Raw genomic sequence first — 72,089 nt, 5'->3', positions numbered from 1 at the left:
ACCTGATTGCGATGTTGATATTAACATCAATTATAGATAGTAGCTCTGTCCTTTACCACACCTGTTATGTTGTTGTTATGTAATGTGTGTAAATACATTTTCCAGTCATGAGTATTTTCAGAATCGAAACTTGAAAGAATACAAGTATATACATTCTTGAGTTTATGGATATTTTGTGTGTCTCAGGGGTAAAAGTGGATCTGAAAAGGTAGGGGAAGGGTAAGTAGCGGTATGACGACACGCCGTTCCCCTTGCCTATTTTTACCCATTGTAATTTTTTAGGAAATGGGGGTGACGCCGTACCTATTTTTTCGAGGTAGGGAGATGGCGTCCTTCCGCGTTCCCCCTGGTGTGCCTGCTATTTAATGTACAAAGAAATATATATATATATATATTTTAATAACAGATGTCATATATGGGGAAGACCCATAATCCACCTTAATAAAGTCATTTTATATTAAAATTCGTTTCAAACATCTTACTAAATAAATCTGTCAACATTTTTGTTTTCAGAGATTCTTCGAATGTATCCATCCGTGAATTTTATATCAAGAACTTGCACCAAAGATTACACAATTCCTGGAGAAAATGTAACTATTGAAAAGGGATCACAAGTGTATATTGCACTGCATGGCATTCACAGAGACGAGGAATACTATCCAGAACCAGATAAGTTTGATCCTGAACGATTTGATGAAGGTAATAAAAAAGATAAGCAGAATTTTACTTATTTGCCTTTTGGAGCAGGACCCAGGATGTGTATTGGTAAGTAAGAAATCGGAATTTGGTTTGATTAGGACAAATATGAGTAAGTTTTGTCCTGGAGTTTTATATATTAAAAGCGATTCATTAGAAACAACATGATATGGTGACCATAGGAATATTCAGACTTCGGAACTAGAGCAGAGTTTCAACTCTGTGTGGCTGAGCTCTTCTGGAAAGAAAATATTACATTTCTTCAAAATCACATTTAATTCAATACGTTATAGGAGGCATTTAATTCCCCTTTTCCTATACTGTTAGAAGGAAATTGTCTAAAATTATTTAATGGTGACCACTGTCTGATTTCAACTCTAAAAACATAATTATATTATATTGTAAAAACAGGGGTAGAAGTGAGTGAGAACACGGGGAGACGCCCTCAAAAAAAAAAAAAAAAAAAAAGAATACAATGGGCAAAGATAAGCATGGAGGACGTGACTTCATATGTCTCACTACCTTTCAAGATCCACTTTTACTCTTGTGTAAAAGCAAAGGAAAACAACAATCATTTTAAACATTTTTCACACATACACCGTTTTAAGAACTTCGAAATCATTTTAGATATCAAATTAGTGTACACGGCAAAATGATTTTTTCGTCTGTTCGAAACTATATAATTATTTAGATAGTTACTTAAGTATTTTTTTTTTTTTAAATATTCCCTTTGGATAAAATATAATTTTCAACTCTTCGTAACTTTACATTTATTCGAGATCTGTCATATCATGACCGTGGTATCCACGCTAAAGTAGTTTCAATGTGCATTGCCCCTTCCATCTCAATTGTACTCTTGCTGTGATGGAGGTTTAAAAATTTGCATATTTATATTCATGTAGCGTCCTAAATTGGCAACAGTAAATGATAAATGTTGTATTGTAGGTTTTAGAGTAACATTTAGATTTGAAACATTTATGAGGCTTGTCAAGAAAGTGAAGATACATGAAAAATATATTAAAAATGTACTGGACTGAAAGAGTACGCTGTACTGGACGCTGAAAAAACTGACATAGAGAGTACTTCTTTACATAAGTGCCAGAACAAGTTTTTTCTTTTTTTTTAACCCCAGAATTGCAAAATCCGGCGTCTACATCTGGAGTCTCTTGTGACTTTTTTCTATAAGCTCATCATCACCATCTGTGTTTTTCACCAAGATGTTTCTTTAGCTACAGGAAGCAATAATAGTCACCTAGTGCGAAGTCTGGGCTGTAAGGGGGGTATTCAAGTATGTCCCATTTAAAATGTGTAAGCAAGTACTTGGTGACATTTGCTTATCTTCATTGTGAATATCACACAAAACTTTTGAAAGGCATAGCATCACCCTGGTATGTTCTGTCGATTCATCACGTTCTCGAACATAGACACTATTCTCTGTAATAAATACACACATGCACGTTTTCTTAGGGTGGGCGCTTTCCTTGTGCTTGAAAATACCTGATACTGCTACGCACTTTACACGTGGTGGTATTTAGTATTGGTTATACAATTTTCAACGCGTGCTTTTCTCACAAGACAAAGCTCAACACCGACAAAATAATTCCCAATCCTCGTCGTATAGATCAAGTTTGCTTCCGCTTTTGTTAACTTTGGTACACATTTTCCCTAACGTTCAAATGTACTTTTACCTTTACTTTTCTGGCAAGCCTTGTAATGTTGTAAGGTAGTGCCCTTTCAAGTAAAAATCTTGGAATTGGGCTGGTAACATTGTTCACTTTTTGGTACTATGCCGTCCCGTTGAAAATTTCTACTATTGGTTTTTCCTTCGTACAAAATTTCAGTGTTTTTTTTTTATTAGTTCGTAAGTTGTACGGTTATTTCAAGTTAAAAGCACTCTATACTAAACGCCAAGTTTTATTTAGTTCTTTCAAAATACTGTTTAGTGACATTCATTCGTTGTTTTCGATTGTTAAGGGAAACGCCTTAATATTAATTAGAGCAAGTACATGACTGAACTATATCAGAAACTGAAGACTATCCCAGGAACATTGACCAGTTGGTAAAGCAGTAGTTTGTACTTACTAAACATTACGTGCAAAATTTACTTAATAAAAAATAACAGATATTTTAATTAGCATTTTACGATTTGTCTAATATTTTGTAAAAGAGGAAAATTAGGAACAGGATTGATGATTACCATTAAAAGTTCATTTAAGGGAGTGAAGGGATTGTACATTGAAGGGATTCAGGTAGTATCTTTCACATATTCAAGAACTGTCTGACATAATGAGCGCATTGTTTTTACATATGTTTTTCTACATAACTTCCTCCTATGAGGAATGCCTTAGTTAAATTAAAAAGAATATTGTAATATAAGTAGGTGATTTAGTAATTCAATAGTAGTAAAATTCAATAATAATTTAATCATTTAAATGACACATTCAGAAATATTGGTATTAATTTTAAATTTCAGACATACAATAAATATTCGCCTACAAAAGTACAGTAAGTAATTAAAATCTCAATATGGTAATTATTTACCCACACAGATTATTAATAAATTGAGACACGATATTATGTGATATGCATTCATTGTATACATATGTACGAAAAAAGTTTCATTAAGTGAAGCTCCCAACTGTCAAAACAGATTCAGATGCGCGGATTTTGTCGTTTAAACTCTTACATCACTCATTTTGGCTTCTCAATCTTGAACATCTTTTCGTTTTTAAATGTAGGTCTATCTTTTGAACTTCACATATGCAGTTACTTATTTTTATGATCCTGGTATCTGAACTATTCGCGCATAATCGCACACCCGGCAGAAGAGTGTTACAACTCAAAAAATGTAAATTTTGTGTTATCCTCGGTCAAAAGAGAAGAAAAAGAGAATGAGAGAGAGAGAGAGAGAGAGAGAGAGAGAGAGAGAGAGAGAGAGAGAGAAAGAGAGAGAAACGAGTTCTAACTGCTGGTAATTTCGCAGAAACGTAACTAAACAAATTAACTCGTAGATGGCAGAATTACCAGTATTCTAGGAAGAGATTTTGATAGGATAACAAACTTTAAAAGTTGTGTTCCTTCAAATATGTATTTTTGACTTGTAACAGTCTTCTACCGGGTATGTGATATATTGAGTATCAGTTGTCTCGGGTTGGTTACCCGTTCATCGTGGCCCACTGGCGGATCCACGGGGAGGGCGGAGGGGGCGACCGCCCCCCCAAAAGGTCATGTTTTTTACTAACAGCATTTACAATTGGGAAACACACTTGGTTTTTTTTTTCGACCGATTCAATCCGTGTGACAAACCTAGCATTGTCTAATCAAAATGTGGTACTTAATAGTACTTAATACAGACATATTTGAATTGTGAATACTTCCGTTCGTAGTTCCTTGAAGCGGTCACCATAAGCCCCATAGGGGCGAGAATATGATTCATTCGTTGGAAGGAGGATGAGATGGGTCACTCTTTGAACTAAAAAGATATATTTTAAAATTGTGATCTAGAAAAAGGATTCCGGTCCCGAAACTTCAATTACCTTTACCTTGAATAGAGAGAAATATAGAATCTTCCGCGCTCCTTATCGAAAAGGTCTCTGAATCTGGGGTGAGACTTTCCGGTTGATTGATTGATTGATATGTATTTACGTCGTTTGTCAAAAGCGATGCTTCACAGAACGAGAACTAGAGTTTAAAGTTGGATCTGAACCACTGTAGTGGTTTTGATGCTCATACACCTGGAATCAAACCACAGAACCTCATGCACCAAAGATCAAAGGTACGTTCGCTAGCTACTAGATCAACAGAGAGAGCCGTGACTTTTGGGATTCAACATGAGACATTAGGAAGGGACCTGGGATTCATTGTGACTTTTAATGGCATTTCATTTTTTCTTGGGAAATAACATGAGCTGTTATTGTAATTCATATATAAAAGACGAAGTCCGGTGGGAATAACCGATCTTCGCAGAGACCAAACCGCTTAAGCTAAAAGCACTGATGGACGAGACTTTATTGTCATTTTTGGTGAAGCGTCCAAGACTGGAGGAGGCTGTACAAACATGTGAAAATCCAGTGATGAGAAATTCATAGAATTCGGAGAATATTGGCATACCAAAACAGGAGGTATGCATTTCAATTCTTTCTAAATACATGCTTTGCTTCTCCTGCTTTGGCTAAAATAATGGACTCTAATAAAATCGAAAAAAGTGAAAGCTTTGTAGAATGTATCACTGACCCACCATTACACCCATCCCCAAATATCAATATCAACAAAATAGGAAGAAAGCTTGTCCCTTTTAGCACCGATGCTATGAGACATGCATCTACAGTTTTAGGTGGAATCCGAATCACTGTAATGCACTCAGAGAATGCCATCCTCAATATAGTATTTTCTTTTCTGCAAGTATTTTGCAAGAGAGCGTATCTGATATATTGCGGTGACTATGTGTGAAGTGAATTATGATACAGCCACGCCTCCGAAAAGGAAGTGTGTGTTTAATTTAAATCTAGAGAAAGAATATACTTTCATTTTTTAAAAAAACTTGCAAATTCGGGTCCCAAAATGGAATCTGGGAAACATGTTTACATTCCTCTCCAGCCCCGGATTCACATGAGTCTCATTCTTGCAAATTAAAATTCTGGTCACCTTCAGGCGATGCTCGTCTTCCACGAAGCGAACCGCCCCCTCCAAACGATAATTCTGGATCCGCTAGTGTCGTGGCCACATAATTTCTTGTTGACCACCATCATTAAGTACTTGGAAAACTATTTGAATCACAAATTCTAATCTAGAAAACTAGAAGTAAATGACAGTAAGAATTAATAAGTTGACCACTGCCGAAAAATCTTGTTGGTAATAGTTTGTGTAAAAGAGTTTATTTAGATAATTATTCTGTTTTGGACTTTATAATTTTTGTCGCAGAACACGTAACTTCTTTGAATTACTTCTTGTACGCATTAACCATTAAACGAACATGTGCAAGATATTAGAAAAAACTTAGTAATTTATTTCTTCTTGACTTAATTTGAATTTTTATAATTATTAAACTATTTTTTAATATATTTCAGGGCAGCAACTTTCGTTACTGGAGTTAAAAGTCGGCATCATTTACATGTTGAGCCACTTCGAGTTACGTACGTGTGAAAAGACTCCGAAGGACGTGGGTCTTCATCCCAAATGCCTGTTCGCTGCTCCAGACAAACCTCTTTGGTTGACTGTTATCAACAGAACGGGGAATATCAAACCAAAAGCAAAGGAAGATTAAGCGTTTCTCTAGTTACACTTTGGTTATTATCTGTTTCTATGAGTAAGGTTTTCTTTTTCAGTTTAACCTCCAGTGATTTTGCAACGAGGCTAAGGGAGACATTTTGATAGTAGTAAATGAAATGTTGGAATGAGAAGTGGAACGAAACGGGAGAAGTTAGAGCAAATCAATGCTCGCAGTGTTTGTTCACCACAGACCCTCTTTGAGTAAGCTGGGACCAAACCAGAGACCCATACACAAGAGGTGAGCGCTCTACCATATATACCGATGTTATGTATATAGTGTGTGCTTTAGTGTACAGTATTAATCATTCTATGTTACATCATTGTGATTATAACGCTAATTGAATAGTATTATCCATAATGTGCAACTTAAGTATATCAATTCAATCAGTCGTATGACAAATTCAGCTCGTCTTTAAAAAATAATTTTCATTTTATTATTGAAATTATATTTGGAAGAGTAAATCCAGCGACCTCCGACAAAACCTGGCTAGTAAGGTGCACAGAAAGTGTCCGTAACGCAACTAAAATGTCAGACAGCAAGAGAAAGCCAAATTGTTCACGACTACTGTTTCTCTCTCAACATTCTTCTGCAGATGAGAATGTGCTAACGTATTCTTTTACATTCATCAAACAGTCGTTTAACCTTCATGCGATAAAATATTGTCAGTGAATGCTAGTGCACATGTTAAAACAGTCTGACAAACGTGTACCATCAAATGGTCAGATTCCGTTTTAGACTTCCTTTTAAGGGTACCTATTTGACTTCAAAACTGTGTATAAGTGTTGGAAGTCTTATAGAACAGCTTTGTACATCCGTCTGCCTGCCGACAGGCGTCAGAGCAAAAGTGGTAAGAGTTATCGACATGTGACTTTTTGCAATCAATTCAGCACCCTAGTGGTAGTTCCGTCTCCTCCGTTAACTCACTATTCAAACAGGAAGTGTTTCAAATTAGTTTTTCAGATTTCAATGTTTATCGTCATAGAACAAAAACAGTAATTCATAACAAGAAACTGCTTCTTGCAAACAATTGAACGTCTTAAGACAACATATAACTGTATAAAACACTCTACCAACATCGGAAATAGTTCAAATTTACTATTACCTTCAGTTTCAACGTGCATCGCCATAGAATGAGAATGATAACATATAGCAATAAGTAGTTATTTGCAAACAATTCAGTGTCTCAAGGTAACATATCATGACTATCCACAACAATCTACCGAAACAGTAAGTGGTTCAAATTTACTGCTACTTCCGGTTTCAAAACTGAGTTCTGTAGAGCAAAAACGGTAAATGCTGTCAAGATGCTGTTTTCTTGAAATCATTTCAGTGTCCCAAGACTATATTCCAACTGTCTGATAACCCATTATTCAAACTGAAAATGGTTAAAATTAGCCACTTCCGGCTTCAACATTTATCCTAATTGAACGAAAATGGTAACTGATAGCGAGAAACGGAGTTCGGGTAACGATTCAGGATCTCAAGACGACATATCATGACTAATCACGATATTACTAAAACCTCAAGTGGTTCAAATTTAATATTTCGGGTTCAATACTGATTTGTGTAGAGCAAAACTATCAAGATTTGTTTTGCAATCGATTCAGCGTCTCAAGAATACATTCCATCTGCTCCATTAACCCTCTATTCTAATCATCAGTGGTCAAAGTCAACTATTTCCTGTTTCAACATTTATTGCCATAGAACGAAAACAGTAGCAGATAGCAAGAAGTGCATTTTTGGAAATGATTCTGCGTCTCAAGAGAACGTAACATGACTATCTACAAGACTCTACCAAAACCGAAAATGATTCGAATTTACTATTATTTCCGGTTTGAAGACTGGTTTCAACGTTTACCACATTGGAACGAAAACTGCAACAGATAACGGGAAGCTATTTTTTTTTTTACGTAAACTATATATTATCTCAAGGCATATCATGACTATCCAAAACATTCTACTAAAACTTGAGCAGTAATAATAGTACTTCTTCCGTAGCAGAATTTCTGTATGCTTGAAACAATTACAACATTCTTTTTAATGTCAAAAGAAAAGTTTCAGCTAGAATATTATTTAAAATATATTTAGAAGGTATTTATCAAGGTTTAATTACTTATGGATTATTTTCAATAATAGAGAAATCTGTAAATACTAGATAGATTAAATATTCTGAAGATTTGATTCTTAACATTTTTACTTCCCAATCAACATTACATGTTTATAGTTCCTTTCTGTGCAATTCATTTAAAAATATCTTTCTTTATCATTTTAGTCTTCTTTAGTAACAAACGTCTCAGTGTCAATAGTTTTTCTTTATATAAATGTATTTAGATGATTTTAATACCTTTCTGAAATTTGTTTCTAACTGTTTATTAACATTACTATTTATTGATTCAAGCTATTCTGAAGTTACCACATCTTATGGAGCAACACCGTTAGCTATCTTAACAAGCTTTCTAAAAAATCAACCCATGATTGTTTGTTCAAAAGATTTGATTTAATTCATAATGAAAGCCGAAACGAGTCATACAATATGGAAATATTAAATTGTTTTCTTTTTATATTTATCAGATTCTTTTTTTAGAACACGGTTTAAATATTTAATAGTTTTAATTGCTCCTTACTTATTCCATCCATAGCATTACCAAATATATTAATATTTATTATATAGTAAACGGTCATTCCCAACCTAACTTCTCGAACAACGTTTTCAATATAGTGTCATTTTCATCGATCTTTTAAACTCAATATCTATATCTAAACAATGTTATCTTAATAACCAAGGCAAAATATACTTCATATTGATAAAAACCATTTGATTATAGTGAAGTTGTTTAAGGGTAAAAAATAATTGCTTAAACTCATGTGTAAGTGTTTGTTCCATACGTTGTAAATTGAACGGTTTTTGATCAGTACATTGATAGTGTATTAAATAAACATCTCCGAATATTTACGTTCCTTTAAAAATTTTAATGTTTTGCACTGATGAAAATGAAATGAATTGTTTTACGTCCCACGATTATGCCCGCTAGGCTCAAGGAAACAGTGATGATGAGAAATCAATGAAATGGTGGAATGAAGAAAGTGGGCGGAAATAAAAAAAACTGCTAGAAAAGCTATGCACATGGTGTTTCTTTACCACAAAGTGCACTTGGCATGAACCGGAATCGAATCAGGCACCCCATTCACCAGAGTTGAACGCTCTACCACTGAGCCACCGAACCCCTCTTGCATTGATGTTTGATCTTTCGATTTGGTCTGAAAAGCTTTATCTAACACATTATAAATCTATTGAGGTATATCTTTAATTTGTCAAGCTTGTATACGTTAAAATGCAACCTAAATCTTTTTGTGCTATCATACCATTTTTTTTATCCCAAAAGCCCTTACATCATAATACATATTTATTGTTGATTTACATAAATTGGATTTTTTACTTAACACAATTGACAATAATCATAATTTTACCTAATAAGATTACTGCTACAATTTGAGCATTTTGGTTTCTTATAGCAATTAGCAACCAAGTCATGAAATGTGATTTTTAAAAGTAATTTATGTTACACACCTTTATATACTGATCATGGAATATATTGAATAATTCTCTCATTAAATTTTCTTAATTTATTTCATGCTTTAAATCTGCACTGCTAAGATATATACACGGCATATCATGCTCTGAATCTGTGCATTTTTTATAATATTTTAAATCTCATTATGTACATTTTCCTTGCATCGAAAAAAAACTTTTATCGTAATTATACATAGAAACTACTTAGCCTATATATTCTATCCACTTTTTAATTATATACATTACATGACTAAAAGAATACCTTTCTCTTAATAATTTTAAAACTTTAACAGAAAGATGCCGACAAATAACAAAATTAAAGTGTTGTATACGATTATCATTATAAAATAGGTTTGATTCCAAGATATTGTATTAACGGGTTTGGATGAACACCTCCATAAGAATCAAACGCATACTTAACATATTTATATTTCCAATAACATATCGAATGCGTTCCAATATTTTCAGATTTATCTAAATTTACAACTCAACATTCTCTAAGTTATTTTAAAGGTAATTCATCACTTAAAAAATATACCTTTAAAATGCTTTAAATTTAATGATTTCGTCAAGCATTCTATATCGATGTTGGTTAATACTTTTAAGTTTTTGACTTTCTATTTCTAATTTTACCACTTTCCTTTGCTTCCATTGCTAAATTGTGTCATTTTTGTTATTCTAATTTTGTTTATTCTGTTTTGCTCCATCTACGGCTTTGTAAACACGTGGTGTTGCTCCTGCTAAAGAACTAATAGCTTCAGGAATAACTAGTATCGAGAAAATAAAACCATCAATACGCTGTTCTAACAAATTGTTGATCTTTTTCATTTGTGTAGTGTTTTAAGTCAAATTCATTGCCTTACCTTCTTTAATTTTCATTATCATTAAGTTTTTAAAATATATGTTCAATTTTTAAAGTAATTAACTTATTATGAGGAGTCGAAAACGTGGTACCTTTAATTGATTACATCTTATCTATATTTATTATAGAAAAACTGGTTATAAACCTCATTCTGATGTTAAACCCAAGCTTAAATCTACTGTAGCTTTCTTCGCTAATGCAGTCGTTAAAGCTGGTGATTTTTCAGTAACAAATATATGTTATACATTTTTATTACCTTAAGTAGAAGCTTTACTCGGTATATAATTAAACATAAACAAACTATTTGCTGAGAACACAGGTACTGAAAACAATATATCCACATAAAAAACCACATACATGTGACAGTTTCACCAACTAAGACTTCGGTTTCTTCAGATACTATCATCAGATTGGCTCGTCTCCAAATATGCTAATCTGGTTAATTTCTGGATAAACATTCACATGCAAAGTCATTAACAAAACTGTAATTGAATGTTCTTCTTCCAAGCCTCCAGAGTCTGAATGTTTGTATTTTTAAATACTCGTAATGAAGTTAAAATTTAATTGCTAAATTGTTGGGTAAAATTCAGGCCCGGTAATTTGCTGGGCGTATTTTTCTTGTTCAATATTTATTCAGACAAATGGGCAGGTATTGTTAAATGACTAAAAAGTTCTTAATCTTGTTCATATACTTTCCACTGTTTATTTTTCTTGTCATATCATTTACTATAAATTCATAATCATCTCTCCAGCAATTAAAACGTATGTGTTTAAATACATCATGAGGTATATCTCATTAAAGAAAAGCATTATATACATCTTTTAGATACGTATCGTCTTGAAAAAATGTGCATAATTATCATTATCTCTTACAAATTATTTTGACACTTTTGAGTATGCTTGAGCAAGATAAAAACAAGATGAATGTTCAAGTCTTTCTTTTGTAAAATATGTTTTTCTGATTATCTAAGGTAAAATCATCAAACATAGCAATAGAATAATATCTACATTTATCAAATGGGATAATAGAATCGTTACTAAATAAAATTGTTGGTATTTCTTCTCTAAATTTAGTGCTGCTTCTTCAAAACGTTTTTGTGTTTGTTTATATTTAGATTGATCCATGCTTTAGAAATATATATAAGAATATTTGTTATTTAACCAGCCTGGTTGTAGTTGTATATTAAATAAGAGAGTTTTTCCACGTGCAGTTTGACTTGTAATGAGACATCATATTTCTTCAGGTAATAATTCTTCATTTCTTTTTTTAACTTATTTTTCTTGAATAATTTCTTTCATGTTCCTATTAGCAGTTTTCTTTAGCTTACTCATTTATTATCAGGAAAATGTATTGAATGTTGCTTTAAGTTCAGTGACAACGGTTTGAATATATTCTTCATCCATATCTCCAGTTAATGTATAATCATTTCTAATCTTTTAAAGGAAGTTAATACAATTCACAATCTTTACATATTCATGTTTGATCTTGCTAATGTTTAGTTTAGATAATAAACCAGTTGATACAGCGCTTCGTGTGGTTAGAGACGATGTTACAATTGAATACTCACTGGCATAAATAAATACATTAAGAAAACAAGTTGTTGCAGATAATAATACTGATAAAATGATTAAGCTTTACTAAACTTATTTAAGAAATCATAGTTTATTCTTCTTCTTTCTAAAATTGTATTGTAATTTTCGTAGGATATTTTCTATTAATTTTATTACTTTCTGTTGGAATATTTTAGATAACTTAAACTCACTCATTTCTTAATAATAAATGAAGAGAGTATTTAAATTAACTGGTGATACTTCCGTGTTAGAGCTCCACTATGATTTATATAATTTAAATTATGACTTAAGTATAGGATTGGAAGATTTTTATAGCACATATTTAACTGTAAACATTAGAGAAGGAAGAAACAAATTACATATGATTGTAGAGAAATTATTACTATTACGAAGCAGAATACAGTTTGAAAGACCTTAACAATTATTTAGGACCTGAATCTATGAACTTTACACTTTCAAAAAGTCGTTTCAAATACAGAGTTAAAACAAAAATAGGTACCGAAGATGTAACAATTGGAAATATAGATACTTGTTTGGTTTTCAGCATGAAAATGTTTTAGAAAAATAGATTACATATTGAAGGCAAACTTCCAAGATTTCACTCTGTGAATGTTCATTGCAATTTAGCTAATGGAATGTTTGTTAAAAATGATGAATATACTCATAGAGAGACAGGAGATATAGAATCATTTAGAAGATACTGAACTTAAACATAATTGTATGTTAACTATTTTTATCATTTATATTCTCCTACAACAAGAGATAAATTAAATTTAAATAAAAATAACAGATGGTGACGATAATTGGGCTGAATTAGGTTGAGCAACAACCACAGTATTTTTACAAAAATAATCCCTTGTAATAAATGAATAGTATCGAAAGTTGTGAATTACAATAGAAAAATACTTAATAATATGAATGAGCCTAACAAAGATACTGAGTTTGATTTTGATGTGATGGATGTATTTATTTATTCACGGAGCAAACTTTTACATGAAATTTTAAGTTACATGTGCTCAACTGGAGAAATCTTTCATACAAATACTCCTCCAGTAGATTAAATTTTGTAGATAGTTCCTTTCCATTCTTCTTCGTACAAATAGAAATTAGAAAGCATGGAGTTGTTGAAGATGAGATTGAACAACCAGAAAAATTCATCAGTAATCGAAACTTTCAAAATATCTAAACCTGAATCATCATGGCTATAAAGGTAAACAAGAAAGTTCTGTGGCTTTTCATCCACCACATTCGAACATCGATATGTCACCTAAGACGTACATGGAAGAGCACAAATAGATCCCATCAGCATCGACGACCACCTGCAAACATTCTGGAAGGCCATAGATTCCATCGCGGTAGAACTTGGTGGGCCGTGAAGCGAAGAAGGTATCAAATGCATTTTGCACCTGTACTAGGAATTTGAACTTTTGTCCTCTAAGGTGATTGTCCAAGAAATGGAACAAGTGATAATCGAACGGTGCAATGTCCGAGTAGTATGGTAGATGTAATAGCGTTTTCCATCCAAGGCGTAGAATGGTGTGCCAGGTCATCCTAGCGACGTGAGGCTTAGAATTGTCCTGTAAAAGAGGATACTTTTGCGATTCAGAAGTGCTGGCTCCAGAGTTTTTTCTTGAACATACTGCTGACAGTACACAGTTGCATTGATTCCCTGACCAGCTGGTACCAGTTCCTGATGCACGATGCTGCGAGCAGTACACCCAATACACAGGGAGACCTTGTGCAGTGCTAGTTTCGGCTGTTTTGGAGCCGGTTCATAGAATGTTAACCAATGATGACAGCGCCGTGGAGCTTCGTACAGGAGCCAGATCTCATCGCATGCAAACACCTTTGCCAGAATGGCTCCTTCCTCAAAGAAGACAGCAAAGAAACACAGGTATTTGCTCGCATTGCCTTCTGGGACGGAGTCAAATCATGTGGGACCCATGGACCCAACTTGTAGTGCTTCCCAAGTTGATGGAGATACTGCCGAATGGTTTCTCCACTCACTGAATTGTAGTTCCAGTTTCTCACATGTCTGGCCACTGTTCACCACAATTGCTGCCTATAGATTTTCATTTTGCACATGAGTTGTTCTTCTGGCAAGTAGTTCATCTTCGAGTGTTTTGTCACTGTCCTTAAACTTGTTACACCACCGCCACATTGTCCGTGTAGTCACTCCACGCCCACCAAAGACCTAGTGTGTCTTCTGCCCCGTTTCAGCGGCGTTTGATCCTAGTTTGAACTCATTCAGCATACACACCGTTATGAAACTCTGTGGAGGTCTCATGATCACTCTGTCCTTACGCAAGTTCACGGAGTAACAGAAATGACACATCTAGGTAGTACGTTGGATATACCCCAACAACAACCGATCTTTGCCTTATCTCCATCCACATTCAACTCATAATGCAAGAACCAATGGAACACAGATCTTCACAAAAAGCGAGAGAGCTTTCTTGGTTTCTTTATAAAACCAGTGGGTTATAGGACAGATAAAAACGTTTGTAAACAAAGACATTTGTTGTTCTATTTCCGTTAAGATTGGTACCAGGATTTTTAAGTGATTAGAAAGGGATTATGCGGAAAAGAGGATTGAGGATTACACTTACGAATGCTGATAGTATTAATGATGCTTTATAAAAGTGGATGGGAAAATAGAAATAAGGAGTATGGAATTAAGCATGCCAATTGTAAAGTATGATTCTAATTATAAGTGTAAATTAATATTAAATATATTAAAAGTCACAAATTGTATGTTTATTATGTATATGCATTTATAAATGGTAAAAGTTACATTTGAATTTTTTAGAAGTCTAGATTAAACTAAAGATGGTAGTAAATTTGATCATTATAAGGTTAAAAATATGTATTTTAGAAATGGTCGTAATGAGGTTTTTCGAAAACATAATACGAACTTAGCCACTACTGATGGTGTAAAGAAAGATTATTTTAAAATGTATGTAGATTATACTACCTTGAAGAGAATAACATTTGAGAACGCTCAAATGTATTAGAATAAGGATTAATTAATTAAAAATAGACTAGTGTATGTGATTAGTTGTAGTACAAGAAGGAATACATCTGTTAATGAAAAAACGAATATAGAGATAGCTTTTGATTTCACAGCTGGTGTGGCAGATAATAAAATTAGATATGCAGTTTTAATTGGTCAAAAGAATACTACATACGATTCAGAGAATGAAAATTGTCATTGAAGGATTTTAAATATGTTCTGTTATAATATGTTTATATGAATTGACTTTTATAGATTATTATATCAATAAGGATTTTATTTCAAGATTTTCTACATAATTATGGATGGTAAATCATATTGAATAAACTTCGAAATTTAGAACAGCAAGAAGTTAATGATTCAAGAGATTTAAATTTAGATACAAAATATGATATTATAAACATGTAAAAGATACAAATTAAATAGGAAGGATCATTTTAATTGAATTAGTAAACTAAGATATTTCTTACAGATAGATTTACAAGTTAAATTATTTATAAAGCGATTGATAAGATAATGAAAGCTGGATTAATGAATAAATATACTGCACTAAAGGACAATTATCCGACTGTTGAGTTCTGTATATAGATTTAATATGGTTCTTATATGAATATTTATGGAATGTTTCCATAAAGATTACTCATATTCCCTATTATAAATAAGGGATTACTACTTATTTAGAATAAAAGAACGATATAATTGTTCGTTTTCAAGGTTTAGATAAAGCTTGCAAAATAACGTTAATGAAAATAATTCAAACATATTATACAAGTGAAAGAGTTTCATTTCATACAAAACTTTATAACAATAGAGATAATGTAAACTATATGTGAAACATGAAGTTTGAAATATTTAGATAATGATTATGAAGCAACTGCACTTTAGAATGAATGTAAGAAGTGAAAAAATCGAATTAGAAAATGTTTTAAGAAAAAATGAGCTGTTAGTATGGAACTCCAAAAGAAAATTATTCGCACTATAATTTTAAATAACAATAATTGTTCAAGATGTACACGATAGCACAAATTGTATTTAAAATCAATGTTTGTTTATTTTCTTTGACTATGGTCAGTGGACTGAGTTTTAGAAATCATTATTTCGAATTGAGAACAAAGTTTATATAAGACGCCACTATGAATATACTCACTTGCAACTATCATGTAATTGTTTAAAATTTAAAAGCTTTTATAATTATAGAGATCAGAAAACTGTAATATTTGAATTTCTATAATTTTGTGCTTGTACTTATCCAACCGCCAATACGTTTAGAAAATGGCAATTTTGGTTGTTTATTGATATCTGTTTGAAAGTTTAAAATCCGTCCGTAAATAACAATTATAGTTTCGTTTATGTAATTTTATCCTTAGATATAGATAACTTGTGACACATTCTGATTAATTGTTTAAGAATTAAATCTTGGTGCTCCTTTCGAATTTTTGAATGATAATGAGTAGAAGCTCAGATATTTAATTTTAAAGTTAGTTGACGGTGATTGAGGTTTGAAGTAGTAGGGTAATTTTGTGACAAAAATGAAAGCTATGCACCGTTTGAATTTTTGAAAAAAAAAAAAGAATGCATGTTGTGCGTTTCATAGCCACAGTTGCTAGCTTTACCGAATATAGTTGAAGTAATATAAATATAAGTAATATAAAATCAGTATAATTTAACGTAATAATATGTATTTTTATGTGCAGCATTCAATTGGTAACATTAGTTCTATTTGCAACCTGCAGATCTGTATAGTGTGAGAGTTTGTCCTTGAACCTCCAAAATATTGGTACTGATTATTATAAGATTTTCAAATTTTCGTGATTTCTGAACCCACAGCATATTGATCTTTATAACGTATAATGTATTTAAAAGCCTATCACATGATCTTTTGATTGCCAGCTTAAACATGGAAATCGATCAAAGAAGGTTTGTTGCTGCTGCTATGTATTTCTAAAGGAATGAAAGACACACATACACTGCGTACAACTTGGAATATTAAATTTGAATTTGCTGTATACATTACATAGAACATTTCTACATATCAAAAATCTCTATTGTTAGAACTTCCTCAACAAAGTTTTGTATTCGCCTCTGATAACACTTCAAACCTGAACGGATGGCAACACTTCGACATCACTCTTGGTACACACTAGCATGTGAATGTATAATACAATTAAACCAAAATCTATTTAACTTTTGTAAAAGAAACCATTCATTTTTGTTTCTCCATGTTGTTTCTTTAACTGGCCTTTCAGAGAACTTTGAGTCATGAAGAAATTGAGTTTGTGATGAAACAAATGAAATATTTCAGTTTAACGTCCCACGATTATGTTGGTTAGGCTCAAAGAGACGGTGATAATGAGAAATGAGTGAAATGGTGGAATGAAGAAAGTGGGGAAAACGGGAGAACCCCGAGAAAACTCACGAGCACGGTGTTTGTCCACCACAAAGTCCACATGGCGCGAGCTTGGATCGAACTAGGGACCCCAAGCACCTGAGGTGAACACTCTACCTCTGAGTCACCGCGCCCTCTTGAGTTTGTGATGGTGAGAGAGTTCGGCATAATTTTGAGGGCGAATGAATGTGAAGGAGTTTTATGCTAAAATTGTTACAGTTTCAATATTCAGTTTTGAAATGCACTTCCAAGTCCAATAATATTGAAGTAATAGTATTTCCAACGAAAACAGTATATCCACAATTTAGAAATGTGAAAATTATATTGTACATTACAGACAAAATGTCGATTATTTAATAAAATATTTGATTTCTCGTATGGTTCTGAGTTTAATCTACATTTGGTGTTGAAGTCTTACAACATGAAATATTATAACAAATTGATAATTATTTTCATTTAAGAGAAATAGATAAAAGAAGTGTAACATTGTCTTAAAAATCTGAATTACTTTTAGAGTTGACACCATTGATACATGTAGATTGGACTGGGTCGGATTACGGTTGAATATTATTTCTTCGTGTACATGAGAGACTAAGGTCCTAACATGACGCATGTGCCAGCAGAACTTCTCTAATTCTCTCAGTAGTGCCATGCCAGTGATTGAAGATTGGCGTTAGTATTCCAGCTCCCGCCGTGTGTGAAGTGCGAGCAGTGATAAAGTTTTTGAATGAAGAGGGTATAGCACCATTTGAAATTCATTGTCAGCTATATCGTTGCAAAAATATCAATGTTGACCCTGTGCGCCTTGCTTTGTGTTCTAGGGTCAGTTGCTTCAACATAAAAATTCCTGATCAACAGACACTCCGTGACAGTGGTGTGCAATAAGTAGCGGAAAATCTGCAGGAACTGCTTGCTCATGCCGTTATTCCCATGGACCTGGCACAGCTGACAATGGATTTCGATTGGTGCTATGCCCTGTGCATTCAAAAACTTTATCACTGCTCGCACTTCACACGCGGTGGGAGCTGGAATACTACTGAGAAAACTAGGGAAGTTCCACTGGCGCATGTGCCATGTTAGAACCTTACTCTCTCACGTACAAGCAGTCGCTTTGCACAACATACGGTTTTCTAGGTACGGGACGCGTTAGAAACTTACTTTCTGGATGTGCCTCGTACCCAGCAAAATCATTATCAAATTATATCCTTACAAGAAGACAGTTATAGATATGCGACAATCATTTTGGACATGAGTTACATCATGTATCAGTTCGTTTCTACTTTAGGCAGAAATAAACTAATAATTATAAAACAATTTAGTGACACACACAATCTAGGAAAGTTACTATTCTGTTCAAAACACAACTTGAGAAACAAGTAAAATATAGTAGCCACGACGCTAGACTTTCTCGCTCAAATCTCTATACTCGTAACTAAATCATACTACGCTGTTGTTTTTAGTGGAACATTTATTAGTGAAATACAAGGAAACTAGCTTATAATGGGTTATCGGAAAAGTTCGTGAGCAGAAAATCCTACGTCAGAAGTAAACTACGTCTTGTCGACATTCCATAAAGTGATTTATGTCATGTTGTACGCCTGTTAATGAAATATTTATTTCTGACATATGACCTAAATCTCCAGGCTAGACCTTTGAACAAATCGTAATGACCTCATTCTCAAAAGTGAACTTTTTCTTGTGTCTTTTAGAAAGTAAATTAATTTTGCCATATTGACAAGTTATTGATGAAATTATGAAACATGAATAAAGTCTAATAAGTCGTCTTTGAGACAATCGTTTGAGGAAAAACACACTAAGAATAGGCTACCTCTTCTGAATTCTCCCCCCGAGAAGAGACATATAATAGAGAATAGGATAATTAATGAAACCTTGGCGGATAAAATACACACAAAATCTTTCAACCTTTAGTGACTACTGTTATTTTCTGGTTACGAAGAACATTCCAGCTTTACCTCTATAATCATATAAAACCTTAAGCTTAAAATTTGATGTAGATGAGAAACAGAAATTAAATTTTTGGTTTAACATCTCACAGGGCAAAGGCCAAAGAATACTGATAAATAATGAAAGTGAAAATATTTTTTTTAGTGATTTCTTTTTGACAATCGAACGAAGAACCACTTCTATCATAGGTGCACGTGTTAACCATTGAACTATTTTTAAGTTTACTGATTAAACAAATATTCCTCAGAAATACATTCCCCAGTATTACCACTATTTTCTAATTTCTCTTCTTTCTGTTACATATTCCACTTAATACGCTCGGGAGACGAACACAGAAATATTGAGGACATTTCAAAATTCCAAATATGCTTTCCTAACGGAAATCGAATTCGGGACCAAAAATTCACGCTTCAGTCATTAGATCAGCAGGGAAAACCTAACAAGCAGCGAGGATTGGTACGAATGAATTAAACAGTGTGCTTTCTAGGCGAGTGTACATTCAACGAAGAGAACGGAGAAAAAGGCAGACAAATATAACTTTTTTTTTTGCCTGTAGGGGCAATGAAACTTGTACTGTATATCAGATGAAATCGCGAATTCGACTTTTTTCCACTATAACTATACATTTTCCTAGGTAAATGGAAAGTCATTTGGAAGTAAAGATGAAATTGAATGTCAGACTACTAAAACTATAATAATAATAATAATAATAATAATAATAATAATAATAATAATAATAATAATAATAATAATAATAATAATAATATGAAAGTGTTTTTTCCACTTGGAAACGTTTGCCAATATGCAAATGTTTCAAAGATGAAAATTGTTAGTCCAGAGGAAGATTATAACAGGCAAACTATGGATAGAATCTTTGTGGGTAAGAGCGAATGAGTATGGATGAGTGTGAACGACGTTAAGGCATGTGTGTGTGATTTTGAGTGTGAGGGCGAATGGATGTGAGTAAGGGAGTTGAGTGTGGGTGAGGTCAATAACAATATTTGAGGGAGGGAGGGTGAGGAAAACTCATGGTAAGTTATTTTTGCGGCTGAGCATTCAGTTTTGAATTGAAATTTCCAGGTTTGAAAGCTAAAAGTATTCATAAAATAGAAAAAAATCTTACGATATTAGCCAATGTGGGACTATCAACATGTTATCAACATATCACAGAAAAACTGTTGATTATATTAGAGTACTACTTGTCCGAAAGGTGTGGTTCTGGATTTATTTTTCCATCTGATCTACCTTTTATGTTGAAGTTTTACAATGTGAAACATTACATGAAATTGATACTTTTATTTTAATATTAGGACAATAAGTAACCGTTGTTTATCACTTTGTTAGCTAAATTGAATTAATTTGGTTCATTTGGTTAAATAGATGGAATTGACATCATTGATACAGGTGGGCTACACTCAATTTGGTTCCGGTAGTTCCTGCGTGGAACGGATCCTTCTGTAAACTGTAGCTCTCTGCTTTGTAAAGCATGTGAATTCCAGAAGTATTTCTTTTTTCTTTTTTCTTTTTCTTTTCTTTTTTTATTTTTAGGGGAAACCTATACACCCTAGAGAAACACTATGGTTTAAGGATTACAACGAGAAAAAATGATATCAGAAAGTAAAATCCACAACAAATCCTTTCCATTGGGTGTATTCACTGCTAAAACATTAGCATACATATTTAATGCATCAGCTTATTGTTTACTATAACATAGGTATAAATAAATAAGTAATAATTTAGTGACACAACACACAAAGTAGTCTAGGAGGGCTCAAGCCGCGTTGAAAATACAACTTAAAACCACTGCGGCAAGTTTTTTCGTTACTATTTCTCAAACTAAATCATGTTATACTACAATTATTAGTGAAACAATTGACGAATACGAATAAAACAGAAACATACTTTCGGAAAACTACATCGAAGAAAAAACACACCCTAAAGGTAAGGTACTTCTTGCAGCATTTTCATGAGCTGATTCATCCCATACTGTAGGGTAATTAACGAAGAAATAGCTATTTGTGAAGCATGAACACAATTACAAGAGTCATTCATGAGAAAATCATCCTAAGAGAATATATCCAAAAGAGTAAACTACCTCTTGTGAATTTTTCATGAAATAATTTTATTCCTCATTTTAGAGCTATTAATGAAACATGACCAAAATTGGTTGTGTCGTTTGTGAGATAATGGCTCGAAAAGAACGCATACCGAAACTGACATACCACAGTATAGGATCGTTAATGAAATGAAATCTGAACAAAATCATTGAAGATGTTTTCGAGAAAATTAAAACGTTTTAATTATCACCCTTATCTCCCTATTTTGAGAGTAGAACGAATTATTCGACCTCCTCTGAATAATCTTATAAAAAAATTTTGTTCGGATGTGTTATAGGATACATTACTATTGTAGTAAAAAGAAATTCTGTATATAAAGCGGTAGAACTTATTCTCGCATGTCTCCATCATAAAGAAACTTATGATAAAATACATAATTGAACGATGTTGTTATTGCATTATATAGGTGTCTTTTATGACATCGAGGCACATCATTTTTAGTGCTCAGTGTAGGAAGTGCGAGAGAGAGAGAGAGAGAAAGTGTGTACTTATTTGACTTAATATAATTCAAATGGATGAAACACGAAGATGTTAGCAATATTATAGTTCAGTTTCCACTCCTGACTGTGGCAAAAAATACAGGGGAAAAAGAACCAAACTTTAAACGATTTATTAAGGATCTAAGGTCATTTTTTTTCGGACTTAGTCTCCGGAAATCAGTTCCACTTTTTGTGACAAGAAGTACCATGCAGCAAAGTGAAACTATTCAAACATAGCTTACAATGGAGTGAAACAACCAAAAAAAGTATTTTCCATAAGTAGAAGCTTTGCTTTGTTATAATTAAATACAAACTAATTATTTGCTGAGCAAAACTATATATTTTCATTAAAATTCAACACGTGTTACAGTTTCACCAAGTAACTCTTTGGCTTCATCAGACACTATGTGATACAGGATAACTGTACAATCGTATATAATCAATTTATACAAACTGTATCACATAGTGTCTGATGAAGCCAAAGAGTTAGTTGGTGAAACTGTAACACATGCTGAATTTTAATGAATATATATAGTTATGCTCAGCAAATAATTAGTTTGTATTTAAAAAAAGTAGTTTACAATACAATAAAATAATATTTAGATTCTAGATAAGATAAAAAGTACGTAATTCTAGACAAAATTTGCTATTTGAATCAATATCTGGTAGGCCGCACGTAAGCTATATTAGTTCCATCTTACACATGATTTCTCTTTTATGTGTTGAAAATAGAAAGTTACATTAATGTGTTAAGTATACGCATTGCTGTGAACGAGTAATAAATATATGCCAAAACATGGTATTAAGAAATTAATACGTGGCATTTGTTAGGAGCAGAAAATGACAACATATCTCTACTATATTCTCGTCCTTCGCTTTCTATCGACTATTGCATGCGGTAGTTGATTGGAGAATTAGTTCAATCTAATCATCTTGATAGTCTGCTGGAAATACATGAGCTTATCTGTTTCATTCAATTTCTAACAACGTGAGAAAAGCAAATAGACCATATTGAGCTCTGTTACCATAATTGGATACGAAATATGAAATTTTCAGATTTATTCTGAGGAACGTTTAGCCTGCTAAGCTTATTTTGTTCCTCTCTCATTCCTTGAAGCTGCTATTCAGCTGTAAGTCACAAAGAATTTAAGCCAGGTAGGTCAGTTGTGACATCCGACATCGTAGACTGGGATTCAATATATCTTTATCATCTACAGAGTTCCCAATTACTTTATAAAATGTTATACCTCAATTATACATTAAACGCACCAAACACAAACCTTTTAACTTTTCAGTAATCGGAATACTTTAATAAATATCAAAATAGATGGTTCTACACATCACAGGAAAGAGTGCTAAATATTAAGCACTGAAATCTGGTGTGAGTTCTATCTGTTTGATTCAAGGACATGAAAGTTTCTGTATGACAATACTGTGTTTGTTCATTTCCTCGGAGTTGTCCTGTTTCTACCTATACTACCATCCCAGAGATTCTTCCAATTATTCATATTGATTTATCATCAGTCTGCTTTAGGAAAGAAAAGGATATAATCGTAGAACTCTAAATTAAATATTTTGTTTAATCTTATTTAAACTTTAAAGTTGGTATCCAGTACATTTTTAACATGTCTGCTCATTACTCTCATTAACGCTGGTTACGAATAGTATATTTTTGGTTTGTTCGATTAGAATGTAGCATCTTTTTTTTATCACTGGGATTATATTAGATAAATCTACAGTTTAATGAGGAAACAGAACCACCAAAATGCGTTCAAATTTCTCAACGATCTCCCATTGGAAATTGAACTCTTTATCCAGTGTACAAACGGCGCACGTGGTACCCATTAACCCAGTGGAAGGATAATTGAGAGATCATGACGTCCCATGACAACCAAAAGAACGTAACTCCAAAAATGTGGTTTTCGTTTTCTTCATATTTGGACATAAGTTTGAAAGCCCCACTTGATGTAAGTGGAATGTAACGCCATCTGTTCTCCTTGTCGATCATCTGTTGTAATGTAGCTCATTTATCATCTTATTAAAGACACATTTTTCTAAGAAAATAATATATTTGTCCTCTCGCCTTTAAACCTACAAAAATGGAGCTACGTTCGTCTAGTTCTCATGCGACGATTAAATAGTATTACAAATTTTAAACGTTCTACTAGCATTTAATTTATCTCTGATTCTAAGAAGAATACTCATTTATCTTATCAAACTGTTAACAATTCATACAATTGTTAGTTATTTGAAAATCATTGAGAATAATAAACGAACATTGACGAATACTTGTGATTACACTGAACGGATTTAGTTAAACGGAGATAAGTCCAGGTGTATATTATTAAAGAAAAAAAAAATAAAGTGAATAAGTTACCACATTGAAAGTTATTTTGAATAATCAGTTTCATATATTTATATATGTAAGGATAAAAAATATAAAAAAATAACACAAATAAATGTACATAATCTTTCTTATATGGTATTTTAAAAATTAAATAGTGAAGAGATATTTGGTGAAAAGCCGATGAAAAAGTGTCATTGTAGAAACATAACCGCTTGCATATTCAAAGATGCATAACGTAAAGCTCATATGTATGTATATTTCCTTGTTACTTATAATACATAAAGAAATTTAGTATATTATAGTTCAAAAATATAATCCTTATTTAGGTGGCAAATAGATACAATGCACTAATATCCATTAAATTACAGTATTGTACAAACTGACAAAAGAAACTTAAATAGGAAAAGACATAAGTATTAGCAAATAGAAAATCAATAATTAAGTAAAATTAGTTTTATTTAATTAGTCTCAAACAGTTAAAACTGCGGGGGAACGAAAGGGTATATCTTTCATCCACTTCCTTTAAATATCTATGGCGTTCCCTCACTTCCTAGAAAGTTACAATGGGCAAAGATAGGCAAGGGGGACGGTGTGACGTCATGCGTCTCCCTACCATTTCAGATCCACTTTTACCCCTGCTCTCAAATATTGTATTAATATAATTTAGAGATTTATATAAACAAAAGAATGATTGAACCTCAACTAAAGATTTTTTTTAGTAACGTAAAAACGTTTCTGAATAAATTCAAGAGAGTATAATTTCAGTAAAACCAAATAGTAAATAACCGTTTACACTCTTTTTTTTTTCTGTACAGCTTGCTCTTACAAAGTACTATATTCTTGTTGCAATAATAACAGTTGAAAATTTGAACAAAATAATACTCTTTAATGCAAATACTTATACAGTAATGTAAGCAAGGGAGTTTCGGGGTTTAACCTCCTTGAGCAAGAGGTTATGCAAATATATACTTAACCATATTAAGACACACACACACACACACACACACACACACACACACACACACACACACACATAGGGAAAATTCCTTTCATGAACTTCTGCGTTGGCCTCTTCTCACAGACCCACTAATAATTGTATTTTCTAGCATTTAAATAGAATTAAAATTAAAATCAATCAGTGTCTAACTGACTCTATCCTATTAGTTGTCCGAACATTTACCGCCATAGACACCAAAATTTCTCCATTCGATGGTATTAGTGTCAACTCCATTACTCTGATCAATTTCACTAAAATCCTGCTATATTAATCTCCTACCTTCTTATTGAACTACTCAAAGTTCACTTCCTTTCATCTTAGATTTTATTAGTTACCCACTGCTATTGTGAGACTTAGCTTTCAGTAAATTTGTAAACTCAGATGTCTGTTAATCTCTTTACGCATCAAAAAGTTGCTCCTAACGCATCATCTTGCTTTATATTTTGTGTCTCAAGGAATGAATTTAGTTGCCTTCTTTACAAAGAATCTAAAAGGATAAAACTTTTATGTTAATGAACTTAGTTCATGCTTTTACATTGGTAAAGAACTGTTTCAACTATGTAGGAACTAGTTACATCTTGACATAGCATTAACATACTTTTTACAATTCCAATGTAATGACTCCGTGTAGAGTAGTCGGTAACACTGTCGTCTTTGGTGTGATCGGTTACGGGGTCGATTTCCGGTGGGAACACTCGGTCGAAAAAGTGAAACAACGTTTACATGCAAGTCATTAGCCTATAAGTGAAGTTTTCTGTGTTTTCCGCATTCACACCAGGCAAATGCCGAGTTGGTACCTAACAATAATCCTAGGCCTCCTCCTTCCTTCACTATTATTTTCTTCTTCCCAATTCCCCGAGCAGTGTGATCACCTAGGGACGTCAATCCTTATACGTGGCGATCTAATATGATCATATATGCCGAAAGCCCAGAAAGATAATCGTTAGTTCCTAACAGAACAATTGCAATATAGCAATCCCAGACTTTTATTCTCGGTGGTCAACTACATTTTTATTAATATCGCAGCTTTTGCTCAATAAGAATAGAAAATCAAACCAATATCCTGAGCAATTTAAGAGTTTGAGATATATATGACACGACAATGCAATCTTGCATACACCATATTTGAAGACTATAATATATCTCAAACTCCTAAACTATAATATATGTCCATCTGTCCTAATTGATATAATAAGAATTAGGGTTTCCTACTTTGTTCGTTTTCTTTTCTGTTGAACATCAACTAGGACAGATAGAATATTCTTGTTTACAATATAAAATGAAAAATAAAGATACCGGTAATTTTAATCTGAAATCAATTTTGAGAAGAAGTATAGGGCTATAAATTACTTACTGGGTTGACCAAATACTGAGTGCTATTAGTTGGGTAAATATCCATGCAGAAACCAAATTGAATGTACGTAGAAATGAAATGATATTTTTGATTTAAGTAGCAAGTAGTGACTAGTAAAGTCATATGTAACACTTACGTGTATGATGTGTTCTTTATAAAGAAATTATGTGATTTCAAACAACGAAAAGCATGCATAACTTTTATTTTCCATTACTCCATGTTAACACAGTAAACTCTCAATTTGTTCCTGAAATGATTATCACTGAAGTGACGTTGAATCATACTTTCTTCACATATGCGTTTACAACTTATTATGTAAAGTTTTTTCTTCAAATATTTTGTGTTCGAAAGTCACCTGTTTCTTGTCAGATACTTTGATACAATGGTTTCATCGATTAGCAATGAGTACTTAAGCTTCTTTTACGCTATACATTTCTTTGCTACTGGCCTGTCTATTACGTAGTGGAACACTTCTACAATTGGGAAAAGCAGAAATATACGCAATGAGGGAAAAGGAAGAGAATGAAATAGGAGAAAGGAATTAGCAAATTTTGGCAGTGTACGTACAGATGTAGCTACGAATAGCACTTCTATTCCTTGCAAAAAATTGGCTACACTATGAAATGTCGTTATCCACCTGTACCACTGGTTTTTACCGACTTGCTTTCCATTCTCCATGTAGCTTACTCAGGAGGAAAACAGAATAACTGTGACATCACAGGCTACTTAGTTGGAAATGACTCCTCCAAACACATAAAAGGCTTCTCACGAGACAGTTTGTCTTTTGTTTAAATTAATCCTTTTTTCTATTTTGTAGAGTATTATATTAACAAGGGTCAAAACAATATCTATGTACTTATGTTAGGCATATTTCATTACATTCAAAATTAATAAGCCTTATATATATATATATATATATATATATATATATATATATATATATATATATATATATGTATAATGTGATATTATCTTACTTTTGTAGAGCTATTTAGGCAAAAGTGTAACTGGCGGAAATTTATAGACGCATTGCACCACATATAGAGATATTTATTTCATGTATACAAGGAACTGGAAATATAAAGGTAACCAAAAAAGTACTGTCACTTTTTATGGAGGTCAGAGTTTCATTGGCCCTCACACTGTGAGTTGAATTCGAATGGAGATAAGGCGAATGTCAGTTGTTGGTGTGAGTACATCCAACATACTACCTGGTTGTGGCAGTTCAGTTACACCGTGAACATGCGTAAGGACAAGTGAACATGAGACCTCCACAGAGCGTCCTAAAGGCATGTATGCTACACTAGTTTAAACTGGGGTCAAACGCCGCTGCAGCGGGGCAGAAAATATGCCAGGCCTTTGGAGAGGGTGTCGTGACTACGCGAACAGTGCAGCGGTGGTTTGACAAGTTTCAGGACGGTGACGAAACACTCGAAGATGCACCACGCGTCGGAAGACCAACATAGATCAACACATGTACAAAATAAAAATCTTCAGGCAGCAATTGATGCGAACATTGGCCAGACTTATGATAAACTGGGACTACAATTCAGTGTGAGTGAAAAAACCATTCGGCAGCACCTCTATCAACTTAGGAAACACTACAAGTTTGGTTTTTGGGCTCCGCATGATTTGACTCATGTGGGCCCCACATGGCTAGAAGGCAACGTGAGCAGACACTGTGTTTGTTTGGTGTCTCATCTGAGGTAGGAGCCATTTCTGGATACAGTGTTGACATGTGATAAGAAGTGGGTCCTGTACGATGCTCCACAGTGCCGTCATCATTGGTTAGCATTCCGGTTCCAAAACAGCCGAACCGGTTCCAAAACAGCCGAAACCAGCACTGCCTCAGAACAAGGTCCTCCTGAGTGTTTTGTGAACTGCTCGCGACATCGTCACCGGGAACTGCTACCAGCTGGCCAAAGCATAAATACAACTGTGTGCTGTCAGCAGTGTGTTCAAGAAAACCCGAAAACTCTGGAACCAGCACTTCTGAATTGCAAAGAGTCCTCCTGTTATGGGGCGTTTACACTTGGTCGATTTAGTCGGACGGCTAAATCGAATCGCTGCATTTGCGACTAAATCGAAGCAACTAGGCCGAATCAGATCAATGGATGTGTTCAATTGTTTCAACCGAAATTGAAAGCTGCTTGTCGACTCGCTCTCCTCTGGTCGATTCGAAATCGACTGGCAATTTTAAAGATGTCCAAGCAAAAAGTAATTGGTACAATTTGCGGTGTTATAACAGAAGAATTAAGGGACGAAATTAAATAGCAGTGACAAGAAAAAAGGAAAGAAAATGATGTTGGATAAGGGAATTTATATTAAGAAAACAGTATTTAGAAGCATTGTATACAAGTACTTTGATGAAAGAATTCTCAGTAGAGAATCTTTGTGTAGGTTTAAGCACTTGTCATGGTTCCACAGAAATAACTAAACTTGTAAACATAAATATACTTCCCTATATTATAAAGAAAGGCTCCGCTGGTGAAATTAATATATTACACAGTCGTCTTTCGTATGGAGTCACTCATCATAACCGCAGTATACCACTTGTTAACATAAAATACTGCTTACCTTCATTTTGCAAAAATGCTCCACCAGTGGAAATCAATATCATATTAACCTACTTTTATCTATAGCCAACTCTTTTTTACCATAAAATTGCAATTTTTATGACGGTCTATTATAAACTTGCACTATACAATGTATTAAAAAATCATTAAATGATATGATTTTTAAATTAACATTATCTCGTAAAATTCACAAGTTCTTTAGTAGGATAGTCATTAGTAAGTGGAAACCGTGCAGTCCCAGTTTAGGTACACATACTCAGAATTGTAATGTAACCATTATCTATATTGTAATGTTTTTGGTAGAGTCAATAATGGTCCGAGATTTTATCCCTTCACCAATTTATTATAAATTTTGATAAATACAATACGCCTTTGATTACAAAAAGATAATAATGCTGTTTCCTTGTTAATGTCCAAGTTGATGAGTATAGGTGTTTTGCACGGTGCCCCTTCTCTCAAGGCAGTCTCCAAGGCACCTGCCGGTTCGATGGGTTTGGAAGGATAGCCCCCTCAGCTCAAGGCAGCTTCGCAAGGCTTTGTTGTTGAGAGGATCCCTAGTCCAATGCGACCTCGGGAAGGATGGGTGTCCCCTAGTCCAGTGCGACCTCAGGGCGGTGTAGGTGATTTGATCAGTTGGACGACTGATGCTGGGTCCCTCGGTGTCCCTCCTTTTATTTGTCCTCCTCGGGTCCTTTCGTGAAGTCCGTCTGCTTTCGGCGTTCCTCGGTGTCCTTCCGCGTTGGCTTGCTGTCTGCTATTTTGTTTGTAAATAATAACACGTGTTGAGTTGACACGTGCGTCTATTGTGATGTGGGGATCCTTGCACTCCCCACACTGGAAAAAAATAATCCGGAAGATTATTTTGAGAAAGTACATAATTGTAATTAGTAAACGGTAACTGCACCAACCCTGAAACCCTTGGGATATTGTTTATACACAAGAAAACACTATAAACACTATAATACACCAATATCACTATGAAAAACTTGTTGTGAAATATACACATAATGGTAATAACACTGTAGTTCCTTCCCAACTAAGCAGGATCAAAAACAGTTTATCATTTCCCTCAAAGTGGGTAGAAGTGTCATCACTGTGATGAATAAATATATCAGTTTATTAAGGATTGCTCACATCCGGTATGAATAGTCTATATCAGTGAAGCCTCTTTCGTAGTATTAGTAGGTGCCAGTGAATTGTGTGTCCTAATGGTGAAGGTATGTTTAGCCAATTGGTTAAGTTTTGTTTTGTAACGGGACTTATGAAGATTAAGGCACATTTTAATTATTATTAGAACGAATGAAAAGAGAATAATCGGTTTTGGAATTGGTAAACTTTTCTTTAAAAAAAAAAGAAAAATAGAGAATGTGAATTTCTGGTCACTCTGTATAATGTTGTGAAGAGCCTGATTTTATGAACATCCTGTATAAGGAGAAGAAGTGACGTAATAAGCATTCATGTACGTTTGTATTGAAGAAGAGATGTTGAAGACAAGAAGGTATTATATTTCGACCTTGCAAGGATTAATGACTTTTGAAACTAAAAAGAAAAAGAAAGAGAAAAAAATGTTGATCTTGCATTTTGCGAGAACGGAAACACAAATTGTAACGATGTTGAATAATAGAATGAGATATAGTTTATAGTTGAAATAAGGAAGTGCGAATTTATGTCAGTGCATCTCTCTCTCTTTTTTTTTTCTGGTGTTAGTTCCTCTTCTTTTCCTGGTAAGTATTAGAAATTTTGTTAAATTATTCTTCTTGGATTTGGGCCTTTTTCTTCTTAATCTTGTGTTCCCTCAGTTTGATCTTCGTAAAATGGTTTCAAACGGTCCACCGCAATTTCTTGAATTCTGTCCTTAAATTTAGATGGTAATTCTACTCTATACAAATTTGAATTAATCTTCTCCAGGACGCGTGCCGGGCCGTCGTAGTGAACTGTGAAATGTTCGGGTAAGCCTATTTTCCTTGTGGGATAATATACCAATACAAGGTCCCCTGGATTATAAGTTGTCTGTCTATGGCGCTTATCGTAAAATTGCTTTTGTTTATTATATGCCTGTTCCAGGTTGTCTCGTACTTTCTTCCTGATGGCCGCTAGTTTATTTCTGTCAATTTGTATGTGTTGTCTTGATTCGAGCGTACATTCTGGCGGGGTCCTGGGTTCATAACCAAACAACAAGAAACTTGCAGAATATTTGGTCCCTCCTTGTACGTACGTATTGATACCAAATATAACGTGCGGTAACCATCTTTCCCAATCCGTGTGGTGTTCTTGCACGAAAAACTTTAGACAATTCTGTATGATTTTATTAGTTTGCTCTACTAACCCTATGGAAGCATGGTTATATGCGGGTGAGTACTTATAGACGAAATCGTACTTCTGCGCCAAATTTTGTAAACGAGTTGCTCCATGTACTGGGTGTCGGTCCCAATATAATGTTGTAAAAGCTCCAAATTTGAGGATAATTTCATTGTCCAAAAATTTCTCTATGTTTTCCGCGTTTATGGCGTCTACTGTCTTTGCAATGACATATCGTGTGGCTAATTCCGTGGCTACTAGTATGTACTTATTTCTTCCTTCTCTGCTTGGTAGGGGTCCTAACTCGTCATATATCCATGTTGTTGCTATCTCGCCCACCGGGTGATGTAAGAGTTCGGCTTGTTTCTTCTGTGCTAGTTTCTTCAGATGTTGGCAATCAGTACACATGCGTATCTTATTAGCAAGATAGTTTTTCAGATATGGCATATAAAATTTCTTGATAGCGGTCTTGTATGATTTTGAAAATCCAAAATGCGGATTGGTCGCCTGGCGGTGGAAGGTTGTGAACCACAAATTAGCTAAGGACTTCGGTATGCATAAAAGATGTAGTAATCCATAATCGGGGTGGTTTTGTTTTCGATATAAGATGCCGTTTTTAAGACAAAAAAATCTTGCTGATCTGACTGTGGAAATCTTTTCCGGCTCCCTTCCTTCTAAAACGGATATGATGTCCTTGTAATTTTCATCTTTGCGCTGCTCTCTTGCGATATTCGGTAAAGGCTCCTTATTTCCTGCTTCTATAGTATTAACATGAAGGCTGTTTGATTTAAAAGCATAATAGTCCTCCCCTTTTTCTTCGTCATTTTCTACTTTTTCGCCTTCTTTCTTAATATCTTGGGCCTGTTCTAGCCTACTGATTATATCTGCTGGGTGTTTGGATCCAGGCAAATATTTTATATCGAAATCATAATCGGCTAGAAATAACTTATATCTTGTGTACTTCCCGACTTTGTCCGGCTGGTTATTCATCGTCGCGATACACTTTGCGTCTACGTATAGGTTAAATTTTCTATTTAGTAGAAAATAGCGAAATTTGCGCAATGTGTATATAAGAGCGTACAACTCTTTTTGCCATGTGCTTGCTTTCTCTTCACTTTTCGTTAGCCTCCGGGAACAATAAGCAACCACCTTCTCAGTGTCAGTTTTTGGGTCATAGCAGGCGAGTAGTCCTCCTGCTTGAGTTTGACTGCAATCGCTATAGACGCGAATTTCTAGCGAGTCGTCAAAGTGAGCAAGTGATGGAGCGTTTAGTATGTCTTCTTTTAATAGTTCAAAGAGAACATCGTGATTCTCTGTCCATTTAAATTTAGATTTGGATGTTACTAATTGTTGGAAAGGCTCAATTTTTAACGTAAAGTCTTTAATGTGGGCCCTAAGATATGAGCATAGGCCTATAAAGCTTTTGAGAATCCGCTTTGTAGTAGGTCTCTTGAAATTTCGTATCTTTTTAGCTATTTTTGGAGATATTTTAATAGATTCTCCACTAACAAGGTGTCCTAATACATTAAGTTCCTGATAGCCAATATGGGTCTTCTTAGGTGATGCTCGAAAATCGTGTTTCCTAAGCTTCTGGAATAATAACTCCAAATCCTGCAAGTGCTGTGGAAAATTATACGAACTAGTAACAAGATCGTCAGCAAAATTTGTAATTCTATCTGGTAGTCCCTCCAAAATCATTCTTGTGGCAACACTAAGACTTTGGGAACTTGTTTTGGCCCCCATTGTGCCTCTCAAAAATTCGTATGACTTTCTATTACGATTGAGCTCAAAAGTCATATATTTACGGCTCTTAGGATGCAACAAGATTTGGAAGTAGGAATTGGAAAGATCGGCAGTGCTTATGTAAGTTTTCCCCTTTATAGAGTTTAGAACGTCCTCTGTTGCTTGAAATGGTACCGACAGATACTTGGTATAAGTGTTACACTTTTGCAGGTTGAGAACTATTCGAAATTCCTTCGTATTAGGCTTCTTGAGCACAAGAAGTGGAGAAGAGAATTCATTATTGTCAGTTGGCCTGATTATGTTTGCTTTAATAAGGTCTTGAATTTGCTTATCAACTTGACTTCTAATATGTAATGGAATAGGTGGGGAGCGGTCGTGGAATACGGCAGACTTAGAAATTCTTATTTTATGAACATATCCCCTAAAATATCCGATATCATCAGGAGCATATGTAAAAACGTCTCTATATTTAAATAACAAATCATAAACTGCTTGCTTTTGTTTTCTGTCCAGGTCGGGGTTGACGTCAAAGAGCTCTTTATTGAAAAGTGTTTTTGTGTATTTTAAACGTTCTTCTGTTTCCTCTTTCGTTTTGAATTGATATGCCTTTTCAAAGAAATCTGGTTCTTCTAGGGCGTTAAAAGAAATTTCGTGCCCTTCCTCAAGAGCCGCCACTGGCGTGTTTCTCTTCATAGTTACGCTCTTGCCATTTGGATTAGAAATTAACATTACCATTTTGCTTGTTTCTATCTTTTGATCGAGGGCATTTAAGTTATATTTCTCGCGTAATCCAGGAAGCAATGATACATATAGGAATTCTCTGTCAGCTATTTTTTTCTTTCCTGCTACTTGTACATATGTATGCGATCTTGGAGGCAAAGTTATTTGCTTAGTCAGATATAAACAATTGTGATCCGTCTGTGATACTATCTGAGTTGTTAAAGCTGACAATGCATTCTCTGTACTTTGAACTGGTAATTGCGGTTTCCTCGGTCGTTTAAAAAACGAGATTGTGTTCTTGTTTAAATCTATGGTGGAATGCGAACGTTGGAGAAAATCGATTCCTATGATTATTGGCATTGTCTTGTCAATTACTCTAAAGTAATGAGTGAATGTGGTCTGTCCTATTTTAAATTTTATTAATGCTATTTGGGTCAAATGAATGTTATTGCCTGAAATTCCTTTTATTATTGTCTGAAATGGAATTATATCTGTTCCAGGGGGAACGATTTGGGTGGGCCATAGGGAAACCGTACTCCCTGTGTCAATTATCGCATTCTGAAGGCCTAATTTAGTTTTAATTGTTAGATGCGACCTGTTATTTTCGTCGTCTAACGCAATATTTTCTCTTCTTTCCGCCATTTGTCCTAATTGTTCGTTTATTACAGGAATTTCATAGTCTTTGCCAGTTTCTTTTGGGTCTCCTCGTTCCGTGTGATGGTCACTTTCGGCCCCCTTGTCAAGGGGCTGCCTTATGCGTTTTTTTGACGCTTGTAGCAATTAGATGCCCCATGCCCCCGCTTCCGGCATATTGCACACACCAAAATTTGATCTTCCGTTGAAGCAGTTTGTTGATTATTCCGGGCTTGTCCCTGTTTTTTCTTCCCATTATTATTGTTTCTCCTTCCGTTTCCCTGGTTCCTATTCCTCGGATGGCTTGTGTAATTCGTCTGGGCTATCACCAGCGACAATTCTGCCATTTTATTGGCCAAGGTAGAGAGGTCACTTTGTGGAGGATTTTGCTCTTGGTGGGGAACGGCCTTAGGTTCCTGGGTTGAGGTTTGAATTTCTTGATGGTTGGGTTGAGAAATTGCCATTGAAGGATTATTTTGTTGTTGATATCCAGGTATATAGGTGTTCATTGGTTGTGTAACTGGTTGCATCTGCACAGGATAGGTATGATGGTATAACTGTTGTCCAGGATATATTGACTTTGGCTCGGTTGATAGGCCATAGGATGTATTATGCAGGTTAGGTATATTATTCTGGCCGTATAACATATGTAATTTTTGTGATAGCTCTGCGTGTTCTCTTTTCCTTAAAAGGTCATTAGCTGCTTCCAGTGTGTTTAATTTATTCTGTAGCGCTTCTACCGTTGCAAACCTTTCTAATGCTATCTTATTAAGGAAATCCCTCTGCAAACCCAAAGATAAATGGTGAATCTTTTGTTCTTCAGTCGCTTCCGGTAATAACTGCCTTATTGCTCGGAGTTTACGTAAAAAATACGAGTCTATTGGCTCTTCCATTCCTTGTTGTACCTCGAATAATTCCTGTTCTGCTTTATACGATGGGACTTTTGGCCTACATAAAGCTACTAACTTAGATTTTAGATTGTCATATGTCATTGTGTCAAATTGATTTTGATTTTTAAGCTGTAATACGAGATCTAGTGCCGTGTCTTGTAAATATATTGGTAGAATTTCCTTCTTCTTAGCCGGTGACCATGCCTGTATTGCTGCCATATGGTCGAATAGCATAAAAAACCTGTCCGGGTCCTCGTGCACGTGTCCCGCATACTTCGTTAAATGTGGCATATTAAAGGATAAATTGGATGCACCCTCTGTCATATTTGTGTTATTCTCTCCTGATCTATATGTCTGTTTACCCGATCTAGTTTCCGGCATAAATCGCACTTAAGGAAAGGAAGAGAGAAATATTTGATAATTAAATTTAGAATTTTGATAGTAAAACCTAGATAAAATAGATTCTGATACTGACCTTGTGCCTGTTAAAAAAGTTAATAAAAAGAGCGCCCCGTACAAAACTCCGGTGCCTATCACCATGTAATGTTTTTGGTAGAGTCAATAATGGTCCGAGATTTTATCCCTTCACCAATTTATTATAAATTTTGATAAATACAATACGCCTTTGATTACAAAGATAATAATGCTGTTTCCTTGTTAATGTCCAAGTTGATGAGTATAGGTGTTTTGCACGGTGCCCCTTCTCTCAAGGCAGTCTCCAAGGCACCTGCCGGTTCGATGGGTTTGGAAGGATAGCCCCCTCAGCTCAAGGCAGCTTCGCAAGGCTTTGTTGTTGAGAGGATCCCTAGTCCAATGCGACCTCGGGAAGGATGGGTGTCCCCTAGTCCAGTGCGACCTCAGGGCGGTGTAGGTGATTTGATCAGTTGGACGACTGATGCTGGGTCCCTCGGTGTCCCTCCTTTTATTTGTCCTCCTCGGGTCCTTTCGTGAAGTCCGTCTGCTTTCGGCGTTCCTCGGTGTCCTTCCGCGTTGGCTTGCTGTCTGCTATTTTGTTTGTAAATAATAACACGTGTTGAGTTGACACGTGCGTCTATTGTGATGTGGGGATCCTTGCAATATTATCTAAGTATCCATTATAATGAGGAAGGCTATGTTACATAGCCAAAACTATAACACAAACATATAATTTTAAAATATATATACTGTTTTGGTCAGTTGGAGTCTTATTAGTAATGTATCCATGTATTTCAACGGCAGTTTTACTCTTGCAGAAGGGCGGACTTGCATTACTGGATTTACTTCAAAAAGGCTCAGCTGTTATCGGCACAAGTATAGAGAAGTGCCATAAAAGCTAACAGTAAATAGCTACAAAAAGCACTAACCAACTTGTGTTAGGTAGCTACTAAAAGTGAGAATTTAGATTAGGATTTAGATTTCTGGGCTTTCGGCACCAAAGGGCATGTTAGCCCGTCACATTTTTGAGGGATGATGTCCCTCGGCGAGTACACTGAAAGGGTAGAAAGAAAAAATTGAGGAAGGAAGGAAGAGACCTAGGATCTATGTTAGGTACCACCCCGCCGTTTGCCTAGTGTGAATAAGGAAACCTCATTCAGGATGGTTCGCATTAAAAAGCTTTTTATAGTTTTTCGATCGAGTGCCCCCACCGGGAATCGAACCCGGGACCGCTCACACTGAAGGTAAAGTAAGAATGGTATTTAAACCGCACAGACTAGGAGGAGCAAAACCTTTGCTTAGCACAAAATAATAGATAATTTTTAACAGATCAAAACATAACACTTATCACGTTACTAACGGGTGCAGGTTTTGTTTTGGTGCATTCTATTTTGGAAGATTTACAGACAAAATTCAATACTTTGCATGAAAAAAAAAAACTTGTTTATAAGGAGCAAATTCCTGCAGGCATCAGAATTAAATACAAAGTAATACACCTATATTTTAGGTTTACAAGTGTCAGGTTACTAGTGTAAAATAATTACAAGTGCTTTACGATGGATAAAATAAGTGAGTGCGTATGAAAGATGGCTCTATTAGATGTTATTTTCTACTTGTGGCATGTTTCTGCACAGTGTGCATGACCTTTATTTTATGTTTACAAGTGCAGCCTTACTAGTATGAAACCATAACAAGTGCTATTGAAACTCGTATCATTGCCAAAATCAACTTTTCTTCACTATCTTCGATTGCGCGCACGCGTACCATCGCTGGCGCTCCTGGTCTCTTCGGACTTCCTCCTCCCGCGCTACTACGCGGACCCACTAGCTTCGTCCTGTCTGACTCCGTTAAATAGTATTTTTCTTTCAATGGCCACCTAGCAAAGGTTGAATTGCGTTTCTTAACTGTAGGTTTTATTCTACGCACCCGAAAGCCGTATTTATACGCAAATCGTAAAAAAATTCAAATTTTTCAGCAAGTACTTTTTGTGGCCCCTTTGGATTTTATCTATGCGAAGTGAGGTATTTTCATGGTGTCCAGTGGAAACTTTTTAGGTTATAATAAGAAGGATATTAGTGAAAGATTTATTATATTTCAACAATTCTTTCTAGTGGTGCGGCAAAAGTAGAAGCTTATATAATCTAGCGTAAAAAGCGATCGGCTTCATGAACCAAGCTATCTTTTGTTGAGGTATATCTTCCACACCTGCACCTGACCTTTTCAAAGCATTTTAATATTTTTAATTTTATTACGTAGATCAGCAGTTGTGATTTTTTGGATGAATAAATCTAGTGCTGTTCGTCTAGTAGCAATATTTCTGTAAAGAGTATTTTTTATATTCCATAAACATTCATTTTTCTAATATAATTATAAAAGTAATTTAATGAAAATAAGCATAACCGCATCCGGACACTTTTCCTTTCCCCTGAAAATGTTTTAGAATCAGGTGTTTACATCAGGCAATCTAGTCGTATTCGCTAGGCAATCTTATCGAATCGACTACAGAAAATAGAACGTCTTTCAATTCAGTTGCCAGTTGATTAGTCGCCTTCGATCAACAAGCAATTAAGTTGAATTCCTGTTTACACGGTCGATTAAGTTAAAAGTGACGTCAATTCAACTGAATCGAACGCAAATCGACTAAGTGTAAACGCCCCATTACAGGACAACGGTAAGCTCCACGTGGCTAGTATGACCCGGGAAACCATTCTACACCTTAGATGGGAAGCATTATTGTATCTGCCATACTCCCCGGACATTGCATCGTCCGATTATCACCTGTTCCATTCCTTGGAGTATCGCTTTAGAGGACGCCAGTTCAAATCCGTAGTAGAGATGCAATATGCACTTGATACCTTCTTCGCTTCACAGCCCACCAAGTTTTACTGCAATGGAATCCATGGCCTTCCAGAACGTTCGCAGAAGGTCGTTGATGCTAATGGTGACTATTTTTTGATCTTCCATGTTCGTCTTAGGTGTGCAAAAGTGGTGGGTGAAAAAGTGACAGAACTTTCTTGATTACCTTTAAATAATAAACACGAACTGACACTTCCTTCTGTTGCATAGAGGTGTTATATGAATTAAAATAAGCTCTAATTCCCAGTTTGTGTAGATTCTCTCAAGTTTATCGTTGTATATTTTCAATTGGATGTATCACGAATCACACATTTTCTGATTGGAGTATCAGCGTCTTAAGTTTGGGTTTCATAACAGCTTTGCTAAGAAAACTATATATGTGCACTGAAATTTCCACTTTTTTTTTTTTTTTTTTTTTTTTTTACTAGACTTCACATCATTAATGTAAATTCGGGTGAGCTGAAGCAATTTAATTTAGCGTCCCCTTCAGCACCGAGGCTATATGAGACGTGGACGTACACTTTAACGTGGAATCTGAATCGCATGAGCTCTCACAGGTAATCGAACCCGGATTTCCCACACCAACTGTAACAGTTATCGTTTAGTTAAGTATGAAGAAAATGGATGAAAACGTTGTGACCTAGTTTTCCAACTTTGTATTTTTGGAATATATTTTCAGAAATAACCGTTTTAAACGAGACTTACCTTCTAAAAATTCTAGGAAGTTTGCTATTTCCAACTAACTTTCAGTAACGCAATAGACTTCGGCTACTCATTTCAAAATTCAGATGTCATATATATAATTTATGTGACAGTTTTCTAGGACATAGTAAAGGAATACTGATTCATACTTACTCCAAGAAATACGCAAACGCAATAACCTTCAGAGAAACAGCTCAGTAATACTTGCGTAACTAACTCAGTAACTCCCAGTTTTCGAAGTGAAAAAAAAAAACTTCTACAACGATGAAAAAGTAACTCTACTATGCATTTTCTTACTGCAATACTTTAGCTCTTTTTATCTTATGTGTCATACAAGTTTCATATATTGCATTCTACATACACAGTTATAAATACCAAATCATAATCCATATACTGGATTTGCATGACATGGACAATACAATTCAATAAATGTTATAATAAATGTTGCGTACATAATGAATACTGATTATTATCTTGAGTACACACTATAGCACGCGCTCATATACAAACTTAACCGTTATAATTACAATGTTGTGTCATACAATGAATACTGATTTTCTATAGTACATACCAAAGCACGCGTCACACATGCTAACTCAAGAGTCCTCATCTCTGATGCGTAGGGTCCGTGGCTTAATTCCTGCTCACTTCAAGTGGGACTTTTGGTGGACTAACACCGTATGTATAAGTTTCAGGTTTTCTAGTTTCGTTCTACTTTCAATGTTCCACCATTTCATTTATTATTATTATTCTCGCAGCTTTCCCTTAGCCTGGAGGCATAATCATTGGATTAAATTTTAAAAAAGACAATAACCAATAACGAAGCAAATATTAAATGTAAAAGCGTTAGTTTTTATTTCCTCTTGGTTTGATGTTCCCCGTTCTGTTAATGAAAGTCAACCAAAGAGGTTTGTCTGGAGAAGCGAACAGGCATTTGGGGTGAAGACCCACATCCTTCGGGGTGTTTTTACACGTGCGTAGTTCAAAGTGGCTCAACATGTAAATGATACCAATTTTTAGTTCCAGTAACGCAAGCTGTTGCCCTGAAATATATTAAAATATAGTTTAATAAATACTGTTTAGATAAATTTAGATGATCTTCTATCAAAATGCAAATTAAGTCAAAAAGAGAGAAATTAATATCTTAGTTAGCACATGTTCGTTCAATACTAAATGGGTACAAGAAGTAATTTGAAGCAAAAACTACGTGTTCTGCTACAAAAAGTATGAAATTAATAACACAACAATTATAAAGTTTTTCCTGTGAAGTAAAGTGAAGTAAAGACCTTTTAGTAGGTTACGGACAACATTTGCTTCTCATTGCGTTTTATTTCTAACTTTCTAGATTGAAGTTTGTAATTAAAATCATTTTCTAACTAATGTACTTAATGATGCTGGGTCATTATAATAAATCAAATGGCCCACAGCGTGTAATCAACCAAAACCAATTACTTGTGCAAATAGTTCTGATACAGAGAACATAAAAATAAGTAATTACATGTATAAAGTGAAAAATATACAAACATTTTAGAAAACATGTTTTTGATTGAGTAGTCAAAATGAGGGATGAATTTACGCAATAAACTCTGCGCGTGTAGAATGCCTTGAATGCACAGCATGTGTATATATCTCAGTTTCTTCATAATCTGCAAGCAAACTATTATCATATTAAGATTTTCTTTTAAAGGAAAAGCATTCAGCTATTTTCCTCAGTGTGTCTTTTAAAAGATTACGTTAGTATCAAATTTGTATTAGTCTATATACCTAATATATTCTTTCCAATTTAATTATGGTGTTCCTTATGAGAGGAAGTTTTGCAGTCACCATACCAGATGGCTACTGAGCATATATTAGGTATGTCCTGAACTACTTCAATGTAGGTTAGAGCTTTTATTGGTGATCATCAGTCTTGCTCTTAATGTTTCTCTTTTTTCAAAATATTAGAGAAATCAAAGAATGGTGATTAAAATTTCTGGGCATTTCTTTTAAATAAATAAATGTTGTTCTGAATTCTTATAAGTAGAAACTGCTGCTCTATCAACTAGTCAATGTTTCTGACAAGGGAACATTCCGATTTGGTGACTTCAATTGCTGAAAATGATTGCTTGCACTCGATTCTGCACCAGAAGAAACAGAGGAAAAGAGGGTGTTTGGTGGCAAACCATATACAGGGTGGGGGATAAATGAGGGCAAAGTAAATAGGGGACATCTGATGTAAATCATGGGAACATCTGAAAAGCCGCCATGTTGAAATTAGCGCAAGAATAATATGCAGGATAGGGGTCAGGTAACATATGGATCTTAATGCACATCGTCTATTGAAATCAATAGCGCCAATACAGTTTGAGACCTCTGTAACAGGAGGCGTTCCACGCTATGGCAATGTATCAATACTGTCGTAAATGTGACGTGAATGAGGAACAACCACAAGCGTGAATGAGGATACTTTCTAGCCAGCAAATGTCCTGATCCACACAATATTCGTTAATATGCTGGTAAAAGTGCAAATATGATCAAAGACAACCTGGGATATTTTGTGACTGACGTTTTCTGGCCTTCTATAGAGCAGACAAAACTGCTGCTCCTCGTTATGGAGAACCAATAAAGATGAAGAGTTGGTGCAGAAACCGGACAATGTTCAAATTACCCGACTCTTTATCCCTGATGATTGCATGTCACTTGTACAACCGTTGGATGTGTTCTTCTTCCCGTCCGTATAAGAATTTAGTAAAATATATAACAGATACCATTTTTCTGCCATCTGACTTCAAAATATTACAACGGGACAACTTGCAATCACTCAGCCTCTTCGAGTTTTCAGCACCAAGGTTCCAAGCTATGATCAGATATGCTTTCTACAAAACTGGATATTTGCAAACAACACCTGGTGTAGTCATGACACCTGTCGATTGCTGCTTCAATTTCAATACCGGAGACAGCTTTGATGAGCCCAATTGTCCATCTTTATCATTCTTCAAATATGCCTACTGTTGTCTCCATTTTTGTATCAATCACAGAACCATCCTTAAGTTCTATAACAGTTGCAATTAAACAGAAGCTTCAAACTGTATTGGGCACTATTGATTTCAATAGATAGTGCGCGTCAAGATCCATGTGTCGCATGACCCCTTTTAGCACTTATTCCAACATGGTGGCTTTTCAGATATCTCCTATGATTCACATTACGCCTATTAAGTTGAGTTCTACATGCATTCCTCATATCCAACATTTGACCTGAATCCCTGTACTCGTTTCAAAATTAACATGCCTTTCTATGCATTTTCTACGTTCTATCTTCTCGCTTTGTCCTCACTTGTCTCCCACCCTGTATACAGTTGGCCACTAAACACCCGCTTTTTCTCTGTTTCTTTTGGTGCTGAATAAAGTGCTAGCAATCATTTTCAGCAATTGAATTCACCAAATCGGAATGTTCCCTTGTGAGACAGTCTTCAGGATTGTCGTCGTGGTTAATTTGATTAAAGCTTTGACGTCGTAATTGATATGAAGACCTTTCTGACAATAGAGAACATATTGATAATAGAATCTATGTCACAAAATAGAATTTTTAAAGAGCAAAATAAGTAAGCAGAAAAAGAATAGTGAGTCAGGGATATTGTCATAAGCAGAGTCATTGAATTAAGAATAGGTTGGACCTAATGAAGAAAAGGGCGCTTGATGGACAAAAGCAGTTCTTGACTAGATACAAAGAGACAAGAAACGACCTAACACGCTAGATGGTGTGAGAAATCAAGAAGCACTGCGGAGTAGCCTATTAAAGAACTACCCAAGATAGATGGTGGTGAACAAGAGCTGGAGAGATATTCATACACTAGTGCATTGACAACGCTTGACTATGAAAATGAAATATGTAAAACTTAAGAATGAGATAGATAAAATAACATGGAAATGAATGAAAGTCCGGCAGAATGTTTCCAGAGGTATACTACACTTGCAAAGGGAGCAAGACGTTTCACACCATGAGCACAGCACCGATGTATCTGCTTCGCCAACACGAAGCCCTTGAATGAAAAGAACATATGTGACAGTACAGTAAGACAATATGTACAGACAATATGTGACAGTAAGAGAGAAGTTATGGTGCATTATGATGATGTTACTCACAACAAGATGGCCTGGAAACAACAATTGCATCACTTTACATGGGAAAGAATCGTCGGAAAACTGGAAGAAATACGATGTAGGGACGAGAGTGGACAAGGAGTTTGATGTGGAAAAGGATAGATGTTGGACGACCACGGTTAACTGCAGCAGAAGGCGACAACTACATTGTGAAACAGGCAAGAAAGAGCGAATGCAATAGGGTCGATAGGCCTATTCTTTGATGGCACTGTCAATCAAGATAATTATTTACATATGCTACAAACTGAATTCAGGCCCCGAGTTCGAAATCAGAATGACACTTACTTTTGAATGTGAATGTATACCGCCCCTCTATGACATGACATGACGATCATAGTGATTGTGGAGAAGACAAGATTATTAACCATATGTTCTAGTGTCGACTGTGTAGAATATCGTGCACGGAAGCTAACCTGCACCAGGCCTGGGAGAATGCATTCATTATGGACAAGTTTGGTCAAATGTGATATAATGTTTGTAACTGTGTAAATGTTTCTATATTTGTGTTATGAGAATAATAATGTTCGCATGGTTATACAATTAGTAACATCAGTTATTCCTGTATATAAATTTACACTATTAACAATTGAACGAATTGCGAAATCACATCAGATATTGTATAGACAAAAGTGATAAAAACAAACTATACCCAAATTGAGTATATCTATACATTTGTCCTAATTATACTAAATTTCCGATTTCATACTTACCAATACACATTCTGGGTCCTGCTCCAAAAGGCAAATATGTACAACTCTCCCTATTTCTCTTATTTTCTTCAGTGAATCTTTCCGGATCAAACTTATCAGGTTCTGGGTAGTGTTCAGAGTCTCTGTGTATTCCATGTATTGCAATATACACTTGTGATCCTTTTTCAATTGTCAAGTTTTCTCCGGGAATTGTAAAATCCTTGTTGCAAATTCTTGATAGAAAGTTAACGGTTGGATACATTCGGAGAACCTCTGGAAAAAGTGGTAAAATATATAATACAAAATATATAATATTGCCTAAGAAGAGATTGTATCATGAGGGACGTTCTAGAGGGTATGGTGGCGGGAAAGAGAGGGAGGGGGCGAAAGAGACTACAATTAATGGATGATATTAAAACAGAAAGATCATACGCGAAGACGAAAAGGTTAGCGGAGGACCGTGGAGCATGGAAGCTTCTCAGCTGCAGCAAGTGACCTGCCAATAAAGGCAGAATACCTATGATGATGATGATGATAAAAAGCTCATCATCAACAACATCCGTCGTTTAAAAAAATGTTACACACTAAATAACAGACTAAAAAGTCCAAGGCCATATCCTTAAACTTAAGAATGTATATTTTTGTATATGTTCATTTCCATTCTGGAAATGATAATGTAGCATGAAAAGCCTGACTCTAGATTGTATACTTACGTACATTATATGGAAACCAAAACTTTCTTCTGAGAATTGCATCAATTCTTAATCGAAAACTATTTTTATTCTTAACTTTTACACAAATATTTCTACTTTAAAACTTACATCTAATTTTGGCTACCAGCTGTTTAAGTAACCACAATATTAGCTAAACAAGTTTCACGCAATTCTACAAAAAACATCTAAACAAAAAACATCCACTTAAGGTCTACCAAATACTATCTGCAATGAGAAAAAAGATGTCTTCAAAGTTTTTAGACAAATATACACTATAAAATAAAAAATGTCTTACTTTTACTCTTAGTAACTTGCTAAAAACTCATTCACACTCACGCTCCTTTATTTTATGTTTTACTGATACGATTTCTGTCACAACCCTCAGTTTATATAAATAGTACTGTGCTGAACGAATAGAAACATAGCCGCACAATGAGACCTGACTTGTTTCTTACGGAGGCCACATATGTTATTGTTAACAGAAAGGTCTACATACACAGCTTTCTGACCACTTCGAAAAATAAGTGCTCTTCCCGTTTCTTTCAATGGTCTAACCGTTTTAGTTTTTGGGCGTTATGACCGTTTATCCTAATGTTCTGACCGTTTTGGAAATTGGACGTTCTGTCAGTTTCTTTGGGTAATTCAACAGTTAAATGATGCTACAACTGTCTGTTTCCTAAAAGAGGATGTAGGGCATAACGATGCGCAACATAATGTGGAGAGAATTGAACTTGGGTTTTGAAAAGAGAAATATGAAGTACGTTAACATAGATTAGAAGATTGAACACACTGTTAAGTACGAAATGGAAAATGACATGAAAAGCTCGTAAACTGTTCAGGATATGGCGTAGCTACAGTAAATCGGACGTTTCTTCTGGTAAGTAGTCACACGACCATGTTGTCAATCACGGATCTGTTTGTAGTTGCCCAGATATTTAATTGATTTGAAACATTCATTATTTGAAAATGTCATCTCTCAATTTGTTAGATGTGCCTGGCCTACGACAATTGGGAATTTCGTATATGATCATATGCATTTCTGTAATTGTACATGATTATAATAAATATACAATTAAAAATGTTTCACGGTGTACATTATTACTCTAGACAATACTCGATACCAACATGAAAGTGAAGACTTTCGAAATAATATTAGATTACAGATGTAGATCAGTTATAAATTATATATTTTTTTTCAGAGTAGGTCAAGTGAAAGAAAGATTTAAATCGCATTCCATGCCAATACGATACAGGGAGATTGAGCTAATAGTTAATTTTTCCCTTTGTGAATAGAAAATTAAGTTAAAGTTTTCGACACTCATTGGATACAGGTTAATTTCATTTCATATTAATGTGCATTTTCATTACTCATGTTTTATACTATGGAACCTGTTCTCAAAAACGGTATACTAAAGGAAAAAAGTAACAGTACCAGAAACAAACGTATAGGATCTCTCTTCCGAGTTCAGGACATAGCATTTTACATTTTTGTGGTGAAATTGCTGTTATAGGCTGGAAAAGGGAACCTTTGCAACTCAAGTAAAAGCATTTTTCAACTCATAACGTCTGATGTTTTGGTAAGAAACATTTTGGCACCATTCTTCTTGAATTTCTGAGTGGCGTTCTGACAGAGGATTCGGTTTCAAGTGATAAAAAATATTACTTCTCATTTCGTGAATGATTATTAATGATTTTACAAAAACGTACATGTCGATATAACCTGGACTGTTGTTTAAAATAAAGAAGGTGGAAAATAATTCATCGGATCATGTTAATAGGAGGTAACTTTAAACAAAACATATACTGATCGTGTTGAAAGTGTTATTTAGAGTATGTTAATTAAGTGCAATATTCCTAATCTACAAATATTAGGCGTATTTCGAATTTCAAATGTAATTTCTCAAAAGGGCGCTATATGTTCGAAAATGTATTGATTCTTTTAGACCAGTGATCGTCAAACCATTGATCGCGAGCTACTAGTAACTCTCGGGGACATTTTTGGTAGGTCGCGTTAACGCTCCGATGTTCTAACCTTGATTCCTCTACTGAAGTGACGCTAACGACAGGTACGCTGAGGATAACAATTGCTTGTTTCTCCTGCGCAACTGTCATTGTCAGCCTCATTTCACAGTTGATTGTATACGCGTGGGGTTGTGCTTGTTATGTTTCTCGATTGTATATGATACATTTGTTAACTTGGATAATTTGATTTCGTATTTACTAGAAATGTAAGTTTATGGGTAATAAACAGTTGTAAGCTTTTTGTTTTTATTTGGTAGCTCTTTTGGTTTCGTACCTCACAACGGTACGATAGCTCAGAAACTTCATAAGTTTGGCAACTACCGTTTTAGGCAGTACCGACAACAGCTTATTGATCTTTGAATTTAACCTTGTCTACAAAAGTAATCAGTAAAAATATGAACTAAACGAGAGGGTTATTACAACTAATATAACTAAATTTATCTACTTCAGCAAAATCAAAATAAAATGTTTACCTGATATGACTTTTTCCAGCTCAGGAAGTTTCTGTACTCCTTCATAGGTAATACAACCTTCACATTCTTCCAGGTAGGCATCGATTTCTTGTCGTAAAGTATCCTGAATGTTCTTATTTTTCGCTAGTTGAAAACAAGTGAAAGCAAAAACATTTCCAGTTGTTTCGTATCCTGCTACGAGTACTCCAATTGCAAATCCTAGCAGAACTTGATCTGATAAATCTTCAAATAAAATTTGGAAATAAACAAAGGGAATCATTCTTTGATATTGTTGTCAGCGTTAATTGAATTGCCTTGTATCGAAACCCGCCAAATCCATTTTATAAAACCGAAATTTAGTTATATATCGCTTGTTATATGTTTGATCTAAAGGAATTCCATGGAAACAGAATTTTGTTTAAAAGCTTAATATTTTATACTAAAAAACTAGTTCAAATATGGGACTTTATACGCGTGTATATGGAGCTTCACTACACGTTTTGCGTGATTACTTGAAACTAAATGAAATGGATGTGGCGGATTTTGTTACTAGGCGCCTTAATTGTCTTATTGGATTTAATGTATTCATTGCTCAAATCATGATAATAGCTCTGTGGAATTCATGATCATCATATCAACCTGTAAATTTATCATTTCAGTTTAATGTGTTCACCTAAAAACTTTAGTTTTGAAAATTCTGACTTAATGGACATGTAAAACTTTAGAAACCCATTGGAATTAATTTTACACTGATTTCCATGCTTGAGTGACAAATAGAAAAAAATACATTTAATGTATTATTGAAACTTTACTGAATAGTATTGAACGGAAAGTAAGTAGAAAAGAACACTAGGCATATATTTATGTATATCAAACTCAGGTCAAATTGGCTACCTGAAACGCCAACTTAGCAGAATTTAGCCGTGAGGCACAATATTGCATCAATGCTATATTGTGCAAAGTTGGGGTTTTAGGGAGCCAAGGTTGCCCTGAGTTTGATGTGCATCTACATTTTTAAAATAATGCACAGAGCACTGGGAGTTCAAAACATTCACCAAAAACTACGTATGTCAGATAAAACTTTCAAGAAATGATTCAATTTAATTGGTCACATTCTGTTCCCTGCGCGTGTAACTCGGATGTTGTTACCAGTGTAGCAATATTTTCAGCTTTCTTTTCATGATTACTGTTGGACACTGGACATAAAGAAGACATGATATCTGATCAAGGACGGAAGAAGCAATATAGTTAAGGATTTAATTTAAAACCATATTTTACCAAATGTCTTACGAGGAAGGTCCATAAACCGTGAGAGTTGAATTTTGATGAAAATTAGTGACAAGATTGAGTTCGAGTTGCTAAGTAACGTAGTAATAGTCACTCGATGCGCAAATGCTTCGTTGAGCTGCTACACCGACGCCATCTTGAAATCCTGTAAGCAATGTCCTGTAAGCAATGACGATTCAATATGGCGCCTTTCAAGATGGCGGTCATGCACTGGAAGTACTCTCGCATATAGATGATCTACCTTAGTTTACAATACTGAAGTCAGATATATCAAAAGCTTTTTCATTTTTGTGCTAAAAGGGTATTCTTGGACATTGCCTACAGGATTTCAAGATGGCGTCGGTGTAGCAGCTCAACGAAGCATTTGCGCATCGAGTGACTATTACTACGTTACTTAGCAACTCGAACTGAATCTTGTCACAAATTTTCATCAAAATTCAACTCTCACGGTTTATGGACCTTCCTCGTTAGTGTGGTTAACTAGAAATGTTTTAAGCCAAATTAATTAATCATAAATTGAGATGTAGGTGAGAAACTATTTGTTAAAAACGCGTTCGAATACTTTACTGGGTAGTAATAGTTAAGTATATACAGAAAAGAAAATATTACAAATGGTGATTTGAAATATACTGTCGTATTTCAATATACTAGGAAAAACCTGCTTGGAGCCACAAAAATGCTGCAGCCTATGAAGGATTCTTTAATATGACTACAGCTGGTCTAATCAAAATCTTGAGCTGTCTTCTTTCCTTTAAACAATCTACAAAATTTACTGCTTGTCTGGTGATGGGGACACAGAGCGATTCGCGTTGACTGCAAGTGGTAAGAGGCAAAAGTTTCTCTGTCTATTGACGCGTTGTCGATGGCATGTTAAGGACTGTTGTTAATACAAATTTTGTAGAGTATTTGTGTACTTACCTCGTGACTGATTAAAGCATATCCTTTAAACAAAATTAGGGATCATTCCCATTGGCTGCCAGCAAATCCTAATCCATAAAGTTGTTTTAGAATTAAAATAAACCTGTCATATCTTTGGTAGCCAAGTGTTAGGAAGTATATTATTGGATTGATACATGAAACATAATGTACTGTTGACCTGTGTAAAGATCTGATAAGTAATCAAAACTTGTATTTTCATTACTATATATTCCGAAAAGGACCTATTATTAAAATGTTATGCTGCGGAGGGAGCTGTGAGTTATAGATAGATTATTTATAAATACAGAGTCCGTCCTGAACGTAATGTCAGCGAATTTGTTGTGACGCGACTCTACGTAGAACGCTGTTTAACCGGTTGAAACTGGTAGTGAGGAACCAGATAAGCATCGCTCCGTCGATCAGTGTGCTCCGAGCATCCGGAGAGTTGGGACGGGCCTGTCCGTGAGGGATGCTTTTTGATCTTGTGCAAGTGAAAATGCGGCACTCGTTCGAACAAAATTTGCGATTAATATTTGCGTTAAACTTGGCAAGACCGCTGAGGAAACTGTAACTATGATCAAGACTGTTTACAAAGAACATGCCCTGTCAGATCGGCAAGTGTTTCGGTGGCACAAGGCCTTTTAGGAATGTCGGGAATAGGTCGACGACGAGGACAGCGCCGAACGGCCATCCGTGACCACCACGGCTGACAATGTGACGCGGGTGAGGTTACTTTACAACTCAGACCGACGATTAAGTGTACGTTAAATGGTCGACATGTTAAATATTCCGAAAACTCAAGTTCATGAAATCGTTACAAACTATTCGACAAGCGGAAGGTATAGTCGTGGATGGCCGTCCGGCGCGATCCTCCTCGTCGACCTCTTCCCGTCCTTTCCAAAAGGACTTATGCTACCGAAACACCTGCCGATCTGACAGGGTATGTTCTTTGTAAGCAGTCTTGATCATAATAACAGTTTCCGTAGCGGTCTGGCCAATTTTCATGCAAAAGTTGATCGCAAATCTTTGTTCTAACGAGCGCTGCAGTTTCACTTGCACAAGATCAAAAAGCAACCATCACGAACAGGCCCGTCTTCACTCTTCAGATGTTCGGAGCACACTGAGTGACAGAGCGCTGCTTAGCTGGGTACCTTAACTACCAGTTTCAACCGGTTAGACCGCGCTCAGACATACAGTCAGGAAACAATAAATTCATTTACATTACTTTGAGTACAGACCTTGCACAATATGAAAATTTGATTAAACTATTAATTGATCTTAAGATGTTTGTTCCTATATCAAATCTTAGGAGTCGGAAACATTTTAGCATATCAGATATCAAGTCATAATATATATTCATCTAATGGTATGTACACATTTTCATTTTCTTCTGATTTATAGGATAGGAGTAAAATCAGTGTCAGTTTACGAAAATTTTAATTGGGATTGATTTGTATAGGCATTTTAAAGTGAGTGGTCTGGGCATTTAAATACGTTGTGTAAGTGCTAGACCATTAGTATGTTATTACTCGAATTACTTTTGATGATTTCTAGGAAAGAGAAACAAGCACAGCAACTTACCTATTTCATCATCTGCCGTTTCTTGAGTTTCATAATTATTTTTGTTGGTATCGTTATTTTTACTCTCTCTTTCCTTTCTTAACTTAATCACCAGATCGACAACATCTTTACGTGATATATTACTATTTGCTCTCATATCCAAAGTCTTATAAGCAAGCGTAGTGAATAAATCGTATAAATATGCTTCGCCTATCGAAATTCTAAATATTCGTAAAATTTGTGGCAAGAAGAACATACAAAAACATGGTAAAATCCTCCTCCAAGTTGGTTTCATTACAGCTTTAGCAATTTCAACAAGTTCGGAACTTTTCAACATTTTACCATCAAGCGAGAAAGCAAACATTATAATTACATAGATTGGATAGTTTCCACAAACTTGTTTCAATTCGACTTGATTATCAGTATTTATGTTATTCACAATATCATCTATCATGACTTCAGCACACTCACAAATTGAAGAAAATGAACCTTTAATTCTAGTCATAGTGAAACACGTGGAGAAATATTTCCTGAAGAATCTCCATCGGTTTCCTCGCATCCAGAAAAGTGTGTTTGAAATCATAGGATCTGCTAGGCTATCAGGACGATAAACTGAATCTGTAAAATGCTCAAAATCCTTTACCAAAACGTGCTTAATTAATTTAGGATCTCGCACTAAAAGACACGGTTGGGAACCGAGAAAAAATCCACCATACCGATATCCATTTAATTTAGCATGAATTTCAGCAAATTGTTGACCCAGACTCATTTTTAACATCATTAAATTGCGGAAATTACCGAAAACCGGAAGTGGATTCAAATAAGGTACACCTTTCTTTCTCCAATGGTTAAAATGTCTTGTGATGTACAAATACAACAGTATTAGAAATATCATGAACAATGTAAGTGTCACCATTGCACTTGCTGGTAGTATCTTCACTGTAGATCAGATGATGTTACTATCAGAAATATTTATAATATATACCTGAAAGGAAAGAAAGATAAATATTAAAAACTTATATATACAGGGGTTGAACAAAAAATCTAAAACGTTTGCAAAAGTGTGAAAATCATACCTAGTATGGTGTGGATCCTTTTTTTGCGTCCAAAACTGCTTCGATCCGATGCGGAATGGACGTATACAGCTCCTGAATCGTGATGCGTTTGAATTTTGTACCATTGTTCCTCCAAAACATGCTCCAGTTCCTCAAGGGATGCTGGTGGAGGTTAATGAGACCGAACACGCCTTTCTAACTCAGACCACAATGGCTCAATGATGTTCAGATCTGGTGATTGTGGGACCCAGGGGAGGTGTGATAGCTCCTGGTCATGCTCCTCAAACAATGATTTCACCGTTTTTGCTGCGTGACAGGGTGCCAAATCATCTAGGTAGATGCCATCACCATCAGGAAACAATATTTGGGCCATGAGTAGAACCCGGTCCCCCAAAATGGCCTCACACGCCTTAGCATTCATAATTCCATGCAGAGCTATGATGGGATCTGGAGAAAACCACGATATCACTGCCCTACTGTAAAAGAACCACCCTCATGCTTTACAGTTGGGACCAGACAGTCTGTATCATAAGCCTTCGATGGTGTTCTCCAAACGTAAACACGACCGGTTGTTGGAAACAAGGTGAAGGTCGATTCATCGGACCACATTACGTGTTTCCACTGCTCATGAGTCCACACCTTGTGGTCCTTGCACCACTGGATACACCTCTTCGCATTTACTGCTGTGACCAGGCGATAGCGGCCCTGCATGGAATTTTCATTTTTTGAAGTTCCCGTCGCACTGTTTTCGATGAAGCCGAGTTCTGTAGGCCGGAATTGAGTTCAGACGTAAATTTCATTGCAGTGGTCTTCGTTTTAGCTTCTACAATCCGTTTTAATGGCCTCTGGTCCCTATCTGACAGGATTGTCTTTCGACCACTGTTGTGCTTTGCAGACGTCGATTGCCCATGAATTGTGCATGTCCTCGTGACATTGGACACAGTGCCTTTCGATACCCCCACAATGTTCGCCACCGTTGCCACTGAAGCTCCAATCAGACGGGTATCAACGATCATGACTCTTTGGAAGTCTCTCAGGTCGCCCATTTTATCGCACCACTTTCACACCACGACACTCACAGGTGAACTGGTTACTGCTGACGGAAGAGGAAGGTCCACATGACACAGTGAAAACAAGAAACGATCGGCAACAGCAACACGTGTTGTACAGTGGAGGACCAAACTTACGTGTCCTGTATGAAGTGTTTTTAGATTTTTTGTCTCCCCTGTATATATATATATATACAGGGTGCCTCAAAAGTCCCCTGGCATAGGATAATTCTGTTATTATCATAATTACAACAAAATGTAACAAGGGCAACTGTTTCCAAATATGATGTTTTCAATCTAAAGTGAAGGAACGTTTTAAATCGGACGAAACGTTTGCGCTGTATACTCTTTATGCGCCCAATGTTAAATGAAAATACGACGTTGCTATTTACCTAGACTCACTACGTAAGTGAATGAATTGACTGTCTTTTACGCTAACGTATCGATGGTCAGCCCCATATCAAACTTGCAAATATTCACTTTATGTTGTGGATACAGGTAAATATCAACGTCGCATTTTCATTTAACATTGGGCGCATAAAGAGTGTATAGTCCAAACGCGCCGTCCGATTAAAAAAAAATCCTTCATTTTAGATTGAAAACAACATATTTGGAGACGGTTTCCCGTCTTACATTTTGTTGTAACTCTGATAATAACAGAGTTATCCTATGTCAGCGGACTTTTGAGACATCCTATATATATATATATCAATGTTGTTAGCAAAAACACTTCAATCATATGTTTTAGTTATTTGAGCATAGTGTGGCTATCGAAAGTTCAATTTTTGACTTTTCTATCCAGTAAATACTTTTCTGTTTGATACTCTAGTTCGTTAACAGCTAAAACTAAGTCATTAGTCTAGCAATAGTTCCACAAACAATGGGGGCGCGGTGGCTCAGTAGTGGAGCGTTCACCTCCGGTGCTTGGGATCCCTGGTTTGATCCCAGCTCGCGCCGTGTGGAATTTGTGATGGACGAACACCGTGCTCGTGGGTTTTCTCGGGTTCTCCCGTTTCCTCCCACTTTCTTTATTCCACAATTTTACTCATTTCTCATAATCAAACCAAACAGTAAGCGCGTGAATTTGCTTGATCGGTCGTAAGTACAAAGTCAAACGACTCGAGAGGTAGTATGGGACGCACGCCATTTAACACGCAGGCTGCCGCTTCGTCATTACCTTCACTGAGTTTTTTGTGACTGACGATATGTGCTCCACAATGTTTTATACGTGAATTGTTAGTCTATGAGTTCCAACGCAGGCATAACGCTGCTGCGACAGAAAACGAAAACATTTCTCATCTGAAAGAAAGCGTGAAGTGAACCACACCTCAGCAACTTGTTGGTTCCAGGAATTTTGTGCAGGCTGTAAACATATCAAAGATCAGTCAAGATTCAGTAGCCCCAGGATAACAGATTTTGTCATACGATACACCATTGAGGAAAATCCATCTACCAGTACACAATGATTATCAAATAAATTTGGCATACCCCAGAACACTGTAGTGTGAAACTTTCACGAATCCAGGAAAAAAAAATATCAGGAGTTGTAGCATTGTGCTATATGTGTTGACTCCAGGTTAAGCTCAGAGGAAGTAGATGTGTGCTGACAATTACTGCAAATTTCGCCTTATGTACGTTTCCTAAAACATATTGACAATTTCTTTTTTCCAAATCCAAACTTGCTAAAACACTGGTTGAGCAATGGCCAGTTTCCAAAACTGGTCCTCAAACAGAACCATTCTAAGCATAGAGTCACGTTCTATGTGTGGTGATACTACGACGAGACAATTCACTTCGAGTTCGTTCCTAACGGTCTCATATTCGTTCCTACGGTAAAGAATACTGCCAGACTTTGTTCCGAACAGTTTGGTGCTAATGTATACCGCATGTACCAAAAATATCATACATTAGTGACCCGGAAGCTTACTATACCAGAAGCGTGGTAAGTAAAACCAGAGTGAGCTCGAGGAACTCAACATCAAATTATGGATCGTGGTGGCATTCAATTGATGTCAAACACAGCATGTAATAATGACCTTGTTCCCTGGGAGTATTACCTCTTTCGGTCCAAGACGCATTTCCTGATTTTACGATGCTTCACCAACTAGTGGAAAGAACATTGACAGTATTCTTTGTCTCTAAGGATAAGACATTGTATCGGCGTGAGAAAGATGAACTGATAAACACCGGTATTTTGTATACAGTCAAAATTAAAAGTAAATCGCCGTGACTGTTATAACTCCATTGTCTCGGCTTCACTACTTCTGGTGGTATTACACACGCTTGGACAGATGCAATCTAACTTACGCCTAAGATTTTAACCAGAAGATTGCAGTTGGTAAGCCTGTATGATAGAGCGCTGTAACAGGATTTTGCTGTGCAGTCCACGCACGTAAAATTTCTCCATTTTAAAATTTAATTTATCTCCATTCTTTGGAGCGTGTTTTCCAGTAAGTCATATATCATTGATACTTTTCTTTATGAGTGTAAGAATTATAAGTAGTATGTCCAACACCGTTAGAAGAAATTCAACAACGACAACATATACAATACACTACTCAACTGTCCATATTTTCATACAATACATAAATTATTTAAAAAAAATGTTTCTAAAGAGTAAAAACTATCAACTGAACCACACTAGCAAAGAACGACATACAGTATATTTTAAAACCTTAAAAATTCATTTTTCTCTATCTCATCTTTTCGAGAACTGTGCATGAGAATTTATCTACGTCATTTAGTTCAGATAGTAATGATTTATCGATTGATATATCTTACCTTTGGACAATGCGATAGTTAAACAAAAAACTCAAATTTTAACAGTCGATCGTATTATTAAGCTGTGCCATGGTTTCATGAATACCGGATTTCCTTTTCTTTTAAACGTGGCAAATCGAAAAAGTATAGAAAATACACTTCATTGTAATATATCCCGTGATTCAGAATCTGAAAAAGGACAAAATCATATTTCTATAATACAACTTAGAAATTAGAATAATTGGAGAAAATATCATACAATGTAAAACATCTCATTTCTTACTCTTTTGCGCAAAACAGTAACTTTTGTGATTAAGAAAAAATGTGAATATTTCAGCTTGCTAGAGATATTCTATTATTTCTTGGGAGTAGTATTCACAGTTTATATATTCCTAGGTTTAATATATATTTAAGGGACCTTTAGTGTGGTGGTAGACGGTTGGATTCATGTCTGCGTAGTTTCTGGTTCGATTCCCGGCAAGTGCTTCCCAATTCTCCACGTCCATACAGCGTCATGAGGTAAACTGGGGAGTCATGGGAACACAAGACGTGACGGTCACTAGGTCTAGAAAGCTCTTGATACGCCTCTAGCAGGACGTAGTTCAGCTGGTCGCTAGCAGATGGCGCTGCAGTAAGCTTAGGCCCACAAATGGGCTGTTACGCTAAGTGATTTGGTTATAATTCATATTTATTTCTGCAGATTGTTTTAATACATAATTTATGCTTTAAGTACATTGTTTATACACTTATGTTGTTGCATATTTAATATATGCATATTTTATTTTAAACTTTGTATTTTTGAACTAATCAAAATGGTGGTTATTATGAAATTCTAACTATCTACACCAAAAGATTCTGGTTACTCTGTAAATTTTATCCATGGTTTCTAGTTGTGGGAAAGATACAAATCGAAAAGAAAATGTAATTAATATAACCAAATGTTGTAAGTTTAAAAAAGTATATTTGTAACTGCTAGAAATAGAAGTATCTGTATCACTCTAATAAGAAGAAACGATATTATGCTTAACACATTATACGGTACGTAAATATATATCTATAATCTAGCTGCTAAAGAAGAACTACTAATTACTATTGAAAACCAACAATAAATTTATTATTGCCATAAAAGTTTGCTTTTTTAGATTTTCTCGGAAACTATGCATTCGAATTTTCGCTTAAGTAAGTCATTTTCGTAATTTTGGTGTGATCTATAAGGTAATATGTCTTATGGATTTATGTCTTAAGAAACTTATGAATTGGAATAGTGGACTAAATATACATGATGCATTTATAAATATAGGATGGCCAAAAAGTAGGTATACAGTCCCATACTGATCTGCTCACTGTATTTCATATAATTTCTTTTTGTTACCATCATCTGTGTAACATTACACTTACATTGCAAACATAGAAGCAATTCATCTCTCTATTTTTGTATCTATAGTTCATGATTATTTAAACAAGTTGCGCATATTCAAAATATATATCCAACTATCCAACTCAATATCCTATTATAAGTTTCCATTTATTTGCAATGTATAAAATTATAAAATCTGCACTATCCATTTCCTAAATTTATGTGCTACTATAAACTAAATTTAGAATAATATAGTCTTAGTATAGATTATTAAAATACTTGGAATCTCTAAAAAATATTCTGAGAAGAGAGTTTTGCCATTTAGTGGAGCGTGACCAAGCCAGGGGTGGATCCAGGGGGGTGATCGCCCCCCAGAAATGGAATCTTTCTCATTTTATATATATAAATAAAATCCATCCCAGAGTTTGGAGCTCTTAAAAGTAGCTCCTAGTAGCAGTATTACAACCCACCGCCTCTCAGAAGTCCGTCCTAGATCCGCCCCTGAGCCAAGCTAAGTCACTTTAAAATAAATCATCGAAACATAATGTGTAAGTCACAAGATAACACTACAGCAGGATTTAGGGTACGAAATGCAACGATTAACTGTCAAATTTTGATACATTCATGTTATTGAATCAACCATAAAAATATTGGTTACTTTTGATATGGCAGATCATCACTTAGCTTTTGTTATTATGATATTGACTTTTTGGATATACAACACAAAAGAGAAAATATTATTTTTATCGTTGCTTTCCTTGAAATGAACTCCCCTCAAAGCTTAGTGGATAGCAGGCGCGACCTTGGCCTGGGTTCAATTCTCTGGGGAAGCTCATGTCATTCGGGTCACAAGTTAAGCTGTAGGTCCCCTTCTCATACATCCTCGCTGTTGAGAGGGACGCTAAACTCAAGTCAAATTTTCTTGAACTATTGAGAATCTAACCACGAGGTTTAACATATCTGAACTTCTTCCTGCAGAAAACATGTTTATTCTTGTAGTTTCCTGCACAAATTCAAAGTTAATTATACATGTGAAAGGAAAAGGATTGTCTTCAGGGCCCGCATTACTAAATGAAAATTACTTTGAGAGTAGAGTGGTACTGTATTCTTGATATTGTAGCAATAATCCACTTTGAAGTATTATTAGTCATATCAAGTGTTCAAAAATTTCTTTTTGTAGGAAAAGAGAATCAGGAACAAATGATCACATGTGTTCTTTGAATTCATGGACATAGTTACAAGAAAGTATCTGTGTATAGAAAATTTTTCAACCTTTTCCATCGGCGTACCACCAAAGCATATTATTAATTAATACTACCGTAAGTCGTAAATAAAAGCAACAATGTTTCGTGTACCACCAGTGGTACGCGTAGCGCCACTGACGAAAAAACTGTAACTAGTACAAGTTCAAAGCGAATGGTACAGAGTGAAAGGAAATAAAATATTTTCTGAGTTAACGTTATGAATTATATTTAAATACAGGGTGCGAATTGGCGGGGGGGATGCCAGGGATTTCCCCCCCTGACAAAAATCTTTCCCACCCTGGAGAAGAAAAATTTTATCCCTGGCAGGGATAACTTTTTCCCCCTCTGGAGTATTTTTAAATGGACATAAAGATAAGATAGAAAAAGGAAACAATTCTTACTTTGCGTAGCTAACCTAAATATTACATGAGTGAAAATTTATGAAAGATCTCACATCTCAACTGTTTTGTACTTGTTAGTATATATATATATATATATATATATATATATATATATATATATATATATATATATATATATATATATATATACATATATATATATATGTGTGTGTGTGTGTGTGTGTGAGGACTGGGTGCGCATATGGGTGAAATTCATCCCCCCCTGGGAAAATTTTTCAATTCGCACACTGTTTAAATATATATATATATATATATGTTCATTTATACTATACATTACGTGCTATGGATTCCTTTACTGTATAATAATCAGAAATGTTTGATACCGGTACTTAAAGTATTTTCATACGATGTGTTTGTAATGAGAACCGACACGCACATCTTTTATTGTTCATGATGCTTCTTATAAAAATTCTCACGTTGAAGCTGTAAAAAGCGATATACCATTGTTTTGATTTTTTATGTAATATAGTTTGTTTCTATAAAAATAATACCCTCGAAGGGTATATTGCACTAACTTGTACAATCAAAAGTACTCCACAATATAAAATAATTATTATGAAGCACTTTTAACATGGATTTCTAGCTTTTAGAAGTAAAATATTGCAATATATACGAATATAAGTATTTATTTTAATATATGTTCCCTTTGGAAACGGTAGAATATTAATTACATCTATTTTTACTTTTTCGAGCGCTACATATGTCGTTCGGAGCACAAAGTAATTAAGTTCAATCATCAAAGTTGTAAGAGAAAGAGAAAGTTTGTATGGTACGTTTAAGTACATGATAAACTTAATATTGATTTTTTACATTTTAAGAGTGTTTACAATACCGCCAGTTTGATCTTTTAAGTTCTGATCTGTAACAGTTTCAATAAATAGAAAAAAAAAAGAAAAAAATTGATAGTCGGGTAAAATGGTAAACAGCGCCACTGAATTTATAGCGGGAATAATGAGTACTAGAACCTGAAAATTGTGCGCGGGTATAGAGTAGGCTCATAATTACGACAACGATCGAGAACTGGACACAGTCAAATACTCATAAATTCAAGTGCTTTAGAAATTGATCATAGTGGAAAGTTCTGTGAAACAAAAATATTCTTAAATTGATAAAAGCTGTAACAAGGATATTCTGAAAGTTGAAAAAAAAAGTTTATCGATCGATAAGTTAAAGTGTTTGGTTGCCGGAATTAGAACAAAAATTGTAAAGAAGAATATTTTGGCTATTTCATTCAAATAATTAATTTACCTAGTGTTATTGAAACGACTACCTTTACATTTATGAGTGTGTGTTACATTTTGTGAGTGGCTTAATGATATTTGCTTCATTGAAGTTTTGAGTGGAAAGTTATATTCAAATTCTCACATTTATAGTGATTAGGGTAAAGACATTAGTCCCATTCGAGTGTGTTTAGCAACCCAATTAATAGCCTTTGAAGTGGGTCTAGTGTTCCATATTTACTTGTTTTCTTTTGGAATGATAACGTTAAATGAATTGTATAAGAAATAAAATTCGCTATGGAAGTAATAATTTCTAGAGTCAGCAATATTGGTAAGTGTTGAATTTCTTGTTCATAATACTTAGTCTCATGATTATTCCAGAAAATAGTTGTTTCGATATAATGTCCAACACTTTTGTTATATTGTTTATTAAAATCAGTCAATTTAAATTCCTGGATCTTCATTACTAATTTTGAAATTACGTTATTTCGTATGTTGGAGTCTAGTAACTCAGATTTAAATATTTCATTCATTTATCTTTAAAATCACTTATGTGTATGTACTCAAACAGTACATGTCCAATGGCGCTAGTCTTTGTGGGGAAAACTTAACTTCACTCAGGCTACGTTACAGATCTTAAAGATGATTAAGTAGATCTTAAAAATGAAACTTGACGAAAAATGACCAAAAATGCACTTGATCCTCCCGTGCACTTAACTCGTCATAATTTATGATAAAACATTTTAGGTTCGCGTTAAAACGTTCAGGTTCGCAATATAAAGTATAATTATAATGGAAGTATCCACTAGATTTCCCTTGAATTTCAATGAGATATGCATTTCCCGGAACAATACTTGGAGGTCTAAAATTCGTCTTATGATTAACCAGCAAATAGCGCAGAAATATCAAACACCAATCGCACAAGAAGTTCCATTTCCGGGATTAAAGCACATATTTGCATTTTCAAAGGATGTCTGCGGAAAGTCCAGTAGACATTCGTATATTCGATCTTATGATATATATGTGTTTTGTGGAGTTATTACGTAAGAAAAGTATATTACGTAAGTTATGAATTATAAATAGCTTGTAATTCAAGTGTACTTAATTTCTGAATTTTAAATAAGTTACTCTTGATTTTGTGAAGGACCGAATTGAATTATGAACATGGTTTGTTCAGAAGTAATGACAAACACCAATCTATGCAAATTATTGTACAGTTTTTATGTTTCCGTTATTTTCATTTATTTCTGTTGTTGATGGTCTCTAAAGCATGGGGCGCAATCAAAAGTTTATGAGCTGTGCGAATGAAACGAAGCCTGTGTGACATGGCGTTGTCATGTGGTAAAGAAGTGTAAAAGCGAACGCATTTCAGTGCAAACCGGTGATATGTTCTCTGGTAACACTGCAGCCCTCCTATTTGCTAACTGCATTTCGAAGCGCTATCTCTAAACGTCATAAACACTATTTATTAGTAATAATTAGTGAAAGAAAAAAGTACAAGCCATCGGACTAAACTTTCTCGTTCCGATTTCTTAAAACCAAATCATGTTTCGTGAAATCATTCTGAAACATTTACTTGTAAATTATGATCAAAATTATAAGTAGTTTTCATGAAACCTTCTTCGAAGAAAACTAACTCCGAAAGTAAATTACCTCTTGTGGATATTTTGATAAGGAGTAACGTATGCTACATTATTGGTTGTTATTGGGATATTTATTTATAAAATATGGACAAAATAATCTGAGTCACTTTTGAGAAGATCATCCGAAAAGATACAATCCACGAAAATAAACTGTCACTCATGGAATCTTTCATGAGAAATGACTTATTCCGTAACGTGAGGTTATTAAGGAAACATTTATTTATGAAATGTGAAAAAATCGCATAATTTCTGACAATATCACCATAACAAAAAATCTTACCGCAAGAATTTGTTAAGAAATTATGCCATATTATCAGATTATCAATAAGATATTGATTAAACACGAACAAAATCACTTGAGTCTTTTTGAGAATATCATGTGTAAAAATCTCTTCTGAGATTAAACTTCCTCAGATCTAATGAGTTACGCTATAAAGAAGTTATTAATGGAATATGAACAAAATCGACGAGAGATAGTTTTGAGAAAATAGTTAAAAAATAACTTATCTCCAAAGCTGAACTACTCCTACTGGATGCCCTTCCCCCCCAAATGACTTATATCACAGTAGGCTAAAGCTTGGATAGTAGTACTCGGAAAACAAATGATGAAAAATGTAGAAAAAAAATCACGTTATATTTCTATATAACTGTAATTATGTTAATATTTTATCGACGTATGTCTTATTTATGTTGCATTTTCCCCCTTTTTTCCTATAAAATAAAAATAGAAGCACTTACATGCATAAACAACAACAAAAACTTTAAAATTGGAATAAAACTCTCTAAAACCTTAGAGAAAATACACTAGAAGAATGCCTCCATGGACAGAAAGTTAAAAATGAATGATATATAAGTTCATGTTTCATACAAACTAATTTCCTGTAAAATGCCGCTCTTTCCTTCAATATAAAATATTTGGAAACAAATTGCAAGTTACTTTTGAAAAATATTCACCTTTTTAAAACATTAAACAAAACAGGTAAGGATGCCATCCATACAATTCAACAAACAAAAATGAACTTCAGAGCAGTAGCTAATAAAACCAGTTGTTTTTATGTCATGCTATAAAACTTCCTTTCTCTTGGACAGAAACGATCATCAGCTAGAAGTCTCTTGTTATCCTTCACAAGATAAATTAATAATTTTCGTTCTTTCGTTCGTTCCAAATTTCAAGGTTTTATTACAATTTCAGTTTCTAAAACGAGATTTTAAATCCGAAAGACGCCCATTTAAATAACATGCGATTTTTGTCTCCCTTTTTTACCTCCTAAAAATGAAAATAATAAACTTTGAACAATTTTTCTGTTGGATCCTCTCATAAAGCTATAAACACACCAAATTTAAAGTTTCCACGTCAACCGGAAGTACGCGTGAATTTATGTGAGTGAGTCAGTCAGTTCTTGTAGATTTATATATTATAGATTGCTTTTATAATATAGATAGTATATTTATAATGATGTCATAATAGAATGCCTTCAGCACTTATAAGTCAAGTAAAGTCATTTGTCTATTCATTCCGTCTTTCGAGGAAGATGGAAGTGAGGTTTAGCAACAGCTATTTTCCACAGCGTTGTAACTTCGTTTGTCCGCGTTGTAGGAAAAATGAAATCTTTGAATTTCACTTCTCACGGTTATGCTGGCTAGACTAAAGGAGACGGTGATGATGAGAAATGAATAAAATGGTGGAATGAAGAATGTGGGAGGAAACGGGAGAACCGCGACAAAACCCACGCACGCTGTGTTTGTTCACTACAAAGTCCACTTGGTGCGTGCTGAGATCGAACCAAGGACCCCAAGCCCCAGAGGTGAACGTTCTACTACTGAGCCTCCGCGGCCCCATGTTGTGGAAAAAGTTCGAATATTATTTTAAGTAGGGGATATATGGTGGGGTGCTTTTATGATATAGGAGGTATTCATCTCATTGGTAGGAGAACCAACACTGTGTCCAAATCCTGAATTCACTTTTGAAAAGAGTGTGTTAAGACTGTTGTTGTATTAGGAAATACGTGTGATGTCTATTGAGACATTAATTTACATATTTGCATGGTATTAAGCCGTCTGACCTTGGCAGAGAGTAAAAGGATTTTGTTGTGGCTGTTTATCCTTCTCGTTGAAGTGGTAGTGCAAATTAATCTTTGTTGTAGACGATGATACTTTTAGCAGACACAATAATCGCGTAATAGTATCGTATATTATATATTGGAATACTGATTGGAATACTTTAATTAAATATTAGCTGACTTTTTTTTATTATAATGGAATGTGATACAAGAAAAGGGAATCAACTTTGAAAACATCAGTGTCTTGAATATTATAATATTATAAGTGTTCATTACATCAAAGTTTGATTTGACATTATTTAAATCAGAGAGAGGATGAAAAGAGATACACATATAAATTTAAAGGTTAATTTCCGCTTGAAGTGTGAGCTCTTAGTAGACATGATATTTCAATGTGGAAGTTTCGGTTGTCAAAGAAACAAGTGTTTTAAACATGAGAAATATTTCATGGGAAATTTTCTGTTGTTCATACTGAAGTAATAAACTCAACTTTGCTCCGCATTAAGTAAAATATTGTGATCATCAATCTCTCGTGCTAAATACGAGGGCTATCCAGAAAGTAGATTACGTTTTCGTCTGTGTCCGCTAGGGGCGGGGCTAGCGCGGCCATCTTGGGGTCAGAGCGTTGCGCAGCTCAGTCGGCATCTAGCCGTGCTAGTGAGAGGTTCGTGCTGTGCTCCGTTAAGATACTGTGACGGTTTGAAATGTCTGCGTTAATTGAAAATCCCGCGAGCTGCGAGGTGCGTGCAGTAATAAGGTTTCTGACAGCAAAAAACTGTAAACCGATAGAAATCTATCGGCAGCTGTGTGAAGTGTATGGGGACAACATTATCACTGAAGGTGGAGTGCGACAGTGGGTCATAAGATTTAAAAATGGCCGAACCAATGTTCACGACGAAGATCGAAGTGGGAGACCCAGCAAAGTGACTGCCGAACTTGTCGAAAAAGTCGATGTTAAAGTCCGTGAAAATCGAAAGTTCACAATAACGGAACTTTCTTTGAGTTTTCCACAAATTTCGCGAAGTTTGTTGCACGAAATCATCAGCGAAAAGCTTGGTTACCACAAGTTTTGTGCAAGAAGAGGTAACGAAGTGGTTGAAGTCGCAGGCGGCCGAATTTTTCGACGAAGGAATTTCCAAGCTCGTACATCGCTACGATAAATGCCTTAATTTGAATGGTGACTATGTCGAAAAGTAGTATTTGTGTGTGGCTTTCATCTGTATATAATAAAATTTGTTTCCTATACTTTGTTGATTTTTTATTCCAAAACGTAATCTACTTTCTGGATAGCCCTCGTACATATTCTGAATAAACACACGGTATATGTGAATGTTTGTGAAAAAAATCTTATACAATTTTATATATATGTTATAACTATGAATTTTGCGGATGGTAGGTACCAGTAAAGAGTTCTTTTTAAGTTTAGGTTATATTTACCTCCCCCCACCTCGCTTTCGACCTTAATCTTTGTGGGTAATTGTTAAGCCTCGAAATAAAAATAAACACTGTACTTCAAGATTTAGGAAGATACTCTATACGAAACATTACTCGGCACAATTTCTTGGAGTTAGAGACTGACTAACCTCGTTAGAGTTTGCTTATGATACAATTAAGTCTCCATGTGAAAGCTCTAAAAGTAGTACACACTAAATTTCATACAGATATTATAGTTTTATTGAGAGATATTTTCATTTAAGCTCCAACAATACGTGGGAAGTTCCAGAACAAAAGAAGACATATAAAAAAAGAGATTTAAATTCAATGTCCATCATTTATGACAACTTACATTCAAGGAGGCGGATGATCTGATAGTGAATGCTTATGAAATAATTGATGAGACGGGGAAAGAAGAAACGAGAGAACAAATTTAAACATTGACAGGGACAGCATATTGTCCTTCATAAACCCATATGGCCTCAGATCAAACAAGGGAACTCTCGTGTCTCTAACACTGAGCCAGCGTACTCTCTAAATCTCAAAAGAAGCATGTTTGATGAAAATCACGTAGTTATTGATTATGGAATGGGTTTCTTTTATTGGAATTTAGCGTCTTGTTCATCACCGAGACAATATGAGACGTGACGTACAGCTTAATATAGAATCCAAATCACACGAGCTTCCACCGGGAACCGAATCCGAGTCTTCTACATCAAATGCTCATACACTAAACATATAGCCACGAGAAAGCTCTGGAAAATGTATTGTTAAATGTGTAATTGAATAATGATATATAAAATACATTTTTAGATATTGATAATTTTCATCCCTCATTCTCCTTTAAGTTCAAACCCAAACAATTTTCTTGAATGGAAATCCACTTTGAAAAAGGTCTTGTTTTCGTTTTCTTTTAATTTGCTCTTTTGTAATAAAGGTGAACTTAATTTCTCAGGACTAATATATTTCAATTGTAAACAAGAGGTTTAATTATGATAATAAACCTAACGAAAGTCTACGTCTCGTAAAAATAAGGTCCTCTTTAAGAGTAATACTATTAGATATTATTTTATAAAAGACGGATGAATTCAATTCCTTATTCATTGATTGGTTTCAAGCTTCGTTTACTCTTACTCAGATATACGTAATTATAAAAATATGTGGATCATATATAATATCCTTAAAATGATTGGTAATCAATAAAAAATATTACATAATCATTAGCTATTTAAAAACCAAATGGTAATGCTAGGCCTAGACTTGTACTTACGAGCAATGTACTTGATCCAACGTAACTAATGGTAGTATAAATATTTGAAACTGTGTGAAATATGATGCAAAGTTTTAGCACTTTTATGCTGTATAGAGACAAGAGAGCAGTTAAAAAAATTTCCCCACGTAACTGTTAATGTTCTATAGATGTGTGAAATTCTTCTTTGTTTGTTTTTATAGTTTTTATTAATAACCAGTGTGCGGGCTTTTTAAAAAGCTGACCTTCTGCAAAATAACCTTGATACTGTATAATCAGCACAATCGTTATTTTGTATGTTGGTTGGAAAAATCTGAATTTCTGATCTGCATAAGAAAACCAGCATAAAAAAAATCAACATAAACATTAGAGTATATATATGTTGGATGGATCAGTGTTGGGCAAATTTCAATTGAATTAACAATTAACAATTAATCTGTAAATTTAATTGTTAATTGCAATTAACAATTGAAATAAGTAATGGTTAATTGTTAATTGCAGTTGGCCATTAAAAAAGGAGAATCAATTGCAATTGATCAATTGATTGAAAGTAATTGCAGTGGAAAGTAATTGCAATTGAATTCTGTAATTCAATTGCAATTGAAATTAATTGGCAATTGATTCAATTGCAATTGATTTCCACAGCAATTACTTTCAATTGATTGATCAATTGCAATTGATTTTCACTGATTAATTTTCAACACTGTAGTTCAGAGAGGGCGTGGGGCAATGAAAACTTTAGCCACGACTAATTGACTCACCACCCGTCGTGACCCACGACCCACCGTGACCCACTCTGACCCACCACCCACCATAAATCACTCTTACCCACTGTGACCCACAGACCCGCCAAAACCCATTGTCATCAACTCTGACCCATGATTCACGCCCTCTTCTCTACTGACTAAAGAGTTTAAACGTGTAATAAAACAAGACTATAAAATTATCACTCATCGGAGTTTGAATTTCTACGATCAATCGCTCAAGCATCGCACTAATACAATAACAGCGGATCTGACCTTTCTAATATAAATAAAATAGTTTGTTCTGTGTCTGTGTGTCTATCTTTGTGCGGCCTGTGGACGGGACGAGTGGACCGAAAGTTTTCAAAATTTGGTCACGGGTAGCTTGGTCTAGGCCCCAGACCAAGACGAAGAGATTTTTTTTTTTCAATTCCTTACTATGGGGTCTCCAGGAGACGTTTACCGGGACCGGCCTGGGGACCAGACAAGTCGACCGAGAGTTACCAAATTTTGGTCAAAGATACCTTGGTCCAGGTTTCACACCAAGGCAAAGCTTTTTCGAAAAAATTCGAACCAGGGGGTCTCAGGGGGCGTTTACCGGGACATGTAAAAGTAGTAGAAAATGACCGATATCAGTGTCGATTTCATAGTTTTCGCGGTCGCTGAGATCAATGGTGAAACTCCGATCGCATTAACTTCCAAATTCACCGTATTCTGCTACGGGCCGTGGGTCAATGGGGGGAGGGGGGAAATACCGAAACGTACAAGTAATCCAAAATGACCGATATTAGTGTCAAATCCATAGTTTTCGCGGTTGCTGATATCAATGGTGACATTACCATTAGCGATGACTTTCAAATTCATCCACCGTTGTATGCGGGCCTTGGGTCACCAGAGGGGGGAATTCCGAGACATGTAAAAAAATAATCGAAAATGACCGATATTAATGTCAAATTCATAATTTTCGGAGTAGCTGAGCTCATTGGTGAAACTCAAGACCGCGTTTACTTTCACATTTAGCCCCCATCAGATAAGAAACGGGGGCATTATGAAGGGGATCACGAGACATGTAAAAATAATCCACAATGACCGATGTCAATTCCGTAGTTTTCGCGGTGGCTGAGATTAATGGTGATACTTTCATTAGCGATGATTTTCAAATTTAGCCAGCATTGTATGCGGGCCGGGAGTCACCGGGGGTGGGGAATTGCGAGACATGTAAAACTAATGGAAAGTGACCGATATTAGTGTCAAATCCATAGTTTTAGCTGTCGCTGAGATGAATGGTGATACTTCCACAGGCGTTGACTTCCAAATACAGCCCCCATCGGCTGCAGACCAGAGGCATTGTTTTTTTCAAAATTGGAACCAGAGGATTATAGGGATTTTTACCGGCATATGTAAAAAGTAGTAGAAAAGGGCAGATGTTAGTGTCACATTCATAGTTTTCGTGGTATTAGTTGGGGGTTGGTGGGGGCCAGAGGAGATTGTTTCACAATACGAACCAAGGGGGTCTGAGGGGGTGTTCACCGGGACATGTAAAAGTAGTAGAATTTGTGTCGAATCCATATTTATCGGGGTTGCTCAGACGTATAGTGACACCCCCGATAGTGTTTACGTTCAAAGTCAGCCCCATCGGCCTTCCCAATGAAAGCACATGTACGTTGTTGGATATATATTCACACCAAATATATCCAATGTTAGAAATGTTACTTAATTGTTCTCCCGTTGTTCAATTTGTTTACATTGATATTTTATCTGATACGTGCGAAGAACGGGTATAACAGCTAGTACGAAATGGTAAAGTGTTTGTTATGGACCAAATTACAATGAATTCAATTATATATAAATAGATAATTATTATAATTATAACTAATAAATATTTCCTTGTTGAATCATAGAGCTCCTCCGTGGCTAAGCGGTTAGCGTACGCGCCTTTGGCGTGGGAAACCCGGGTTCGATTCCCTGCGGGAGGTCATGTGGTTCGGATTCCACGTTAATCAGTAGGTCCATGTCTCATATAGCCTCGCTGCTGACCGGGACGTTAAACCCCAAAAGCAACTCAAAATCAAATCAACTTGTTGAATTATACATATTTTTCAGTGGAAAAATGAATACAATTTAAAAGTCCCAAATCAACGTAAAGTAGACCAACTTAAAGGAAAAATGTATAAAATTTTCCATATAATTAAGCTTACAAACTTAAAATTTCCATGTAATTAAGCTAAATTACTATTTTTGTGTCGTTTTGTGCGCCTATTTCCTCGTTTTCTGCGTCACCGGAAATGGGTCCTACCAGTATGGCGGAACAAGTTAATGTTGTTCCGTCAGGAACGATTTCGAGGTTGTTTCCTTCACATCGTCTTGTGCGTGTTTTCTACCGTTTTGTAAGCCTATTTCCACGTTTTGTGAATCAATGGTAGTGGGTCAAAATGGGCATTCAATGTGGGAAGAAAACTGATCCACTCTCCCACCAGTATCGAATTTCAAGGTCGCTTTTTTCGCATTGTTTAGTGCATATTTATACCGTTTCTGCGCATACTTTCACGTTTTGTAGGCCAACGAAAGTGGGTCAAAGGTGACCTACAAATATGGCAGAAAAAGACATATTCATTCCACTTTCAAGGTCCATTTTGACCCTCTTCCACTGATGCACAAAGCGACACAAATCATGTATAAAAAGTGTGAAGGAAACGACCTCATTTGATGGTGACGGAACAGCATTAAGTTATTCCGCTATACTTGTAGGCCATTTTGACCCATTTTTGTTGTCGCACTAAAGTGGAAATAGAAGCACTAAAGTGGAAATAGGAGCACAAAACGGTACAAAGCAGGCACTATACGATGCGAAAGAAACGACCCCCCAAATTCGATAGTGGCGGAACAATGGCTCTAGTTTCTCGGACCATTTTGACGCATTTCTGGTGATGCTCAAAACGTGGAAGTAGGCGAACAGAACGGTACAAAATACACATTAAACGATGCGAAAGAACCAACCCCGAAATTCGATAGTGGCGGAATAGTGAGCCATTTAACTCCCACTTTAAAGGCCCGTTTAACTCACTTCCGGTGACCACAAGACGAGGAAGTAGGCACAGAAAACTTTTAAAAAAATAATCACTAAACGATGCGAAAGAAACGACCTAGAAATTCGATAGTGTCGGAACAATGGGTCATTTTGGTCACACTTTGGACGTCCATTTTCACACACTTCTGGTGACGCGCAAAACGTGGAAATAAGAGCACGAAACGGCACGAAAATCCACTAGTCGATGCAAAAGGAAGGATATCGAAATTCAGTAGTGGCGAAACTCTTGGTCATTTTCATCCCACCTTCGAGCCCATTTTGACCATCTTCCAGTGACGTAGAAAACGTCGAAATAGACGCACAAAAGGGTACGCGATGTAAAATTAACAACCTCGAAATTCGATAGTGGCGGAACAGTGTGTCATTTTCGTCCTACCTTGGAAGCCCATTTTGACCCATTTCTGGTGACGCACGAAACGTGGAAATGGGGGCACGAAACAGCACGAAAATTCAGTAGTCGATGCGATAGGAAGGATATCGAAATTCGGTAGTGGCGGAGCAGTGGGTCATTTTCGTCCCACCTTCGAGGCCCATTTTGACCGTCTTCCAGTGACGCACAAAACGTCGAAATAGACGTACAAAAGGGTACGCGATGTGAAATAAACGACCTCGAGATTTAATAGTGGCGGAACTCTTGATCGTTTTCGTCCCACATTGGGGACTCATTTTAACCCACTTCCCACGACGTACAAAACGGAAGTAGACGCACAAAACGGCACAAAACGATGTGAAGGAAACAATCTCGAAATTCATTGGTGGCAGAAGAGCAATAACTTGTTCCGCCATATTTGTAGGCCCATTTTGACCCACTTCCGGTGATGCACAAAATGTGGGAATAGGCGCATAAAGCGACACAAAAGATGCAGAACAAAGTACCTTGAAATTCGTTGGTGGCGGAACAAGTTAATGACGCCGTGAGCACCAATATAAGTTCTTACCAGTTGGCGCGGTGGGTCAGTGGTAGAGCGTTCACCTCCGGTGCTTGAGGTCCCTGGTTCGATCCCAGCTCGCGCAGTTTGTACTTTGTGGTGGACAAACACCGTGCTCGTGGATTTTCTCGGGGTTCTCCCGTTTCCTCCCACTTTCTTCATTTCATTCATTTCCTATCATCACCGTCTCCTTTTGCCTATCCGGCATAAGCGTGAGACGTAAAACTAAAGATTTCTTATCATTTTTTGTAGTTCTTACCATCAAGGCTGAGAACTGCACGGTCCAATTTTTTAGCCAAAGTAGAAGCCCAACCGGAATAGTGATGTCAACCGACTCGGCTTGGTTCAACTGAGCGTACAGCTTGAGCTGGCTTGGTTGGGATTACCCATCGACTGGGCTCAATTGAGTCAATGGCTTGAACCGGCTCGGTAAAGACGAGTCATCGGCTCGGCTCGATTGGAGCCAATGGCTCGAACCAGCTCCGTTGAAACGAGTCCATAGGCTGGGTTCGAGTCAGCTCAACTGAGCCGATGGCTCGAACGGGCTCGGTTGGGGTAAGCAATCAGCTCAATTCGGCTCGGCTCGTGTGAGCCA

The 72,089-nt window shown here is 35.5% G+C and overlaps 1 protein-coding gene and 1 pseudogene across 1 annotated transcript; one reads left to right on the top strand and one right to left on the bottom strand.

The window, feature by feature from the left end:
* Window positions 1–524: 524 nt before the first annotated feature.
* LOC145667806 (cytochrome P450 6k1 pseudogene) lies at window positions 525–5,959 on the top strand (annotated as a pseudogene).
* Window positions 5,960–40,306: 34,347 nt separating this feature from the next.
* LOC145667805 (cytochrome P450 6k1-like) lies at window positions 40,307–51,398 on the bottom strand. Its single transcript, XM_081735238.1, has 4 exons — window positions 51,263–51,398; window positions 47,498–47,719; window positions 44,311–44,562; window positions 40,307–40,503 (listed from the first exon to the last, which is right to left on the bottom strand). The coding sequence occupies exons 1-4, from the start codon at window positions 51,396–51,398 to the stop codon at window positions 40,307–40,309; spliced, it is 807 nt and encodes a 268-aa protein (XP_081591364.1).
* Window positions 51,399–72,089: the final 20,691 nt, after the last annotated feature.

Source organism: Thermobia domestica, chromosome 13 (assembly GCF_964235325.1).
Source record: "Thermobia domestica chromosome 13, izTheDome1.hap1.1, whole genome shotgun sequence".
Lineage (NCBI taxonomy): Eukaryota > Metazoa > Arthropoda > Insecta > Zygentoma > Lepismatidae > Thermobia > Thermobia domestica.
The sequence above is the reverse complement of the archived record's forward strand: the minus strand, read 5'-3'. Positions and strand labels throughout refer to the sequence as shown.

Excerpts from the sequence above, each read along its gene's own strand:
- LOC145667805 (XM_081735238.1), bottom strand. The coding sequence starts at position 51,398 with ATGAGAGCAAATAGTAATATATCACGTAAAGATGTTGTCGATCTGGTG. Across the intron at positions 47,720-51,262 it reads AACGGCAGATGATGAAATAG|ATTTATCAGATCAAGTTCTG; the intron begins GTAAGTTGCTGT and ends TTTTATTTGAAG. Across the intron at positions 44,563-47,497 it reads GCTGGAAAAAGTCATATCAG|AGGTTCTCCGAATGTATCCA; the intron begins GTAAACATTTTA and ends CACTTTTTCCAG.